This window comes from Jaculus jaculus, chromosome 1, assembly GCF_020740685.1.
Source record: "Jaculus jaculus isolate mJacJac1 chromosome 1, mJacJac1.mat.Y.cur, whole genome shotgun sequence".
NCBI lineage: Eukaryota > Metazoa > Chordata > Mammalia > Rodentia > Dipodidae > Jaculus > Jaculus jaculus.
Genome location: NC_059102.1, coordinates 268,416,263 through 268,488,351, shown reverse-complemented (window position 1 = coordinate 268,488,351; position 72,089 = coordinate 268,416,263). Strand labels below are relative to the sequence as shown.

General features: G+C 41.2%; 1 long non-coding RNA gene and 1 pseudogene across 3 annotated transcripts; both read right to left on the bottom strand.

The window, feature by feature from the left end:
• Positions 1–41,071: 41,071 nt before the first annotated feature.
• Positions 41,072–41,172, bottom strand: LOC123458347 (annotated as a pseudogene).
• Positions 41,173–48,772: 7,600 nt separating this feature from the next.
• On the bottom strand, positions 48,773–62,812 carry LOC123459512. Of its 3 annotated transcripts, none has more exons than XR_006636301.1 (4): positions 62,744–62,812; positions 62,249–62,381; positions 61,088–61,260; positions 48,773–48,827 (listed from the first exon to the last, which is right to left on the bottom strand). It is a non-coding gene; the product is annotated as an uncharacterized LOC123459512 (long non-coding RNA). The 3 variants fall into 3 exon arrangements; XR_006636300.1 differs by lacking the exon at positions 48,773–48,827 and adding an exon at positions 50,229–50,295; XR_006636302.1 differs by lacking the exon at positions 48,773–48,827 and adding an exon at positions 50,229–50,295 and having other exon boundaries at positions 62,249–62,340; positions 62,744–62,811.
• Between the last annotated feature and the right edge of the window lie 9,277 nt (positions 62,813–72,089).

The following is a 72,089-nucleotide window of genomic DNA, read 5'->3' as shown; positions in this document are numbered from 1 at the left end:
AACTGGTGATAAGAGAGAGACACACTCTACAATGATGTAGCAGGTCATAAGCTGTCTATGCCCCTATATGTAACCCCTTACCAAAGATTTTGTAAGTAACCAGAATTGAACTCCTTGGTTCACCATCCTACATTTGTGTGTAATCATTACTTGGTTTCTTTCATAGGTGTCCTATCTGAAGTGAGTCTACATTCAGGACTCCTCAGGAAAATAAGTTTACACAGCAAGGTGCATCTCATATACTTTATCATTGACCTTACAGTGATGTTTTGGATACAATTGAGAAGACCAGAGAAGAAATGAGGGTGCTATCCAGGTGGTCATGCTGGCTTATTTGGCTTCCTATCCCAATAAAGATTCACCTCATATAATTTATCCATTTCTACCTTAGAGTCGTGCTTTTGCTCACTGTTGAGTAGACAAGTTCTGATCCAAATAGAGTCACATAAGAATAAGAAATGTCTGCCAACCAGGGGGTCTTGGTTGGGGTGTCACCCACTCAGATGGACTAACCCTTGCTCCAGAGCTGGCATGTGGTGTTAAGGTCATGGACAAAGGTACACAGAAAAAAAAAAAAAAAGTAGTCACATGTAGAAAATGAGCCATTTGGTTCTTACTATGACGGCAGGGTGCCCAAATGGAGCTATTTTGTAGTCATAATGCCACGTAGGACCACACACTAGGAGCGCAGGCTTGGGGGAAGCTAGGGGAAGAGCGTGCCATCCGTGTAGAGAAGATAATTGAATCCATGGGAGGTCGACTGGGGCTCATTTCACAGAGAACCGCACTAAAGCACATGGCTCCAGAAAAGACAATGCAGGCCTTCAAAGAGTGCTGGGAGAGGATGGCGTTTCTATATTGAGGGTACAGCTTACTCTAAGTGAGACACAGTGTTATGCCTCTTCTTTGCAGCCACAGCCTGGAAATAGCCATAAAAGAAATGAAGTATATTTGCCTTGTTAACACAGTTTGTATTACATATTCATAAACCATTTTGTGAAACTGCAAGGGAAAGATTCAATTGTCTTAGAAGCTGATAATGGCCAAGGAGCCATACAGAAGGCAGGAAGCATGTTATGGAATTAACTGCACAATGACTGAAATGCAACGCCTATAATAAACCCATTCAGATATAAATTATGGCAGAGTAGATGCAATGTTTGTTAAGCAATAAAGCTTGCCACCTTACACGGGAAATTGAATGAGATTTATCTTAGAATATGGTGGAGAATGCTTGGAGAATCTAGCTCTGCAAACTGGGCTTTATCAAAACTATCTAGAGAGAGCAGGCTTCCAGGAACCAAAAGATAATGATACTCGTGGGTCTGAAGGGCATGTTGACATTGTGGCCCTAAGTGCCAGAGCTCCCAAGAAATTCCACAAAGAACATTTGCATTCTTACAAAGTTTTGTTTTGATTTTTCCTTGGAGAATTACCAAAATGACTCGAGCTCTGGGAATACAAAATCTGACCAATAATTGGCTTCCTGGATGGATAGGACAATAATTCAATTCAAGGACAGGGAACTTGTCCAAGTGACACTGGATATAGGCTTCCCTTGGGAATGGTTGTAGTTGATCCCCAGTGTGGGGGTGGGGGGACTGACTCTGACTGCACTTCTGGATGTTTTCCTTGGTTCTTGAAGGCTGTGTGGTTTCTTTTCTGAGAAGACCTTCTTGAATCTTCCATACACATTGCAAAATGAACGTGGGCGGGCACGGTGTGTTGTTTCCTGTAGCTGGGAGCTCGAGTTTATCTCAGTCTCTACTTTCTGGGGAAAATAAAATGAAACTAAATGAAATAAAATAAGAATTAACCCAGCATGATGCAGGCTTTCTGGTATTGTTACTTGAAAATAACTGCAAATATTTTATGGTTTTACAAGTTGAAGTCAATGATTTTAGTTTGCTGAGAACAATGAAAACTACCTTAGGAATGTATTTTAGTCCCCGAGTTGGATTAAGAGTGTTCGGAAGCCAAAAGGAATTTTCTGCTGCTAATAGCATTACTCTGCAATCTAATGAAATAATCTCCCCAAAGCCATGTGCATGAATAAGCTGATTTCCCATTTGATGTTAAAAATAAAACAAAACAATGCCCTCTTTGGTCTTTTCATTAGTCCATGTGTTGTTAAACTGTGCTTCAAATAGCAAAAGTATGACTTAGTTGGTGGACAAATTATGGAAATCTAGAAATTAAAATTGTTACAACCCATCAGTGAAGTAACCAGAAAATTTGTTTAAGTCATACGCCCTAATTCACTAGCCAAGAAGCTTTTTAAAGCTTACATTTTAGATATACTGTTAGACAATTCACCTACATTGTCCTTGTCTCTCTCTAGTAAGTGTGTTCACAGAGTACATGTGTATTCACAGGATATACATGTGTGTTTATGTGTGTAATCTGTCAGTAATACATAAGGTGTATGGCTATATGTACATTTACTCATACATATATACATATATAAAAATCTACTAGAGGCCTGGAGAGATGGCTCAGCAGTTAAGGTGCTTGCCTGCAGAATTTAAGGACCCTGATTTGAGTCCCCAGTACCCACATAAAAACAGATATACATGGTGATGCATAAGGTCTGGAGTTGGTTTACAGTGGCTAAAGACTCTGGCATACTCATTCTCTCCCTCTCCCTGCCTCTTTCTCTCAAAAATTAAATAAATAAATAAATAAAATATTTTTTAATATACCAGAAAAGCTAGACATAATGGAAAACTTGGAGGAGCTAGAAAGATGGTTCAGTGAGTAAAGAGCTTTCCTCACAAGCATGGAGACCTGAGATTGGATCCCCTGCATCAACATAAGAAGTGCTGTATTCTCAGCACTGGGGAAGTAGAGACAGGAGGGTCCCTAGGGCTTGCTGGCTAGACTATCTTGCTGAGTCAGTGAGACCCAGGTCCTGTGAAATACCCTAGCTCATAAAAAAAATAACATGGAGACATGATAGAGGAAGATACCCAACATCTGCCTCTGATTTCCACATGCATGCATGCAAATGTACAAGCATGCATACACACATGCAAGTACACCACACACACTGCAAACAATTGGAACATACCACATATAAAATTCTAAAATACTAACAACAAAAATCTTCGTTTCATTTCCTCGTTTTATCTGTCCTCTATAATTGCTTCTTTAAAATGAAATAAGTGCCAAGTATCAGGTAAGGAAATAATAGTGTCAGGATACTGAAAGAAAGCATCAAGACAAACATGCCCGTCTGTCTTATCCAGGAGTGCCTGCATTTGCAAGGCTGTTGACTTCTGCTTGATACCACCATTGTCTAGTTCACTTTCACAGCAGTGGCTTCAGACCAGGAATAACCATGGCTACTTTACATATGAGGGAATCAAGGATGCCCATCTATCATTTTAGAAAGTCCTTTAGCGGACAAAAACAGACATTTCTGTTTACAATGATAAACCGAGAAGTTCTTTGTCCTGCAAACACAGAGGTGTGGTGGTATGCCCGTCAAAGCAGAATACACAGCAAAAGACTGGCTCTCTTCTTTCTTTCTACATCATCAGTCTTCAACTTTATAGATTCGAAAAGAGTGAAGGGGCCAGAAGTCAGATGCGTGGAGTGTGTCTTTTTTTTTTTTTAAAGTTTTTGTTCATTTTTATTTATTTATTTGAGAGTGACTGAGAGAGAGAGAGAGAGAGAGAGAGAGAGAGAGAGAGAGAGAGAGAGAGAGAATGGGCATGCCAGGGCTTCCAGCCACTGCAAACAAACTCCAGACATGTACGCCCCCTTGTGCATCTGGCTAACGTGGGTCCTGGAGAATCGAGCCTTGAACCAGGGTCCTTAGGCTTCACAGGCAAGCGCTTAACCGCTAAGCCATCTCTCCAGCCCGGAGTGTGTCTTTTTATATCTCCAAACCAATGATTTCCCATAGCCTAAGCAACAGACTTTGTCCTTCATTGATCTGCATTTGCTGTTTGACCCACTCATTGGGATGTGGTCATTGAGCCTGAACTGTGGTACAGGCCTATGTCTGCCAAAAACCAGTGCCCACCACACTCAGAAATGCTGAAATATTTGCATGAGTTTGCATCTCCACTGGATCAATGAAGAGCAAGGACCTGTGGAGTCACCTTTCAAAGTTGGTGTTCTTTTCATTACATGCAGACCTATGAATGATCTTCACAACATTTTCCTTTCTTTGGGCTCAAAATGATACCTCTCAATTATTTCTTTGTTAAAACAATTTCAAAAGGAAGTAATATTATGCATGAATTAAATAGAAATCTGAGTTTGCCCAACTGACACCTTTTAGATAATAGAAATTATTCTGAATTTAATATGAATTGGACAGGCCCACACACTGTAGAGTTCCACGTCCTGGCTTTATGATTCTGAATTAGTTTAATCAATATGGATAATTGAACGTTATTTCTGAACCATTTGGCTTTCATGGAAGGACTCAGTGAGGCAGCTGCTAGGCTGATTTGTAGAGCCCTCTAAGTGCTTCTAAGGTCTACTTGAGCACCATTAGGTTGCATCACATTTCTCTCTGAAAGCAATATTCTGTGGTCTGCTTTCATATGCCCTGAAGATTGGTTAAGCAGTACAATTGTGCAACAAGACTCAGACATCAGTGGCTTCCCCTCACCTGAAGAAAGATCAGAGTCTGAACCGAAAGTTTCAGAATCTAGCCTTTTGTGGGCCTGGTAAGCTGGTTCAGTTAGTAAGGTGACTACAACTCAACCACCAGTACGTTAGTTAATATCCCTGTTATCCATGTAAAATCTGGGGGTAGCCAGCATGAAGAGCAGAGTCAAGAGGATCCCTAGTGTTGCAGGATATCTTATCTAGCCAAATCAATGAACTCCAGGCTCAGTCAGAGACCCTGTATTAAAAAGTAAGGCAGAGAGCAACTGAGGAAGACACCTGATGTCAACCTCTGGCCTCCACATGTATACACACATACATATGCATCATACACATGTGTACCCATGCACATGTTAAGACAAGTGCACACACATATGCACCACACACAAAAACAAAGGTTCTTTGTATTGACTAACCTCTACTTCGACCATGGCTGCAGCCAATTTGGTATGAATACACTCAGTTTCCAGGTTGCCATGTGGCCATATTGTATAGCCATCTCTGATCACATGACATTTTCGAGGAAGACGTACAAGGAAGGAGATTAAAAGGATACAATATATGCAGGCCACTAAGACCACATTTGCATCTAAGATGATCTTCATGCTAATGTAGATGCAAAGGTAATGTCCCTAGATGAAGTCACAAGTTTCTGTTCAATAGTCTGTCTTTGCTATGCAATCAACCATTCTTTTTTTTTTAATATTTTGTTTATTTCTTTTTATTTGAGAGCAACAGACAGAGAGAGAAAAAGGCAGAGAGTGAGAGAATGAGCACGCCAGGGCCTCCAGCCACTGCAAACGAACTCCAGACATGTGCGCCCCCTTGTGCACCTGGCTAACGTGGGTTCTGGTGAAGTGAGCCTTGAACCGGGCTTCTTAGGCTTCATAGGCAAGCGCTTAACCACTAAGCCATCTCTCCAGCCCCAATCAACCATTCTTAAACTTAGTGTGTAAAGACAACACTAGGCATTGCATAAGGCTTTGGAGTCTCAACCAAGTTGGCTGAGGTAGCTTGTTTCTACACCAGGTGTTATTCCTACCATGTGATTGAGGGACTCATTCTTCTAGGTTACCCTGGAGCAAATGGTTTATTAGAGGGTGGGACTATTTCCACTCTCTCTCGGAGGTCTCTCACTTAGGATTCTGGTGTGCTCATCTTATATCTAGCAGATGGACCCTGAAAGAATGAGAGCAGACATACCCAGGCTATTTCAGTACTAAATTGTAGTACTTACATATCAGTGTGCCACATTGCGTTGGTCATAGCACGGACACAGCTGACCCAGGTTTCAGGGAAAGGGAAACAGACTCCAATTCTTCTTCATGTAGACTGTCATACATGCTCACAGGGCGGGAATCTCTGCAGACCTCAGAAACATCTTTCATCATCTTTCTCCAAAGATGTCATCAGTTACTTCCAGGAGTTTCCTTGCTATCCCAGGAACCAAGACATGCTCTGAGGGGCCATCAGAACAGGGTTCACTTCAGAACAAGAGAAGTAGAATTGTGCCTTCTGAGCTCTGTTTTGCTTTCTCCTCTGTTCTATATCAAATATTAGTGAAGTTACTTAAGGTATTGAGTCTTAGTGTAGATGTAGGCCAAATGAAGATAGAGCAGTGTTCTCCTCATAGGCAACAAGGTATTGTAGAGCTCACCCCTGTAAACAATGAGAGGCAGAGCCTAGGACATGGTTGATGCTCAGTCACCCTGACTCTTCCCATGTCCTTCATTATACTGAGAGCTTTCTAGCACAGGGGTTGTGTGCTGACCTCTGGATGCCTGGGATACTGCTATGACTGACATGTTGTATGTGCTTAGTACATAACGAATAAGTGAATGAGAAACTGAAGATATCATTTCCCCACATTGTATCTAGTTGACAGCAAATATTTATATTCAAAATATAAAGAATTGAAGCAGCATGTTTTTTTTTTTTGGGGGGGTGGTTTTTTGTTTTTTTGAGAAGGGTCTCACTCTAGCCCAGGCTGACCTGGAATTCACTATGTAGTCTCATGGTGGCCTCTAACTCACAGTTATCCTCCTACTTCAGCCTCCTGAGTGCAGAGATTAAAGGCGTGTGCCATCACGCCCGGCGAAGCAACATTTTTTTTTGTGCTAGAAGCATTTTTTAATATTTATCTATCCATCTATTCATCTACTTACACATTCATTCAATAAATACTTTTTGAGCACCTGCTATGGGTGGCATCGCATTAGGTTCTGAAAGTTATGTGTCAAAAAAGCTATGTGAAATAGAGAGATGGCTTAGTAGTTAACGCACTGGAGTGTGAAGCCTAAGGACCTGTATTCCATCTATCTCCAGATCCCATGTTAGGCAGGCACACAAAAGTGAGGCAAGTGCAAAGTCATAAATGTCCACTAGGTAGCTCAAGCATCTGGAGTTTGATTGCAGTAGCTGAGGCCCTCTCCAATTGTTTCTCTCTCTTAAAAAAAAAAAGAAAAAAGAAAGAAAGAAAGAAAAATGGAAAGTTTTGCATAGTTCCTGCCTTTATATTCTAATAAAAGGAAGACAGAACAAATAAAGGTAAGCATAAATATGATATTAAAAAGTAATATGTGTTTTGAAGACAATGGTTACATAAAAGAATGTTGTTGAGCTAAGAGAAGGGATAGATGTCAGTTTATCTTGAAAAATCAATTTTTGAAACCTTGGAATTTCTTTAGGACTCAAGGAGGACAAAAGTGTGACTTCAGGTGATGAGTGTCCTAGGAAGCGTGTCCCAGTAACAAGACCAAACGATCATGGAGATAAGTGTGATGGTTTTGAAACACCTGAAGTGTTATATTTTGGACCCTTAGGAACCATGGACAGGAAGTGAGCACTCATTTTTGTGGCCTCAAAAATAAAATTTTATGCAAAGCACTAAAGAGTGACATTAAATGGATCATGTCGAACATAGTTTCTTTGCTTGGATTTTGTTTTCTTGGATTAATGTTTGCTAACAGATGCTGAACACAGTGGCCACCATCCTGTATACACAGGTATTGGGAAGTCCTAGATTTCTTTAGATGTGTGTAGATATATGTATATTTGAACATATGGGGTGGTAGACTAGGGATGGTTTTGACTAGTGGGGAGCAAGATTTCCTGGAGGAAACAAAAAATCTAGAATCCTTTTTGAGAAAAAAAAAAATCAAGTGATGATGATGTCTGGAAATGTCTGTATCTCTTTCATTTTATGTGATTGTGTTTACTGGGAATTCATGACTATTACTGAGAACTAAGTCACAAGCCTATAGTTTGAAAGTTCATAGAACCTAGCGGGAAGCTACAACTGTTCTTTTACTGTATGGAGAGGTTATGGCCATCAAAAATCCTTTACATGAAGCTGGACATGGTGGCACACCCCTTTGATCCCAGCACTTGGGAGGCAGAGGTAGGAGGATCACTATAAGTTCAATGTCACCCTGAGACTACCTGGTGAATTACAGGTCAGCCTGAGCTAGTGTGAGACCCTACCTTGAAAAACAAAAACAAAACAAAAAAATATATCCTTTACATGTACATGGTTATTTCCTTTGATCAGTGTTGCTTTCACTCTAGATTATAGAACCTGCTTTTTATATATGGAGGCGAGTACTATGTATACCCATGACTCATCAAAATGACAAGAAGAAGCAGAGTGTCGAACATTAAACAAGTCATCTCTGTCTCTCTCACCAGGGCCCAGTAAGCATTACAGAAGAAGTGGAGGATTGAATACAAGGGCTGCTCTCACTTCTAGCCAAAGAACCTTCTCTATGGACATGCTGGTAGATGCTGAATGAGTCAAAACTCATCAATGCAGAAAATGAAAGGCTACTGAGAGCTCATCTCTCAAGGAAACTTCCAGCATGTCTTTCAAGGCTCGTGGAACATTCAGGAAGAGGAGGCAGAAAGAATTAAGAGCCACAGCAGTTAAGGCATTTGCATGCAAAGTCAAAGGATCCCAGTTCGACTCATGTAAGATAGATGCACAAGGGGGCACATGTTCATTTGCAGTGGCTGGAGGCCCTGGCACACCCACCAATTCTCTCTTCCTCTCTCTCTCTCTCTCTCTCTCTCTCACATAAATAAAATATATATTTTAAAAAAATACTTATTGTGAATCATCATCTTCCCCACAGGAACCAACTAGTTCAGTCATGACCCCACAGTAATTACCCACACCCCCAATGAGGAGGGCCCTCAGTGGAAAAGGAACAAGAAGGGAGCTCACAAAAGAGGATAGCTTGATGGAAATATGACCAGTTGGCAGTATGTTTACATATTGAAGTTACCAATAAAAATGACAACAACAAAACCACAAGGTCACTGCCACTGGCCTCTTCTTTGACAGATGAACACTGAGAGTGTCTGAGGTAAATACCTGAGCAAGGTGACCTGATTAGGATTTGAATTGAATGCCTAGATCTTCTCTCTCTAGTACATATTAGAATTCTTCTCATATGCATCTCCTCCTGAGGAACCTTACAGACAGCACAGATCAATGGGAAACAAGACTGGATGCTAAGTTATAAGATGTTCTCCAGAACTTGCGGAAATCACAGGGTGGGAGAACAGCGCTGGTTTCCCAACAATACTCCTAACGAGCAATTTAGTGAGGAGCCGAGCGTGTGGGGAGGGGCTGTGGTGGGGAGTCATCCGCACAAGCTTGTCTGAGGCACATTTGGGGCATTGTTTCGTGTCTGCCTGAGACTTGAGATTTCCAAAATGCTACCCAAGGAATGGATGAATGGCATTTCTCCAGCTTTACAAAATTGGGGCTGAGGCAAGCTAAATGTTGGCCTCAAGTCACACAGAAAGCTGATGGGGGCTTCAGAGGCCCAAATGGAGAAGCCAGTCTCCCACGCATTTCATCTGAATGTTAACGCATTTGACCTTTAGCTGAGGTCAGTCTTTCCATCAAAAGTTTGCTGGGTCACACTTCAGCAGTTATTTCCTTCATGTATTCAACAAACATGAGCTACCCTTGGGGTCCCTCAGAACACTGTTAGGAAAGGCAGGGGATAAGGGGATGAAGAAAGCATAGCCAAGGCCTTAAAAATGGTCTATGCCTGTCACTTAGTCATCCTTCTCCTGTCCTGTTCCAACCCTACTGTGGTCCAGGATGTGGTTCTGATATGAACCTCCACAGTTGAAACCATAGTTCAGTGTAACCTTGAACTAGAGTCTCTCGGCTTCCTCATTTGTAAAAGTCTAAGATTGGTACCTTGTAAACAATGCAATGGATCATTGTGCAAATGGAAGAATAATGAAAGGAGGTTATGATGTTATGTGGTTCTTGGATGAAAAACAGCAAGTAAAATGCTTGTTTAAAAATACAGTGTTGAGCTGGAAGTAGTGGTGCATGCCTTTAATTCCAGCACTCAGGAGGCAGAGGTAGGAGGATTGCTGGTAATTCCAGGCCAGTCTTGGACTATAGAATGAGTTCCAAGTCACCCTGGGCTAGAGTGAGACCCTGCCTCAAAAAAAAAAAAAAAAAAAAAATACAGTGTTCCCAGGCCTCCGTTTGGGAAATTTTGATTCGGTGGCTGTGGGGTTTAAGACCTTGGGGTTTTATTTTGTTGTCGTTATTTTTTTTAACCAGTATTACAGATGGTGGTGGTTTTCAGTAGGCTGTTCTTGAGAACAGAGATACAATGCATGCGATGCAATGATTCTCAGCTTCACTGAAGCAACTTGGGAAGGTTTTAAGATGAGGTCTGGGTTGCATTCAATAGATTTTGTTTGAATGGGTTGGGTGCAGGGGTGCAGACTGTGAAACCTGGAGGCTCTCCCCATGTTTGTGATACATGGACAGAAAGTAGCTGACATAAGGCATTCAGCACAGTGCCTGACACAAAGCAGTATGTAATAAACACACCCATTATTCCCCTGTTCAACCTTCCACTCATGGAAAGAAAGAGTGAACAAAGCTCTATGTGCCATATCCTTTAATTTTACATTTTGAAATAGAGACATTCTCAGAATCTCCTACTATTAAGCTTTTAATTTTTGTCTTTTCCCTTCTTGATTATAAGTTCTAACAGGTACAAGTTTATGTTTCCTTTTGCAATATTCTCTCAAAGACTTAACTTATGCCTTGAGTATTTTGTAGGCCACACATAACTATTTATCCAACAAAAAACATATGTGTATTTGGCATGAAGTAATGACGAATACAGAGAGAATTTCAGAATGATAGGGTTAAAGAATGATGTAATTTTATCCAGGTGAGTGAAGAGGGTAGGTATTTCTAGAGGAAGAATGTGCATGAGTGATTTCAGAGAAGATATTACTAGATATATCTAGAGAAAAAGGTACACATACCTGGATGGAGGGAATAGAATAATGGAGAGATCTAAGCAAAGAGACAGCTGGGATGGGAAGTTGAAGGGTTAATTCTATTATCTCCTGCTTAGTGGAAACAGACTTTTGCCTGGGGTGGACCATGGTTGGTCTGGGATGTGAAGGTCTCTCCTCTTTCTACTCAAAGCTGGTGTCTTGCACACAGGGGAATGTTGGAAGCAGTATAAGTACATTCAAGAGAGCCTAGCCATGCTTTGTAGAATGATCATCTTGGCAGTTGTGAAGAGGAAACCTTGCAGAGTGGTGAAAGTAGATATCAGGAGAAGGGTTCTTGCCAAAACCTTTCCTTCTTAAACAGATTGAGTGACGTACAGGCTTACCGTAGACAAACAAAGCCAGCACTGAGGTCAGGACACAAAGTGCATAAATGCATAGCATGCCTTCTCGTCCCCTGGAAAGAGTCAGGCCGCAGATTTGCATCTGGGTGTTCTGGCAGCTGGCTCAAAGAAGGACATGTGATTCATAGAGGTTATAAAAGGAAAATAGAACGGTCACTCTAGAGATGTCTACCTCTTGTTGTTTCTGACTCCATAGGGCAAATTTGCCCTGTGCTTCTGGAAGAAACCCCAGCAGAAGGCTGAAAGTTGCTCTCAGCCATGGCAACCACAGGGTCGATGGTCTTGCTTCCTGAATGAGCTTCGACAAAGGACGTTTCATCAGTGTACAGCACTCCAGTCTCACTTCATGCATCTACTCTCAGAATCTGCATCCTCCAATTTAATATTTTAAAATGTTTGCTTTTATTATTATATACCATATATCATATTACTTTTGCTTCCCCCAAAGTAATGGTTCTGTTATTAAAGTCAGCTGGAGGATCAGTTCCTATTATATTCTATTTTATTTCTAGTGCTGTAAATATGAGACTAGGTTTTAAAATATGCATATCATAATTTCTTGCTGTCATTTCTTAAGCATTTATAATGAAATGTCAATAGCTGTCATCCTAGATTAGAAGGAACCTTACTAATGATGTATTAAACAGGAAGGTAACATCCCAGCCTTGCTCTCCCATAGGTTTATCTGCTGTAAAGACTTGCTGTGTCCTATTTGTATAGAATCATGGGTTCTCATGTTTCAAGTTGCCTAAAGCTTACCTAGCCATTAACTCTTTCTTTCTTGAAAACTCAGCTTAAATATATTTCTTCCCACTTCACATGTTGATGCCACCATTGCTGTATGAAGGTAGCCACCACAGAGAGACCAACAGAGAGGGTTTGGAGCTGGGCCGTGTCTTTATTGAGGTCGTGGCTACATTTCACTGTATATGCATGAAGACTTAGGGAATGAGAGCTAGAAGACCAACTCAGAGGCAAAGTACTTGCCTTACATGGACAAGGACCTCAATTGCATCCGCAACACTGTGAAAAAAAATTATAAAATAAAATCCAGATACACCCCCAAATAATTGTATAATAAGTGAACCTTTTTATTAAAAAAAAAACACACATATCAAATTATGGCTGGAGAGATGGCTTAGTGGTTAAGACACTTTTCTGTGTAGCCTAAGGACCCAGGTTCAATTCTTCAGTACCCACATAAGCCAGATGCACATGGTAGCACGTGCATCAGGAGTTCATTTGCAGTGGCTAGAAGCCCTGACACATGCATTGTCTCTCTTCCTACCTGCCTCTTTATCTCTTGTTCTCTCTCCCAAATATATAAATAAAAATATAAAATTACATTCAGATTCTTTTAATTTTTTATTTTTAAACACAAATATTTTTCCTAGTCAATTCTCATAATAAAATATATTAAGGCAGATGAAGTCCCTATCCCACCTTGATTATCCATTTCACTCTCATCAAGGTTACTCCTGTAATCAATTAACATGTTCTCCTAAAGTGAATGTGATTTCTATGGATTGAAAATTAATTATAAAATTATAATTATATGGGCTGGAAAGATGGTTCAGCAGTTAAGGTGCTTGCTGGCAGTGCCTAACAACCTGGGTTTGATTATCCAATACCCATGCAAAGCCAGATGTACAAAGTGGTGCATGCATCTGGAGTTTGTTTGCAATGACTAGAGGCCCTGGAGCACCCATTGTTTCTTTCTCTCTCTCTCTCTCCCTTTCTCTTTCTCTCTCACTTTATGACTCAGTTTCTCCTTGCAAACATATAAATAAAATATTTTTAAATTATAATTTTAAAATAAATAAAATATAATTATAAAATAAATAAGCCAGGTGTAGTAGCATATGCTTGTAATCCTGCCAGTCAGGATCCTAGAAAGGAAGATCTTGATTTTGAAGCCAGCCTAGATTACAGAGTAAAATACTAACTCATAAATCAAAATAATTAATAATATTAATAATAAAAATATAAGGGAGAATAAACATGAAGAAACATTTCAATTGTTTAAATATGTTGTAAAAATGAGTGAAAGGTTCATGATTTTGCTACCAGTATAATACAAGCACATCTTCTTTCATTGATCTTGTTTTTTGTTTGTTTGTTTGTTTTGTTTTGTTTTGTGTGGTAGGGCCTCATTCTGGTCCAGGCTGACCTGGAATTAACTCTGTAGTCTCAGGGTGGCCTTGAACTCATGATGATCTTCCTACCTCTGCCTCTCGAGTATCCTGGGATTAAAGGTGTGCGCCACCACACTCGGCTTGATCTTGATATTTTTTTAGCACTGTCTACCACACTCATTTACCCTGACTCTCACAGTGTTGTGTTTTATGTTATTCACTTTGAAGAAAAAGTTATGTTATTCCTTTTGTATTTCCCCATCTGAAAATATCTCCATCTCTCATGGACTATGACAAACACAGTCTCAAAAGCTGACATGCAACAAAGGTGAGATTAGAGCACACACAAAGTTCACTTCCTGTTGATCTCCTCTTTTCTTCTGATTTCTCCTTGCCTTCAGTATTCTCTGTGGCACCTCTCAGCACATGTCTCCAATGAAATGCATGGAGTTCCTGTATTGCTGATTCTTTTTACGCTCCATTCACCTCTCTCCTGTTTTAGCATGAGATCATTCTGTACTGACCTGCTAGTGACACCTTGGTGACCTCCTCTCGGATCAGCAAATTATCCTAGGGACAGGTCATCTACTCATGTAAAGTAAAGCCTATGTCCCAGACTCAAGCCTGGAGAGTCATCCGTCTCATTTCCTGCCTTGTGTATCTGTATTCTGTATGTTTTCATCTTTGCTCAACCATAGATGGTATCTCGTTGCTGCTATTAACTCAACCATGTGTTAATCACATCAGTTAGTCAGCTGTCAAGGGTCAAACAATGGAGTAGCTTCAATTGTGGAGCTGACAGGCTATCTCATCCTGGGGGTGGGGCTGTAACCTCTGGTGACTACAACTACATCAGAATGAATACCTGGGGTCTGGTCTATTGGATAGAAGTTGACCCAACACCTTAGTGTTCTCTTCTAGTGAAAGCCAGATTTGTTCTTATGTTTGGGTATCAGTTTTCTCGACAGGATCAGAGGATGCATTTAGCAGTCTTTGTTATGACTGCTGACTGGGTTTTCTTGACTCATCTTTAATAATAAATGCTGTCCTGTAACGGCCATCATCACCTCACATAGGAGGATAACATGTATTGTGATTATAAATAATACCTCCCAGTTCCCCAAATTCCTATAACACTCATGATATTTATTGCATTGAATAACAAAATGACAACTTTAATAGAAGACACTGTTGTAGACATATCTGTAAAGAAATGTTTCCTTCATACTTTAACCCCTCAAAAGCAATACTGTCCCAATTTGCCCATTCATTGCTGTTTTCCTCATAAAGGGACAAGTACAGCATACAGCAGGCACTTGGTAAATGGCTATTAAATAAGTGAGTGAGCCAGGCACAGTGGCTCACACCTTTAATCCCAGCACTGTGAAGCTGAAGTAGGAGAATTGCTGTGACTTTGAGGCCAACCTTGGTTACAAACTGAGTTCTAGGTTAGCCTTGGCTAGAGCAAGGTCCTATCTCAAATTGAATACACATACATAGACACACACACACACATACACATACACAAGTGAATGAGCCATCATGATGATGCATACTTATAAGTCTCAGCACTGGGGAGGTGGAGGCAGGTTGCTCAAGAGTTCAAGGTCATCCTTTGGTATATAACAAGTTTGAAGCTAGCCAGAAATACACGAGATACTGTCACAAAAAAATATATTTAAGTAAGGGGTACTTACTTAGGGATAAGGGGAAACTGGCTTTGTTTTATTGAACCAGCAAGGACATGTGAAATACACCTGACATCCAATTATCTGCACAAACTGTTTTCAAAGGGCACCCTTCCCTACAACAGGTTTTAGGAGACTACAAGACAGGAGATGGAAACTGGAACTTTTCAGACTACCCTGTTTTCAGATCCCATTGGGAAGGCCACATGTGTGCTCAATACATATGTATAGCATATATGTAAATGTCAGACAGTATGCTACATAATTTTCTAGTGTGATCTTTCTACAGTCTCTGTTCTAAATCTGTGAAAGTTCTAATTGGAGGTCCATTTTTCAGGAGGGGAAACTGAGACTTAGAGTTGGGGCAATCAATGGCTGAAGAGTAATTTTGTTCAAATGTGGGCTGTTCTGTAACTTGTTCATTAGGGTATATGTGCAAGTTCAATCTCCATCTGATGTCTCAGATGAATAATGATTATTTTTCCTTCATTGAGTACCATAGAAGCATTTCTGAGCAAAACCAAGAAAATAACTTATCCAAGGTTTCCAATTATAAGTCAAGGGGCATATGATAAATTATTTTCCTATTTTGACAAACTACCTACTGATAGATGCATAAATTCATGGCCTATTTACAATATTCCATGATCCAGGCTTGAGATCTTAAAAAAAAAAAAAAAAACTAAATGTGACAAAATACAGTTGTTGTCTTCAAACCCAGTTTTGATTTCCCTAATCTGAGAACCACCTTATTTTTACATTTATGGTGGTCTTAAGTTTAACCTCAAACTCCAACATCCCCCCTCACATTCACTCCTTCCACTTTCTGGAGCCAATTCTACAAACATTGCTTTGTGTCATAGACGGAACCTTGAAATATTGGTGATGGCCTTAGTGAAATCCACAATATCAGATGAGTTCAAAGACACTAATCTTCTTTCAGAAGCACAAATAGTGAATACTTTCCAAATATATCCACAGCTTCATCTAATGTAGATTTATAACTTGTCTCCTAATAAAGCTTTATTTCCCTCAAGTTGTGGTGTTTAAAATTCACATGATGCAAGGCTGTTAACTAATGTTGCAATTTATTTCTATTTAAGGCATTATGCTGTGGAATCACTTGACCAGAATGATTCAGGATGATATTAAGTGTTAATGAAAGCATAACCAAATAATGATGGACCAGACTTCCTGACCCAGCTTAAATTAAAAGTTTCCCTTTGCATTGCCCACCTCCCCATATTAGTGACATTGTAGCCAGTCCTGTAATCCCAGCTTCTCAGGAGGCTGAGGCAGGAGGATCAAAAGTCCAAGACCTGCCTGTGGTGAAAAGTGAATTCAAGGACACCCTATGTAGTGAGACTCAAAATAAAAAGTCATAACAGGGCTAGCTAAGATGTAACTCGGTGGCACAGTGCTTCCCTAGCATGTGTGAAGCCCGAGGTTCCATCCCAGTGTCACAAACAGCAACAACAGTGAGACACCACGCCCTGCTCACCTTCCTTCTACTTCTGCTTCACTGACATTTGGGTCTTGCTTCACTGCTTGCACATTAAGGGTTTCTGGTTTAAGGACATATGCCAATAGAAGACACAATTGTGTCTTCTATTACTAAATAGACCAGGGTCTAATACAGACATAGGTATTGCACAGTTTTATATCATGCTGACAGGTACCAGAGAAAAGTAGCTTAAAGGGAAGAGTTTGGGACCCATGGTTGCAGAGGGAGGTTCCAGGCCACAGTCCTCAACTCTGCTACTGCTGGTTTCACAGTTTGGAAGAATATTGTGGATGCAGGAAAGTGTGGCAGAGGCTGCTCACCTTATGACTGACAGGAAACAAAGAGCAGAAAGAGGACAAGGGTCAAGATATATTTTGCAAATGCATATTTCTGGAAACATTCTTCCTCTAGTCAGATCCCACTTCCTAACATTTCCATCATCTCCCCAATGATGTCATCAAATTATGAATCCGTCAATAAATTGATCCATCATGAAATCAGAGCCCTGGTGACTCAATCACATTTTTTAAGCCCATCATCCAGTTACCAAGTCCCCAACACGAGCCTGTGAGGGACCATAGCAACATGCAAATTTGTTGATATTAAACACATTCATTGAAAACCATATACCCAACAAAAATGAGAAATACTCAATGAAAGTCACATAGTACAAGGTTTACAGGAGCAAATTTTGCAGTGGCTGAAATCTGCAAACTACACACATGTTCATCAGGAGCGTCAAGAACTAGAGGACTCAGGTATATGTTTAATGTCACAGTGAGTTACATCTACCTTGCCTCACTTTTCAATATTAACTAATTTCAGGTGATTCCAAACTGAAGACCATGTCCTTTCTTAGTACTGGCATCTGTCACAAGTGTATCTATGCACATGGCCAGTGATTATCAGGTAACACATCCCTTTATGAGCCCTTGGCCCATTAGGTAAGCCATTGAAGCAAAAGTTGATTAATATGAAGAAGCAGAAACTGGATTTTTACCCTCAAGGCAAGGGAAATCTTCCATCCTTCTGTAGGTCATCTCTATTCAATGAGATGATGCAAATTAACCCCTTGGGGGAAAAGTAACTACTTGCTTTGGTATTAGTTATCACTTACACTAGCTATAAACAGAAAGGTATGCATGTACTGAAAGTATTCCACTTTCTGACATTTTCCCAGAAACTAAAATGAAAAACCAACCCTTTCAAACTTCCATGATCTTCTAGTATCCTATAATGTACTTTTAAAAAAATTGTTCTAAGCCCAACATGATTAGGGACTGGAAAGCTATGGCCTGAGGGTCAAATAGGCCCTTGCCCCTGTTTTTGTAAATAAAGTTTTATTGGAACCCAATAACAGTGTACATTTGCTTGTGTATGTCAGTAGATGCTTTTGCCCCTCCAATCTCAACTTCCTTCAGGTATCTCCCACAGAGGGTTTACTCTACTATGATAGCAATTTCTCTCTTGCCTCTACCTCTTCTTTCACATGCTTCATGAGTCTTTTCCTCAAAGAGTTATTTATTATTAAGAGCTCAGATTAAATCTTTTGCCAGGTAAGAGTTTGTTGTTTTCAATATCCATAGCTAGATATGGTTCCCCTCTTAATATATAGGCTTGATTCTTGTATTTCTTAAATTATAGTCATAATGCTTTATAATTTTTTCAATGATATCTCTCACCAACACTTATTGAGCTTTGAGAAAAGCAAGAGGGGCTCTCATTTCTGGAGTACTGGCCATACGGTAAATATAAAGTCCATGCTTGCCACAAAAACTTTACCAATGTCATCTTCCTCACATTCCACGTCTGCCCTGGTGGCTCCAGTCTAGCTTAGTGACTTACCTCAATAACCATCCCAGTGAACTTAAACATTTGAGTATACTCGGGGTGGCAGGGTTCTATGGAGTGTGGGGCTTCCAGTGGGAAAACCAGCACAGAAGTGAACAGACTGGGAGGAAGTGTCATCTCATTACCTGACCCTCTCACTATTTATTGAGCCAGAGCTCCTAGTTAACCAGTCCTCAAACACCTCCATGAAGTAGCTGAGTCCTCAAAGGATAAATTCCCCCATAATTCCTCTTACCTACATATCTCAAGTTAGAGGGAAGTAATTAGTGGCCTTCAAGGCCAGTTATGAGTAAAGAAACCTCTCTTCTTATGCATTCTGAGCCTCTCCGCCTCCTTACTCATCTACTTAATTGGAACCAAAAGCCAAATAATCATCATGTTTCAGATTAACAGAGAAAGTCAATACAGGACAGCATGTGAATTACTCTGGGCTTTGGTTGGGAGCTTATAGACAGGAGACTACTTGTGAGCTCAAAACATAGGCAGAGGAAGCTGGAACATCTAGGTTGGTAGCAACTGACAGGAAGTGAGAGCTGAGGACTCAGTTCAGGTGTTGTTCCTCTGTAGGTCAGGGAGCTGGGCTGATGTAATAGTTTGTGAAGTCTTTAGGGTAACTCTACAGAGAGGGTTATTGTCTCGGTTTTGCGGTATGCTGTTCTGTGGCTCCTTCCTTACTTGGTAATGGAATGGCCCTGAGAAAACTTCTTAAGACTTGACGCTGCCTCTCTGTAGTGGAGGTAAGGAGATATACCTCAGTGAGCTGAGAAAACCAGGAAATGAACCATCATCAGATATTGTATAGACTATTAGATCACATGAAGCAGAGGTTGATTTCCTGGGATTTCATAGAAAACAAGTCCCATTACAAACAATATACTCTCTTTCTCTCTTCTGGGTATACAGATCCAGTGTCTTATTTATACAAAATGAATAAAATCTAAGACTGAAAGTCTCTTTGACTCTAAACACCATCACCTTTGCATCAACAGGCCAGGATATCAGAGACCTTCCTGTTCACACAGATTTTTTTTGACACCCAGTATGTCCCAGATACACTACTTAATGAACTTCCACTGTACTTGACTCAGTCTACAGGTAAGACCATCCAGCATTCATTGTTTCTCAGATGACTGGTTTAAATTGCAGCATCTGTTTCATAGTGATGCTTAGAAGGACTGAAAATGACAAGAAATAGGGCAATGGCACAGTTGGTAGAGTACTTAACTTATAAGCACAAAGCCTTGGGTTTTACCTCCAGGACCAAATAAACCAGGCATGGTAATGCATGCCCATAATCCCAGTACTTGGGAGAAAACAGAAGGATGAGAACTTCATGGCTATTCTCAGTTACAAAGTGAGTCAGAGGCCAGCCTGGGCTACATGAAACCCTGTCAGTAAATAAACAAACACAAATAAATAATAAGCCAAAATGATTTGAATTAATGATGGCTTTGAAACACAATGTGGAGGTATAGAGCTGGACTGGCATTAAGGAGCTTGCCTGCAAAGACTAGGAACCCATGTCTGACTATCCAGATCATATGTTAGCCAGAAGCATAAGGGTGAGGCAAGCACAAGGTCACACATGCCCACTAGGTGGCATAAGCATCAGGAATTCTATTCAGTGGCGAAGGCTCTGGTGTACCAATTCCCTCTCTCTCTCTCTCTAAAAAATACAGTGTGGGGCTGGAGAGATGGTTCAGTGGTTAAAGGAACTTGTTTTTGTTTTATTCCCCACTACCCATAGAAAGATGTACATATATCTGGTGTTCATTTGCAGAGGTAAGAGACCCTGGTGTGGGTGTGTACATACACACACACACACATAATAAAAATATGAAAAAATTAAAACACCATGTGTTTTGTGTTTCAATTGCAAAGGATCTTGGTGGAGTGGCAAGATGTAGGATTGCCACTCAAAGGACATCCTCTCTCAAGAAGTGATGATAGAATGGAGTCAGGTAGCCTGAAGTACATTCCTTCAGGGGACCTCCTCTCAATGAGGGTAGAATTTTGCTGTACAGACAGCAGTGTGTAAAGAAGGGAGTACAGTCACCACATTCATTGAGTGTGGAAGTTTCTGTGGTCCTTTGTTCCCACTTGTTCTTTTGGCTTACCTCAGTTTGATAGATCCCCTGGGAAGACATAGTTGCCCAAGTGAAGTTTGATGACGTCTGGATTCTGTCCTACTTGACTCAGTCTGTGGGGGCCAACTTTTTTTCTTATTTAGCTTTTAAGTAGAAATCAAAACCACCTGCAAGAAACTGACCAATCTTACCATGTTTTTTTTCCAGACAGACAGCATGTCTCAAACTTTAGAAGTCAGTTTCACTGTGGGCAGCTGTGTCTTGAAAGCATATCACATCTTTTTTTTTCTAAGCAATAATCAGACTCCTGGAGTTTATGTAAATATATATGTGTATATATATATGTACATGTATATGTATATGTATATATGTATATATGTATGTATGTATATGTATATATATTATTTATTTGAGAGAGAGTGAAAGAGGCAGAGAGAGAACGAGAGAAAGGGAGAAAGAGAGAGCATGCACAAGAGAGATAATGTGCATGCCAGAGCCTCTAGCCACTGCAAATGGAACTACAGATACATGTGCCACCTTGTGCATCTGGTTTACATGGATACCGGGGAATTGAACTTGGGTCCTTTGGCTTTGCAGGCACATGCCTTAATATCTCCAGCCTCCTGTAGTTTTCTGAGAGTTTTAATCTGAGGGCAATGGCCACCAACATGTGACTTCCACCATCATTAGCATGAATCTTCATCCATTGTTGGAGATATTTAGGGATTTCTTTGTGAGGTCAAGATCAGGAGTGTTTGGACATAGTCTACATGGTAAAGTGGTAGATTTCTCTTGGTCCCTGAATGAGGAAGTTATTTTTGGTCAGAGACAACAGAGTATGGGAATGAGAAAGTATGACTCAGCTAGGACTCTCATAACTCCATGTGAAAGACCTTTGACAAATTTCATCTCGGTTAGAGACAGGAGTGCCTTCAAGGTGTGACCTGTGCTTAAGGCTTTGTGTTACCATCATGAAATTCTTCATAAATTTTGAACAAGGGATTCTTCAAACCATATAGTCCTAAATGGAGGGGAAATTAATTTTGTTCAAACTCAGTATTTCTGGATGATTTGTTCACAAAGAGAACCAACAGTAAACATGCTGATGGGAAAAGATTACCATCTCAGCAGCTCATTCAATATCTCTTTATTTACTGAACACTCTCTGAACATCTGCTGCGAACCAGGCATTTTGTTAAGCACCAAAGAGATAAAATCCCTCCCACTGCCAGACACGTGGCTTTGTTCCCCTCCAACAACTGTATAAATTTCAATCTTATTTAATTGATCTGAGTCTCCATATCCCTATCTATAATCTGAAGAGAATGATGTCCATCTCACACAATCCTTGTTACAAGGATTAAGTAAGTTTCTCTCTGGAAAGTGTGTAACTTATGTTTTAGCACCTGACAAATGTCCAACGACAACTCTCTCCTATTACTTTGTTACAGTTTTGTGATTACATGGTAATGAATGGCGGGCAGGTTTATGAGCCATAATGGGGAACTTCTAAGCATATTTGAGGAGAAAGAGGGTATGAAAGTCTAGATAAGGATATTGTCTTTGGATTGGATTATCTGGATACTAAAGAAGGAGGAAGTGCTGGCCACTTGGGTAGTGTCATAGCTACCTTCTCAGTGGTGGGGGAAAATATCTCCTAACTGGAAGCAACTTATAGAAGAAAAATGTTTACTTCTGGCTTATAACTTTGAGGGGAGGTTTCATTGTCTCAGAGAAGCCATGGCAGGAGCAGACAACCTACCATCACATCTCCACTGCAGCATAGAGAATGAGCTAAGTGTGACAAGTAGGGCTATGATACCCCAAGGCTTGTCCCCAGAATAACACCTCCTCCAGCAAGACCCTGCCTGCCAAAGTCTCTACCAGCTGGGAATTAAGTATGAGGCCTTGTCATAAACTCATGAGGCTATGGGATATTTTACATTCAAACCACCACAGATAGCATACATATGAATATCCAAGGCATTTAAAAATATTTTAGGGGCAGGAGAGATTTCTCAGCAGTTAAGGTATTTGTCTGCAAAGCATAATGGCCCAAATTTGATTCCCCAGAGTCTATGTAGAGCCAGATGCACAAAGTGGCACATGCATCTGGAGTTTGTTTCCAGGAGCTAGAGGCCCTGGCATACCCATTTTCTCCCTCTCCCCTGCCCCCTGCCCCGCTCCTGGGCACTTGGAAGGCAGAGGTAGGAGGATCACTGTGAGTTCAAAGTCAGCCTGAGAGTGCATAGTGAATTCCAGGTCAGCCTGAGCCAGAGCTAGATCCTACCTTGAAAAAAAAAAAAAAAGAAAGAAAAAAATATATAGGCCATGGAAATGGATCATTTGGTAAATGCTTGTTGCACACCCTGTAAGCAGATGTGATGGTATGTCTTTAATCTCCATACTTGGTGAAGCAGAGATCAGGCAATCATCCTAGGTCTCACTGGATAGTCAAATCAGTGAACTTTAGCTTCAGCTCAAGACCCTGTTTCAAGAAAAGGTGGAGAGTGACCGAAGAAGGCACCCAATGTCAATCTCTTGCCTCCACATGCAGGCACACACATGTGTACCCACCCGCACATGTGCACACGCACACATAAACACGCAAGCAAAAAAGAAGTGGTTTAGAGTATTTTCCTACAGTGATCTGACTGCCTTTGACTCACTGGATGAGGAAAATGTTAGCTGGTGAAATGACATGCTTTGATTATTATTGGGCATGGTGTAAGCTAGGTACCAACCAAATCTGCTGGTCAAATACCTCTGGGTCTGGATCACAAGCTATGCCACTGCAAAATCACAAACAATCTTCAGTCTCCTCTGTGGAAAGAAAATGGGCATAAGCTGAAGACCATCTCATCACTACTGGCTTTCATTATGTCATTGTTATTAGCAGGGGTGGACAGGTATCAGTATGCTTGGTTCTGAAAAATACAAATGGGCAGGGTTTTCATAATGATTGTACCACCAAGGTGGTACCATAAGCCCCCATCCCACAGACATAGGCCTGGAACACTAGCACCCCTTTTTTTCTGCTGCATTTAAGCCTTCCCCAAGGAATGGCTCTTAGTGTTACTGAAGCTCAAGTTTGCCTCTTGTGTTGGGGTGGATTCATGTGAAAGTCTCTGAGAACACTGGGCTGCACAGCAGTGGGAATGCAGGGTCTGAGAGATACAGGAAAACCAACACAAGTCAGAATTCTTCATGGGAGTCCAATGCTGGGCTCAAATTAGCATGCCTTTAAACACAGTATTGATAGCTTTTCTTCCTGTCCCTCTCTCCCTCCATCCTGTTCTCCTTCCTTTTTTCCCTCCCTTGCTTCCTTCATACTTTTCATTGATACAGATGTACTGAGCACTTGTGTCTACAATAGTTTTGGGAAAGGCCCACCAGGGCTGGGCTGAACTACTGCTCTCAGAATCCTTTTCTTCACATATTTATAATTAGAGTGGGCCTCATGGGAAATCCTTATGAATAGAGGGATAATGATAGGCAACCCAGCCCCTTGGCAGTTGATATAAAAATTCCTCACCTGCTATCTATGTTGGCATGAGGCACAGCCTGGACTGTGTCACTGCTCTATGTCCTCTGATCCTCCTTCGACTTTTCTAACTCTTGGACCAGAAATGTGCTTAGCTTTGAGACACAGGTTCTGGCTTCTACAGTAGATGCTGCCATCAAAGTTTTAAGTGGAAAGTATGCTAGGGGGATTAGTCCAACTTCACTGTCCCCAGCATGTACCTGGAGCTTCTAGCATCTTTGGACTCTTCCTTTTGCATATCTTTCTTTCCTGACCACCTTTAGCATTAGACTTGGAGATGGCCCCCCTATCAAGAAGGTGTGACCAGCTCCCCTCAGCCATGTAAGGCTAATTCCTTACATCAATTTCCCTAATGTGTATACAAGTCCTTCTGTCTCTCCTCCTCCTTCTGTTCTTTTTGCTCCCCCTCTTCTCTCTGTCTCTGTCTCTCCCCCTCTTTCTCTCTCCCTTTCTCTTGTCCCTTAAGATTATAAGCAAGATTACTGAGGCAAATCAAGCAGAATGTAGTTGCCATTTATTTTGATGTCTATCCTTCCATCCATCCACCCATCCATCCTTGCCCACATCCACCATTACTTCTATAAATCACAGTGGCTTTGCTTCTCTGGTTGGACTCATACAGTGCCAGAAATAGTCTAGGTATGTGGGCATCCTCAAAATGCCCCTATCTTATGAAACATTGTGATTAGAGGAGAATAAAAAAGAAAACAAAGGACTGAACAGGACAATGCCATGTCATTGTAAGAGTTATAAATAACAAAAGGAGATAAAAAGACCATCATACATATGGATGTATAGTTCACATAAGACTGACAGTTACACAGGCTTCTCCCAGGCACTAATGTTTGAACGGACGTTTGAATGAGGGGAAACAGCCAGTCATGTCATGATGTGGCAAATAATTTTCCAGGCACTAGAGACAGTAATTTCAGAGTCAGGGCAGAGAAGGTGAGCATGTACATAGTGCAGAGTCATGAACAATGACGACATACCTCTCAGTCACTGCATCTTGGGATATTACTGCATCCACCTGGATTCTGTGCTCTGTGCATATCATTCTATTTAATTATTACTACAACCTGTGATTATGCCTTTCTACTGTACAGCCCAGGAAATGAGACATAAAGGTGTTAAGGACCCTGCCTAGGGTCATTGATATTATAAGTGGTATAGCCAAACTGTAAAGCCTGACAGTTTGGATGAAGCACCTTGGTCTTAACTAGTTGGAAACAGAATCAACTTGTCTTCTAAAATTTGTTCTACTTAACATTCATGTTTCCTGTATCACTTTTTTTCATTGCTGTGACCAAATACCTCACATACACAACTTAAAGGATGGAGAGTTTACTTTGGCTCATGACTTTAGAGGGTTCAACCCACAATCCTTGCCTCTTGATTTGAGCTCATGGTGTGGTGGGATATTATGGTGGTGGGAGCATATGGAGGAGAAGACCTTAAGGCAGGCCAAAAGCAAAGAAAGAGAGAGAAGGAGAGAGAGAGAGAGGAAGAAGGAGCAGGAAGAAGAAGAGAAGGGGAAGAAGAGAATAGGAAAAAATAAGCCAGGATGAGATAGGCCCTTCTAAGGCATGCCTCCATTGACTTACTTCCTGAAGTTTCCAGAACATCCCAAAATAGTGCCATTAGCTAAGGACCAAGTGTTCAACACATAAACTGGTGGGAGGCCTTTCACATTTAAATATTAACATTTCCTCCTTGAAACATCACAAAAACAGCATTGTCCTATGCCACAAGACTTATAATCCAAAGTATGTCTTCTAAGAAGTCAGAGGCTTTGGACTGATCAGAGTTCTTTGTGGAAGAAATCTGTCGTCTTTTGCTAGAAGTTGACTATGGACTACAGTGACCTCAGAAGGTCAGTGAGTCTGTTGTTGGCAATCTGAAAGAGTGGTCAAAAGTCCTGCCTCAGGTAGTCTTTCCAGAGCTGTCACCAGTGACTCAGAGACTTCACCAATTCCTTGAGTGTCTATGGTCCTACCAATCTTCTGTCCTTGACTCTGGGAAGGACACCAGAAATATCTACCTGTGCATTTTCCTTGGCCCCTGGTGTAGTCCTCATTCCGTACTCATTCAACATTCAGGTTTCTAGTGTCCAGAGACCTGACTACCAGGCAAAAATCTGGTAGTCAGATTCTTAGCCTCTTTTCTGCAGTGACTGCACTGTTTCTACCATGGACATCAGACAATGGGTGATTGTATAGGTAAGAATTAGATTTTTGCCTAAGGTTGTAAAACTCACACTCTAATGAGACAGAACATAAGGAGGATATATCCGTCGTGGTCCAGGAACCCAGCCCAGTTGGTAACACCCTTGTAAAAGATCCTGATAAATAAATAAGCAAGCCATCTAGCCTGTCTTCTCCCCAGCAAATGAGACGAAACAGCTGCCCTTGGAGAAAGGCCCTGTGCTTTGTTAACTGGAAACAGATTAGCAAACTCAATAGGTTGTCTATGGCCTTGCAATATCTGAAAAACGGAATTTTCAGTCAGTGTTTGTCCTGCAAGGGTCAAGCAGCAAATGTCTCAAGCATGGTCTAAATGTCTGTCCTAGATAGTAAAAATATTTTAATTTATTATTATTTATTTTATTTTGGAGTCACATCTTTAACTTTCCTGTGGGTCTTCGACAAAAACCTCAGGGAGTTCTATAGAGTGCGTGTTGTCAGGATTTTAATCAGTTTCAGCTGTCAAAACTCTTGTAACCCGCCTCTTCTATTTAAAATGTGTCTTCTAGGCATAAAATAATTAAAGGTGCAGGGCCACAAGGTAGTCTCAGAGCCGCTACGTTGTGACAAACCCTATGGATGAAAGGTATTATTTCAGGAAGTTTTAAATATAAATTTTGTTTTGTCAGAAGGCTGCAGGGCACACATTTTCTATACTGTCAAGCTTGATAGTAACAATATTTATATTTCAAATAAAAAGATTAAATTGCAGTCTTATGTGTTTCTGGTTTTTGTCAATTTTTTTTTTTTACTAGTTTATCATGGTGCTGCATCTCAGTGTTCCATCATACCTTATTTTTATTTTTTTGCTGACAATACTTTTATTTTATTGAACAGTTATGTCTTTTACTGTCAATCTCAGGGTTGAAATAATGAAGGCAGACAGCCAATCCACTCCAGTTTGCTTGTTTTACAAACAAACAACTTGCTCTGCACCTTGTTGAAGGTTCCATGAAAGAAATGCAAAACAAAGAAATCAAAGGGAAAAGTAAACACGGCTGTCAGTGGTGTGTTTAGAGTGTTTGAGACAGCTTTGAGCTGTTCACCTGGAGTCATCTGTGTGTTGTGTTGTCACCTCACTGTCGGGCCAGGACAGCAGTGCTCCAAGGAGTTTTGCAGACCATTGAATATACTGGCTGCTTTGTGTCAGAATATGTTAGCTGCTGAAATGCCCCCATCTCCCAAAGAGGCACAGGCAGCCAGGGGAGTTCTTTGAGCCTTAGGAGCTGATGAGTTTTGGGGTCTGGTACTGGCTCAGAGCCAACACTTCCACATAACAGCAGCAGAGTTAGGGAAAGGGGAAGAGAGAACCCCTGCCCCCATTGGAGCAGAGATGTCTATGTTCGGGGCTCTGGGAAGGGTGCTGGTCTTCAGAACACAGCTTGAGCGCTCTGCTTCCCCTTCTCCTCCCACACCCACGCCTCTGCCCAGTGGCACTGGGCTGTGCTAAGGGAAAGCCACCCCACTGATGGGGATTCTCTTCAGCATCCGAAGTCTAAAAGTGAGTTCTTTTTCAAGTCAGCAAGCCCCACTGGGAGGCCCCTCATCTCTGGGATGGCAAATCATGTGCCACTCCATGCCCTGGCAGGCATTACCAATTTCACACAGCAAGACATGAATCCTTTTCAGGAGAATTTCTGAGGAAGCCTCAACCAACCAATCAGAGTTGACAGCCCATCTTCAACTTGCCAGCTCCCTCATCAGGGAGGAGGATAGATAGCCAGGCGTATGGGTCCTTAGCAGTCTGTCTCATGACTCAGGCAACACTTGTCTTAACGGTGTAGCTCACTGCCCTAAGTAAATTACAGTTTAACTGTAATTGAGTTCACAAGTCTCCTAATCGGACTTCACTGTGGTTATTTCCATTTTGCAAGAGGGGAAATCAAGACTAGGAGGAATTAAGTAACTTGTCACCAAACAACATAGACTGAACTTGAACCTAGGTCTTCTACATCTTATCCAAGGAATTTTGAGCATGTTGCTAGGAAAAAGAAAAGAAGAACAGAAGGAAGGAAAAAGCAAGAAAAAGACAGAAGAAAATAGAAGAGAAAGGAAAAGAAAAAAGCAAAGCAAAAGATAAGAGTGAAATGAATAATTAGTGCAATTATTAAAGGCCAGTGGAAGACTAACTGGTCCTCATTTATCTTCCATAATGCTGGATTTTTCTAGATTTGGAAGGTATTCATGTAAAAGTTTGGCTGTTGTTATAGTTCACCTAAAAAGAAGTTGAGAGATTGACGCCTGTATCAGGAGCAAAATATTATTTGAATGTGTACTTTGCTTCTCTTTTCTGTCTTGACAACTGAAATAAAATATTTTTCTGAACTCCTATATTTCCATAAAGATTTCATGTGGTTATCATTTTAAATATACCAGCCACCTTGTGCTATGACAGTAGTCAACACTTATTTAGAGTTTATTAGGTACCAGGCATTGCTTGGGATTCAGCTTGTGTATTATTCATTCCTCATGTTCACCCCCACCATAGGAGTTATTTCTTTTCATTCAAAAGTAAGACAGTCAGTGGTACTTGTCAAAGTCTATGAAGATAGATACATGAAGCAGGTTGACACCTGGGTGATCCTGAAGACCATACTTTTCACCATGACACCATGTCCATCCTTGATGATGCCTTAGGTCAGGTTTCATGTTTTGTATTTTACATGTGAAGACACTGGGATATAGAGAGATCAAGGAAATCCTGAAATTGAGGGAAGATTTGTGTAGGAATGGACAGATCCTAGGCTGGCAAGGGAGGGTATAGAATGGAAAGGAAGAGAATGAAAGGCTGAGTGGGAAGAAGAAGTGGCACCCTCATTGTTCTACTGTTCTACAGTGGGGAGTCACCATACAGCAAGTGGGAACAACCAGGCCCAGAGATACACGTATATGTGTGTGCATGTGTGTGTATGGGGAAAGATAGAGATATAAATAGGTAGGTAGATATAGATATATACACAAAAACATATGTATACATACATGTATATGCATATGTACATTCAGCAATAAGGAACAAAGGGAGGAAGGCAAAAGTGCTGTTTTTGCAGGGACCTCTTTATATCTGGGCTGCTGTTGTTGAAAGGGCTGTTCATTTTGAGGATGGTCGTCCCCTCTTAGTTAATCCTTCCTGGAAATGTCCTCACAAATCTGTATAACTGAAGTGTCTCTTACCTGATTCTCTAGTCCAAACTAAGTTGAAAATTGAGGTTAACCATAACATAGGGCTATATTAGGAAAAAAATTACATTCATAATGCCCACAACCTATTGGCATAGCCTCATCCCATATTCCCAATAGGGTGAATATGATTAGTCCATCCAGCGATCAGTATTTCTTTCTGGGTCATGTGGCCACTTTGGGTCCAGATGGACCTGACCACTGTAGTAGGGAATAGGCACTTCAGGGCTCTCTTCGGCAGCACGTATTATAAATTAGGAATAAGCACTTCACTTTCCACCATGTGGCTTGGAGGCCCCTTCATGCATGGTATAGGGGAGATATTCTCGGATAGAAAGTGGTGAGAGGGAAGATCAGCACTCTGAAGGTCTTACTAAGCCCTATTTGTCTAATAAGAAAGTGGAACTTGACAGATTTTTTTTTGGATAAGCAGGGTTTGTCACATCCTGCATTTAGCATGCAGGCCATCTTGTTAGGCCAATCCTGAGATCTACTTTAGCACAACCTCTTTCCAGTTTTGTCATTATTTCCAAATGCCAGCCTTTTTAAAAATTATTTATACAGGGGACCATCATCATGACAATAGCCAAAATCACACTTATGGCACTATTGATTGATGAAGAATATGTCCAGTATGTAACATAAAAGAAAGGGAACTCATGAAACTCCTGCAGGGCACATTGCTAACCTCATTTCATAATCAGAAATTCATAGGAACAGAAATCACTGGAAAACATTTTCAAAAGTAATTTTCTAATAGATGATTAATAGCTATGAAACAGCAAGGGAGGATTTAACTATCAAAAGATATATCATTTGTCAATTTAAGTTGTAATATGTCCAAATATATAAAATTTAAGCTTTAACATGTCCGGTGTTCAAAGTTTTTCTCCACTTAGCACAGTACGACAGAGTCTGCTAGAATCCACTTTCATCTATTAAATGATTCACCACTTCCTTGAGAAACTCAAGTAGATTTTGTAAGAAAACAAAAAGGCAAAAATACAAAACTAACATGATATTGTGTGAAATAATAAACTGGGGATTTATTATATGGATATATTTCAGCTTGCAAAAATAAAAATGGAAGCTATAAAGGAAGTCACCACGCACAGAGAAGACAGGAACATTTCAAAACCTGTTACAAAACTATTTGAGTGGAACACAGATGTGGGTCTAACAAGCCCCTAGAACAAGCTAATGTAGGTGGGCTCCGACCAAGTACTCATAAAAAGACTGTTCTGAATATTCATCTAATTCTAAGATATTCTGATTTAGATGCTTCCGGAATAAAATAAATAAAATGGTATGTTTAAAGAAAAAGGTACAATCAACTCTTGTGCTAAAAGCATGCTTAGGGTTGGGGTGGGGCTCTGGTAGAGTGCTGGCTTAGCATGCATGAAGACCATGAGTTTGATCCCTAGCACTGAAAACAAGAAAAGACTTCTGGTGCTGTGCTTAAAGTAGAAATTTATCTTACTATTAGAGCCACTTAGTTTTAGGCAGAATAATGCTTATGGTGTAGAAAATTAGCATAGAAAGTGAAGATTCAGACTTATCTGAGGGGGAGAAAGTCAACAGGGAAGGAAGAGGTAGGAACGATATGTTCAAATCCAACTCTACTATGAGTTGCTATTGACAATACCAGCAAGATAATCAGGAAGCTCGCTCATTTGATGATAAGAAGCTGTCACTTTTCCTGCTCTGATTGGCATGCCTTATGACATCAGTATAACTGATGTCTGTTCAATAAGACACAGATCTGTTCCAAAATCTGTGCAAGAACATCTGATAGTTGCATCAAACTTGAAAGTGAAACGCTACACGGAGAGCATGCAGATGGTCACAGATGTTGTCAGATAAAATAAGATTTTTTTTAATTATTAAAAGCTGTTTAACAGATGTCACATTTAACAAAGGAATGGTTGGTGGTGCATGTGTTGATTGCAGAGCAATAAATGGGCTGGGCTGGACTGAGCTGGGCTGGACTAAGTTTGGTGTAAGGACCCTCCGTACCTAGGAGGCAGGTGCTGCAGCCCTGGTATAAGTTTGTGTAAGGCCAAGACGGCTTCCTCCAGCATGCCTTGCCTACTGGACACCTGTGAACATTTGCTTAGAGGGAGTGGTAACTCTCTTAACTTTAATAGTCACAGCAGCCCAAAGAAGACAAGGCAGCCAAAGGGTCAGATCCTTGTCCATAATAAATTTGGAAAGTTCTTTGTTTTTAAAGGCAGATTATCTAAAGGTTTAGATAAAAAATGGCAGGTGAGACCATGTCAAACACACCATAGAGCCATTCAATATCAATTGTCTTGGGTGTATGTATTAGCACTGGGTTATAAGATTGTCAAGGAGAGTCACAGGTGGCACAGTGTATAGAAAAGATATACAGATGTGTTTTTTTATTTGGGGGGGAATAGATCTCACACAGTTAGGCACACTAAAATCCCATGGGCCATGTCTGATCTACCACCTATTTTTTTTTGTTAAAAAAAAGTTTAATTGACACACATCCAAATCCTTATTTTATATTTCACCTATATACCTTCACTATGACAGAAATGATACATTGAGACAGAGACTGAAACATTGAAACATAATTACTCCCTAACTCTTTACAGAGGAAAAAAAAAAAAAAAAACTAATGTGCCATCATTAAGGACCTTACTATTAGTTATACCTGTGTCAGCAAGACCTTTCTCCATCGAAAAGACAGCAGCATGAATATGATTCCATCCATGCCTATACTTATTCCTTCAACAAATGCTTATTAAGTCCCATACATTAAGGTATTGTTGTTTCTTTCTGGTGCTTGAAAAGATGAATAAAACATCTATAATCAAAATGGTGAAAGTCTGAGTAAAATATTTTACATACAGTGGACTTTGCTTGACGATCATGTTCCTTTTGATGTCCAGTGTAAATATTACTGTTGGAAAATAGCTTACATGCATTGCACTCTTTATGTGCACTACAAACTTAAGGGTCACTGTTTGACCTGCACCATGTCATTTACTCCAAACTCTGGAAGAATGAGTAGTCATTACATCCATTTTCCAAGATGAGAATGGTGAGACTACTGAGGCCAGCAGATGTTATACCATTTGCCTAAGGTCATCATCAGAAAGTGATGGTTCACTTAATGAAGCCTAGATTTTCCAGAAGGAAAGTTCATGTTCTCAAAATGGCTCTGTTCCATTCAGTTTATTTTCTCTGTCTCTGATCTTCCCTGTCCTGGTGTGGCACATGGGATACAGGCTCAGGAGCTTCCTCTGGGAACCATGTGCATGAAGCTTACTCAGCCTTGCCTGGCCTCAGGCTTGGAGGCCGTGTCTAATCCGCATCTCATGAGTAACATGTCCTCGCCATGACAATGCTGGGAGATCCACCCCATCATCTGCTGCCATGACTCCCCAAATATTTGTCTTTCTGTCCAGGATGAAGCATGAGCAAGTGGAATCCCATGATCTACTTCTCCAATAAAGAACAGGAAGCTATTGCCTCCTACCTTGCACCCTTACTGATTTTTTATAGGACACTCACTGAAGTAAACTCACAAAACTCTTACTGTGTGCTGAATTTCTGGCACACTCATTGTCGTACCTTACAAGTCAAAGTACAAGAAAGCACCTGAATTTTCACTGTGGTTCCTTCAAATGCCAAGGGCAAAAGAGTAGCTTAAGCAGCAGGTACTGTTTATTTGACAGAGCAGTTTTAAGCCCCAAAAGGCCCAATCAGCTTCATGAGACAAATGCCTCCCAAATCAATCTTGGTGGAGCTGGATGGCCGGGTCTGTTATATCACTGTCAACTTTTTCTTGGATCCACAGAGGACAGGCCTTCTGCCCTTGCCCCATACCTACAAGATCTCTTCTCCTAGAGGAAAGGAATTTATATTAAGGCAAAAGTAGGTCCTCGATCCAGGAATCCATGAAGTTACCCAACAAAGGAGCCAGTTTGTCATGAATAACACAGATTTCACCCCTTCTACTAGAACACTCACTATGGTAAATTGTTTTTATTTATTAAATAATTTTCATCTTTCAATAATAGTTCAAGTGCCTCGGGGGGGGGGATTATTTTACAACATCAAATGGGGAGTTTCATAGTCCTAAAGAGATGGCCTTTATAATCATGTCTTTATCAATAGACTGTTAAACTTTCTTCCAGTGACCCAAGTTGGCTATTGTTTTCCTCAGAAATTTGCATAATATGGTAGTGCTACCAGTTTACTCATGGTTCTCTGACCAGGTTTCAGATTGCCAGTTTCCAATATGGTAGATGTCATAGGAGAAAAAACTGGCATGTGATTGGTGGCTTAGAATAGAATGATGAAGGAAGTTGGTTCAAGAACAAGCCACATGGAGTTGGGGATGACTAGATTTTGGAAGGTCAAAATAGAGTCAGGAAATGCAGGTCAAAATGTTATAATCTTGTCTGCCTGCTTGGGGTCTGCATAGTCTATTTTCAAATCCCAGTTATAGTTAGGATCTATAAGCTGCTTCATAGTTGTGGCGATTTGAATAGATGCCCGCCCCCTGCCTAGTACATTATTAAAGCTTGTAATTTAGATCTCCAGCCACCTGGCTGTAGGAGGTGTCACCTAGGGTCTAACTCTAAGGTTTGGGAGCAGATTTGGAATTTCTAGGTAAGGATGTGTAAATTGTCTGAGTTCTGCCTGGATTCCCTGTGGTTTGGCTGCAGGTTTTTGCTCTGGCTTTTGGTGGCAGACTTTCTCTTTTTGACCATTATGGAACTTCCCCCTGGATCTGTAAGCTTCAAATAAATGTCACTTCTCCCATAAAAATCTTCCTGTTCTTAGTTGGGCGTGATGACACACGCCTTTAATCCCAGCATTCTGGAGGCAGAGATAGGAGGATTGCCATGAGTTCTAGGCCACCCTGAGACTACACAGTGAATTCCAGGCCAGCCTGAGCTGGAGTGAGATCCTTCCTCAAAAACAGACAAACAAACAAACAAACAAACAAAAAAATTGCGTGGTCTGGAGGTTCATCGCAGCGACCTGGAGCTGTCTACTGCAATAGTTTCTAGAACTCTTTCTCTAAGCTCCTCACGCATAGCAAGTTCATACTGAGCACAACTGCAAATGCTTGAGCAATGAGACAGTTAGGAAGTGCTTACTGACTGTTACATAGGGAGTAGGGAGCCAAATGTCACTGCCAGGTTCCATCCTGAGCAAAGGTGAAGCTTAGAGAAGTTCCATTTGCATACTCTTCCCTCTCTTTCTCTCACACACACATTCTCTCCTACACTATGTTTCTTTCTTCTTTTACCACTTCTTAAATTTCAATCCTTGGACCATATTGACAGTAATTTTCAAACATCAATCATTCCTTTGTATGTAATTTGATTTCTACCAAACAATTATAAATGATATTTATTTCCTTAATCATTTCTTTCAACTGACTTTCTTGTTTTTAACTTTATGTTACTTCAATGTCCTACATATAAATGCATAATAACGATAATCAGAAAGTTAATGCACCAACTAAACTGTCTTGGGCATCACCTGATCCCAACACAGTAATGAGGATACTGCTAGTCAGACTGTGGACCGGTCTGTCTAGACAACTCCATGAGGTGGTGCATGCGTCTCTGCACTGTCGTGAATATCAGAGTTCCTAGTTACAGCTACGAAAACACAAAGGTAGCTGTGAAATGGAATCTTTATACTAATGTAAATTTAAATATAAATAACCACATGTATTAATTGCTTTTATGTCACTGTGACCAAATATCTAACAGACACAGCATAAATGAGGGAGGGCTTATTTTGGTTTACCGTTTGAGTATAGTGGATGGGGAACACATAGTGGTGGGATCGTGAGATAGCTAGATATACTAGGTTGGCAGTCAGGAGGCAGAGAGATTGGGCCAGGCTATAACCCAGAAGGATTGCCCCTCTACCCAACAACACACTTGTACTAGTTTAGCACCACATTCTAAAGTTCCCCAAACCCCATGAAACAGTACCATCAGCTGAGAGCAACTGTTCAAAACAAGAATGAGATATGGAGTGGGAACATTTCATACTTAAAGCATAACACCTCTTCTGAGCAATCCCATTGGTTTATATAACTCTGCTATGTCTGTATCTAAAGCAAATCATAGTAGAAAGGATGCCTTGGCCCATTTCTGTGATTGATTATATATATATACAGATGTATATATATGTATACATATAATATGTGACATATATATGTCACATGTCACAGATATCATAAATATGTCACATACATTTGCCTATGAGTGTGTTATGTACATGTGTTTGTATATATATGAACACTTGTACATATGTGTATACATGTGTGCCTATGTGCATGTGTGTCTAGAGGTCAACTTCACATCTTCTCTTTAGTTTCTCTCCATCCAAGATTTTGAGATAGGATGTTGCACTGAACCCAGAGCTCACCAATTTGGCAAGAATAATTAGCCAGCAAATTCAAGGGTCCCTCCCACATCTGCCTCCAAAGTGCTGGCATTACGGGTTCATTGTACCATGCCTGGCATTTTTACGTAGGTGCTGAGGGTGGTTCTTGTGCAGCACATACCCTCCTGTCTGAACCATGCCCCCAGCCCTCTCCACAGTGTTTCCCTAGTCATTTTTAAGAACGCTGTGAGGGAAGAACTATCTCATTCTGGTGGTAGACATAAGTCAAGAAGGGTAAGATTTTTCCGTTGTATCCTTAAACACACAAACAATGAGGCCATTTCTGTTATTTACAGAAGATAAGTGAGGAAAGGGGGAGGGGCTGAAAGTGAGCAAACTGACATCCAAGTCCAAACATATTTAAGATTTAAAAGGTTGGCATTTCTTTTTTTTCCCCTCCTCTTGCTTTTTTAAACACTCAGCCCTCCTCATTAACCAGATATCTTTATTCTCTAAATATTTACCACCCAAACGAAATTTACAGTTTAATTTGCTGTATAAAATCATTTATTGACTGATAAACCTCATTACCAAGCCCCAGCACAGGCCCTGGTACTCCCGACAGTTTTAATTCCTGTAGCAGCAGGCTACTGCTGGAGAAAAACAATCCTGTCAAATTAACGGCAGGGGTCTAAATTATTCAAATACACTAAATCCATGCAGAACCGTTCCCCTGCTCATATTTTTTTTTTCTTTCAGAGCCAACAATTAACTGGCAATATTCTAACTTAAACAATGACAGCCATTCTAAAAGAATTCTGGGAACATGGCACTTTCCACCTTCCCAAGTCTCATTCTGCTGCTGGGGTACCCAGGAGTGACCCTCAGAGGGAGCCCCTTGGAGAGGTTTACTCTGCCCAAGCTCATCACCTCTGCAGAGCCCAGGGTCCTGCGGGGCCTCTTTCCTCGTACCCTCCCCAGGTCAGAGGCTGCATTTTGGGCACCAGTGCGTTTGTCTGTGTCTCTAGTGTTTATAGCAGGTGTGCATTAGGCTACAATTAGTTAATTGCACGCTCACCTTTCTGCCCGTGGGAGAAAAGACGGCCTCCGTTTCCTCCTGCAACTGCAACCAAACTAATTAGTGAGTTGCTGATTCAGACGGCCCACCTCCTCAGCCCAGGAAACAGAAAATACCAAGAAAAAAAAATTCTGTATGGATGATCTTAACTTCAGAATAGCACATTTGAGATAAAAAAAATCTTTTTCTCATGTTGATTCTCAGACATGTCCTATATAAGGACTGGCCTTGGCTATAGGTGGACCTTGTTTATTTACCTAATCCTCCTGTAAATGATGCCCTAACAATGACCAGGGTCTGGGTATGACACTCAGGATATTCTTTTATGATGATTCTGATTTGAGGGTTCATGCTATGTTCATATTTTTAAATCAAATACTGCTTAGCATCAACTATCTACCAGGCATATGGAACATCTGAAGCATGATGGTAGAAATAATTATAGAAAGAGATGTCAATGAAGAACAGTGAAAATGAGATCAGCCCCGAGAGCAGGGCTGGTCAGAATATGTGAACCAGAATAACCCAAGAGGTTGTTAAAATGCAGATGGACTAGGCTAAGGCACACTTGAATCAGGATCTCTGAAAGGAACCCAGTAATCAACATTCTCAAGTTTGCCCAGGTGACACTTAGCCCTTCAGAGTGTGAGAGCATCTATTTCTCTCCTTGGATGAAGGGTGCGTGTCAGAAAGCATGAGGCAATGCCATTATGAAAACACTGGGGCCAGCTGTGCAGAGAAGGCACTAACAAGAGTCAGTGAGGGACACACTTAGCGGTATACTCAGGATCCTGTCAAAGACAGGACAGAGCTGAAGAAGTGCAAATAGACAGGCCAGGCTGTTTGCACAACTCCATGGGACTGCCTCTCTCTATTCTCATTCATGGAGACACCACTCGTGGTGTTCATTAGGGGCTTTTCCTGGGAGTTGTTTGTTTTGTTTTGTTTTTGTTTCTGGTATATTTTTATTTATTTATTTATTTATTTATTTATTTATTTATTTATTTATTTATTTATTTATTTTTTGAGGTAGGGTCTCCCTCTAGCTCAGGCTGACCTGACATCACTATTTAGTCTCAGGCTGGCCTCAAACTCAGTGTTTTTCCTACCTCTGCCTCCTATCTCTGAGATTAAAGGCATGCAACAACACACCTGGCTTAGTTTTATTCATTTTTATAAAACATGGCTTTTTTTAAATAGTACTTTTAGATTTATGGAGAAGTTGCAAGGGTGGTATAGAGTCTTCATGTACCTTGCGCCCAACTTCCCTTCTTTTTAACATTGTACTGTCACAATGAGTGACAAAATACAGAAACACAATTATTTGCCGATCTCTATACTTGGATTTCCTTAAAGTATATATCTTTGTCTTATCCAAGATGTTTTATTGCTTTTAGATTTCACACCTAGGGTCTTTCTGGCTGTGACAGTTCCTCATTTTCCTGGTTGTTGATGACTGATTATTTAGGTGTTTTGCAAAAGGTCCCACAGCTGAGAGTCACCTCATGATTTAACTGAGCACATGGGTTGGTGGTGTGAGGGGTGGGCTGGGGTCATAAGTGCTTTCTGTCTCCCATACTGCATTTCCTCTTCTGAGAGAAGTCACTGTGTGCAGCCATCACTGAATTGGTGGTGAATGTGCTCTGTCCCTTCCCCTTAAGCATGGAGTAGCCACAACAATTATTTGGAATTCCTCTCTGTGGGATATTCACTCATCCTCCACCACTGATTTATTCAGTTGTCTGTATCTTAGGAACTTCTAGGCCTTGGTGGTATACTTCAGCTTATGACCCAACACTTCATTTATTTTGCCACTCAGGTTGTTCCAGTTTTGGTCTTGGGAGCTTTGCCAGCTTTCCCATCTAACATTAGTGAATGCTCCAGGTGCATCTGACATATTTCCTTCCAGATGTTAGTATCAATACTTTCTCCAAGGCTTCTTTTTACTAAAGAATGATATTTAGGGGCTGGAGAGATGGTTTAGCAGTTAAGTGCTTGTCTGTGAAGCCTAAGGACCCTGGTTTGAGGCTCGGTCTCCAGGACCCACGTTAGCCAGATGCAGAGGGGGGCGCATACATCTGGAGTTTCTTTGCAGTGGCTGGGGCCCTGGCACACCCATTCTCTCTCTCTCTCTCTCAAATGAATAAATAAAAATTGAATAATTGTTTTAAAAAGAAGAATGATATTTAGAAACCAAAATCTGGGGCTGGAGAGATGGCTTAGCAGTTAAGATGCATGTAGACAAGGCCAAAGGACCCAGGTTCGATTCTCCAGTATCCATGTAAGGCCAGATACACAAGGGGGCACATATGTCTGGAGTTCATTTGCAATGGCTAGAAGCCCTGGCATGCCTATTCTCTCTCCCTCTCTCTCCCTCCCTCACTCTCTCAAATGAATAAAGTAATAAAAAGAGAAAAGTTTAGGAACAAAAATCTGGACATGGAGCAGGCCTGTTATTATGATTGTCCCAGAACTACTACAGAGCAAAGAAGTACCTGTACCCACACATCTGTGTACATGGGTATGTTTACATGCCTGCCTACCTGTATCTGTTACTAAGCTACACGTGGCTTTACTTTACAAGAATGCATCCATCGACAGCCTAGGACCTCATGGATAATTCTAGCTTTCCCTTGCTCTCTATGACTTTCTACCCCAATTGGGATCAGCCTGACCTTCATCAACTGCCACCCGTCTATTTACTTGTTCAACTTCAGTGAAAATACATACTCTCCATTCATCTATCTACCACTATGCCATGTTTCATCTAGCTAATGGCTTCAGAATTAGCCTGGATCATGGTGTGGCTTCCTTTTTATGTCTTTTGCATACAACATACCTTAGGACATAGGTTTCAGGAACTCCAACCACTAGAGACACAGTGAATGCCCTGAACAGTATCCTCTTTCCTCAGATCTGTCCTTTCAGATCATAGCTCATCATGTTTTGACAGCAGCTGCAGAGTTTTCAAAAGGTCTCTATCAGCTACCTTGGCTTGCAGGTCCACAGCAGAAGCATCCTTTCCATTCCAGAATCACTGACATGACCAGGACTGTGCCAATGACAGAAATCCTGAGATTATCGTAAGAGTGATTGACTGATGAGGAGGTCTTAGCCCTTTTGATATTTTTCACAGTCATTACCCTCCATGTACCACCACAAGAGGGACCATAGGGGACATAACATCTCAGAGAACAGAGCCTTCTTCCAGGCTGGGCAGATGGAGAACCTTCTCAAAGCAAGCATTTCTACCTGGGTCTTGGAAAATAGATTCATACCTTTTTTAAAAAATATTTTTTGTTCATTTTTTATTTATTTATTTGAGAGTGACAGACACAGAGAGAAAGACAGATAGAGGGAGGGAGAGAGAATGGGCGCGCCAGGGCTTCCAGCCACTGCAAACGAACAGATTCATACTTTTAACATGCATGTGCTAAGTGTCCAAAAATAGGATGGGCAATGAAAACAAAGGAGGGGTAAAACAGGCAAGGTAGCTGTCTCCCAGAGACCCTGTTAAAGAAGGGATTTGGGCATTTAGTAGAGAAAGTGTCTATTAATCAGGTGGAGACCGGATATGGGTTGAAGTCCTGAGCTTTCCTGTGAAGATTTCCTTCAGTTCTCTGTATCTCTCAGTCTCCCATGGGATGATGCTCTGAGAAGATTTCAAAGCCCCTGACTCACACAGAGCTGTGTGCACACGCATCAGGAATGGGGCAAAGGGAGGGGACCAGGGGGCCAATGGGACCACATCCATTTCATCCTTTTTATATGTAAATGAGACTTTAAATAATATTTTGTAATGACCTGCATTCCTGTTAGGAAATATCTCTTGATGATTAAGCTTTCTCTCTGCAATTACGACAGCCTAGTGATCTTGGTAATTAATGCCAAAGAGGGTTTTTCAACACCTCATTAAAGGTTTTCCCTTTCAGGACACCGAAGACTCTGGTGCTCAGCCAGAGGCAGCAAATGCCATTTTCTGGTGGATGGAAACTCATCTTTTGATCCTCCATTTCTTCCTTCTCTTCCCCAGGATTTATTATTTATTTATTTATTTTTAATATGGAATGCTTCACAAATTTGCATGTCCCTATGCAGGGGCCATGCTAATTTCTGTATCATTCCAATTTTAGTATATACGGTGCTGAAGTGAGCACTTATTTTGTGATATTCTTCTTTTCCTTGCTTCTTCTCTCTTCTTGCTTCCCCTCCTCCTAAGTGTTAGTCTCTCCTTTTTCATCATTTATTCTAAAACAAAGTTGCCTCTTGTCCTAACTTTTTAAAAAATATGTCAGATATTGTTCTTCTTTTCTTCTAGAAGGACTTTTTTATTGTTTTCACATTTAATTCAATTCTTTCTACATGTCTGTGGGGAGTCTTTCTTTTCCTATGCTTTCCTGGAGGCACCAGCAAATGATTACCAGAGTAACTCAGTGAGCTAGATTCTTTGTTTTAGTTGATAAAAACAAAAGGTGAAGTAATGAATGAATGGTTTTAATATAATTTGTTAATGTTGTATACCTTATCCCAAAGGATTGTCAAGCAATGGGCCCTTTTATAGTTTTGTAAACAAAGTTTTTTTCAAACATAGGCAGATCTGTCAGTTACATATTCACCATGGCTGCTTTCTTTCTATAATGGCAACTGGGCAAGTGCACCAAAGCTCTTTTAGCCCCAGGCATAAAATATTTATTCATTGGCTCTTTATAACGTTGGCTTACCTTTGCTGTCTTCCATTGTTGAAGATTCTGATGCCCATAGTGTATTTAATGTATTTAATGTATTGAAAGCTCTGTAGACAGGAAAATTGTTTAATTTCATTCTAATTTGCCTCCACAACTGTATTTTATCATAGAACATTCTCTCAACTCATCTTTCTATAATTTGGAGACATTTTCCCTGGATGTAATATTTTCTTTCTGATTGACTTCAACCTGGCATGACCATGACCTCTTTCTTGTCTCTTGCTTGGGTTTGCACCAGAACCAAGTATTGCGCCCCCATATGTTTTCACCCCAGCTCCCTCTTGACTACTGTGAAATTTTCCTACTCAGGCAGACATTCTAATATGAACCCATTTCTCTTTCCAAGAGTGATAAATTGTGGAGCCTAAGTAACTTCTGATGGAGGAACAAGATTGACTGGTATTCTGTCTATGGTTTTCCCCACTCTTGCCTCATCTAACTCATCTCAAAGAAAACTCATTTGGATTGTGCTTCACTTTTTCTGAGCCATTATTGAAACTGAGATAAAACTGATCTGACGTTCATGAGTCAGATCTGAAGAAACATCAAGGTGGTGCTGAGGAGATCCAGAAGGCATGGATTTTCAAGAGGGTCCAAGAGTACCAGAGCATCCAGGAGAGAAAGGCAGATGCCTCTCTTTCCCTCAAATATGGAAGTAGCTTGGGTTTGGGGAGAAAAAGAAACTTAGATTCAGACTCAACAATTGAAGAGTAAAATAAAGTAGAAATAGACTCCCCTGTCATTTTCAAGCTCTTCCAGTTCTTCCTTTTCCATCACTGAGGACTTAAGAGAACACAATGGGTCACAGTTGGGTGTGGACCCAGGTACCTCCTCACCAGCACTAGGGGGCATGAAATCAATGAGCAATGGCCAGGCATAAAAATAAGTGGAAGTTACTGGCAGAGCCACATCAATCATGATGGTTCTCAGGGACAAGACTGAGATCCAGGGGTCTAGGCACAAAGTCCAGGGTGAATGTGGCAGGATAAACATAACAGTGTATTAGCTCCTTGCCCTGAGTGCCTACTGTAATCTCCAGAAAAAGGAACGTGGTGGGTGCCACTCTCATGACTGTGTTTTTCAAGCTAGGTCGGTAGTCATTTCTGATCCTTCAATAAGGAAACTACCTTATGGAAACCATTAAGATGGCCAATGATCAAATGAGTGTTTTGTAGCGTGCATTGCTTTGGTAAGATAACCCTTCACTCCTGCATAGTAATGCTGGCTACTTCTGGCTCTTTTGAAATTTATTGCATGCTGCCCCTCTCCCAGGAATTGGCATTAGACCAAGGTCTTGCTAAAGACAGATCCCTTCTTCTTCGCCATACAGATGAATGCAGAAGTAAATCTACAACCCAAGGAGGACACTGGAGAATTGTTAGAGAGAAATCTCTTTGGGATCTTAAGCCATATAAACTACATGAACATTTTTCCTAGAAGTTGGGGAAAGTTTTTCTAGAAATGAAGTAAACATACAGAAAACCAGAACTGGTAGATGGCATGATCAGAACAGAGTCCTGATCCAGCCATACCCAAAGCCAGTAAAATATTGACACATTCAGTCATATAAATGTTTTCCCTTGCTATAGTCATTTTACATCAGATTTCTATAACTTACCACTGGAGGTAGCTCCAAGTGCCATCATGTTAGCATGGAGGAGATATCATTTTCCTTTGATGGCTGGCTACTTTTTTGTAATAGACAGAATAGCACAACACACACCGAAGACACGGTAGTCAGCATGGAGCCAACTCCATTTTCCCACTTGCTTTTGTAAATAAAGTTTGATTGGAACCCAGCCACATAACTCACCTATACAGGATCTGTGGTGGTTTTCTGCACTATACCCACACAACTGTGTGGTTGTAACAGAGACAGTGTGGCCCCACAAAGTTCAAAATATTTACTATGCGATCTGTTAGGAAAAGCTGCTGATTCAACTCATTTGGGGGTTTTAACTTTTCAAGATAAGTTCTATCCAGGACAAATTATTTTTCCAGGATTACTCAGAAAAGAAATGTAGAGCAAAGTTTAGGACTCCAGATTTTATGGATATAGAAACTTGAAGGTTCCCTGGGAATATATTGTACACATTGTAATAAAGAGAGAGGAAAAACAACAACAACAACAACAACAAAAACAAACAGACAAACAAAAAAATAGAGTCAAGAAGTACAGGTGAGGGAGGGCCCCTAAGCAGCCAGGTGTGAAAATAGAAGTTGGCCTTGGGATACATTAGGAGAGACTGTTCCAAGGCCAAATTGGACTGGAGAGACCTATTTAGGCAGGTGAGACCAATTTAGAGAGGCAAATTAGCTCTGTGGGTAATGAGCTTGCTCCTATGTGAAGTGAATTACATACACCTGGGCATGAGTGTGGCTCTAAGCTGAGGTGAGAGATGCAGACAACCCAAGGATGCAGAGCACGATAAAATGTTAGCCAGCATAAGTGCCAAACAGCAGAGAGCAGCTCCACTAGGACACTCCATTCATGCTCAGACTGGAAATGGGAATCCTTGTGGGATGCAAATGGGTAAGCTGTGTGGGGCTGCAAGAGCTTTAGGCAAAGGAGCAGGTGGGAAGCCTTCAGGCTAGAAACGAGGTACCCAGCAGAAAGACCTTCACTGTGGAATGTTCTCACTTCACGGGAGATCAGGTGAGACTTAAATGGTTTAGGAGCTGGACTGCTGTCTTTGTACACAGTCAGCTAGGGACTGGCCCCAAAGAAGAGCAATACCACCCTGCCCTGGTGAGGCTAGAACTCCAGTCTTCTTTAGTCTCACTCGAGATGGCTGTAGACAATAACAGCAGCAGCTTCTGTTTTTTGTTTGTTTGTTTGTTTTTTTCTCAACTTTTCCCAAGCTGAGCCACCCAGGGGGTGAGCCTTTTCCTGCGTCAGTGGTCCTCCTGGACACCCACTTACCACTCACAGTCCTTTCTACCTTGTAAGTGGCACATCTTAATTGGATGTCTAATTCCTATCAACGGACCTGTGACGTGTGTGAGGAGCCCCTTCCCCATATGAGAGAGGCTCTTCCCAAGTCTTTTTCTTTAGGCATTCCTCTTGGCTTGGGAGCGTTCATGCTTCCTCTTCTCTCCTGTTTCCATCCTACCATGTAAAGCATTCACAACTTACTCTTTTCTGGGTCCATGCTTTTAATTCTTTGCTAAAATGGCTAAGAACCAGGAGCTTGAGAGTCATGAGCCAGGGATTTCTGTCTCCTCCCAGATCTCCAATCCCACAACAGTCCCTTGGTCATTACCAAACTGAACCTTCACCTGGGATTTGTCAGCCAAATGAATTTATTTGAGCAGAAGTCTTCCACTTATAGGAGGAAGGTTCTTGTGTGTTAATTAGGTCATGCTTTGAAAAGAAAAAAATAATTATCCTGGTATTCACCATCTGAAAGCATCAGGGTTTTCTATGAGTAATATTACTTTTCCTTATTTTTTTGGACTGATATGTTGTATTAAAATGATGGAGACATTTTAATTAAGTTCTCTATTTATCACTGCTATATTGATTGATCTTAGAAATATTTAAATGGAAGAGTTGTGATGAATGGGAGAGTGTTTGTTTCTTTCTGATAAGTAGCTAGATAAGCTTAAAAGGAAAGAAATCCAACAATTAATGTAAACAAGGAACAAAGTGAGAAGGTGATGTTCTCATCAGTGCTGTTTGTTGACCTTTCTCTCTTCGTGGAATATCACTGAGTCATATTATTAAAACAAGTCACTCTGCACTGGATTTGGAGACTGTAGTGAAACTTATATTCACTAATTATCTGGAACCTTCCTGCATAATATCTCATTTGAATAAAAGCCGGAGACAAGAGTGTTTATTATAGTGATTCCCCTATAGCAAGAATGAATTTGGAATTTAAATATATCTCTCTTCCAAAAGTTGTGCTACTTGTTCATATAAACATTCAAGGAATTTACCAGAACATTAAAAGCAAGCCTGGTGTGGAATCCACAGCAAAGTCTGTTGTGCCCTGCAAAATCCTGCAGTAGGGCAGAGGGTTACAAGGTCAAGATTTAGCCATTCTTTCCCCTCCAATTTAATTTCTATGGCTTGATTTCTTAAAAGGTGATTTTCATCATGTTTTTTTTTTTTTAGGTGGCCATAATTGAAAGAGAAAATTCTCCCCCTGAGAGAGTCTCCCCAGATAGCTTTCTCTGACATTGATTTGTCCCTGGCTTGGCCAGAAGCCACTGAGATAGGTCCCCTCATGTTAGATCATTAATTGTTCTTCACCAGGTCCTCAAACACTTAAGCTGAGAACCGAGGCAATTATGCAAATAAGCCAAGCAAGAAAGTGATGCATGTGCTCCAGTGAGCCAAGGCCTCCATTGACAGTGGCTTTGACTTGATATGTCCAGATAATTGCTTCAAGTTCTCCATGACTGTCCTACAGAATGTGCAAGCTCCTGGAGAGAGAGAGAGAGAGAGAATGATTTTAGTTTATTTTTTGATGATATTACTATCTTAAACAAAAGGGGAGAAAAGGGATGAATACTGATATCCTTTGTTTAAGCCAAATACAACTTTGGTTGGTTTGAGTTCTCCCAGAAACTGACCTTGAGACAAGAATTCAAACAGAAGTGATTGATCCAGGAGGTACTCTCAGAAACTCATGGACACGGGACTAGGAAAATGTGAGGCTCAATACCTCTGTGTATATCTAGTTGACTCTAATAAGGGAACCCCATTGTGGAACTGAGAGAGCTCTAACTGGAACCTGAACTCTTTCACACTTGGGTGCAATGGTCCCAGCTGGCAGAAAAAGCCCTCAGACCCACATGTATTGGTTTCTTGAAGTCTGGCTGGCATTCATCCAGAGATCTCAGTGGGGTACCAATGATGCTCATGGGACTCCTCTAGCCAAAAGACTGCAGCTTTTGTGAGGCTTTGCATCTACCTTCCTTCTAGTCCTTGCTTTCAGAGCAAAGCTAGGCATTTGTTTGGGAATTTGAGCAGTGTTCATTTTCTGGAGAAAGCACATTTCTGGCTAGTGTGTATATAGCACTTCAGTTCCTTTACAAAGCTAATGTTTGTTAAAATAATCACCAAGGGGCTGTGCCATATTCATTTTGGGCCTTCTTGTAAAACACCAACTCTGGGAAACACTGTGCATTTTCACTCTCCCATACACCCCACCCTCCTCAATTTTAAACTTTAAGAAGGAAATATCTTACTGTACCTGCTCTTAATTCATATGCCTTTCAACACCCTTCAGCCCAAGGAAATGCAATTTTGGCTAGATATTTTCTTTAAGTGGCTACAAATGTGGTCAGGCCAAGCCAAATCAACAAGTTTGTTTAGTATTTAATATGTATCATGATTACATAAGGTAAATATTTCCAAACCACATACTGTGGTATTTGATCAAATTAGCTTTTTATTTATTTGCCTTGCCTGTGGTGTTATTGGCAAAGATAGTCAGGAAATGAAAAGAGAATTAACAATGGATCTGTGGGATGGAACACACAATTTCTTAGAATTTTGGTTCATGTAACATTCTTAGAAAGCCCAAGTACCAGGGCTGGACAGATGGCTCGGTATTAAAGGTGCTTCTTGCACAGCCTGACGGTCTGGTTCATTTCCTTAGTACCCACGTGGAGCCTGATTCAGAGAACTGCATATGCATTTGGAGTTCCATTTGCAGTGGCAGGAAGCCCTGGTGTGCCTGCCCCTTTTTCCTTCCCTTCCTTCCTTCCTTCCTTCCTTCCTTCCTTCCTTCCTTCCTTCCTTCCTTCCTTCCTTCCTTTCATCCATCTTTCTCTCTCTATCTGTCTTTCTCTCGGCTTGAAAATAAATAAAAAAGAAAATAAAATAAACCTAAGTACATGGAGCTCAGGAATGTCCAATAAATGAAATAATTAACTTTATTTTCAGTTGTATTTCTTTCAATAATACTTGAGAATATTAAGTTTGCTCACATGTATCGTGGACAGAAAGTTAGGGTGCTATTTTGACTGCAGTGAGACTTCTATGTGCAGATAAATATGTAGGCAAGAGTTTGAATGGGAGTGCTAGGTATAATTATTCTTCTGAGACAGACATGGTTATTTAACTTCTTCTCCCTTCCTGAGAGTCTGAGCTCTGGAAGCCAGAGCTAGGTCCTCTCAACTGGTTGAGTCTCACATCTGCCTACCACTTTCTATTGTATTTTTCTATTTTGTATCCAAGATGGATATTTGAGGTATGGTTTTCTCCCTAAACAATGTATCTATTTGAATGTTTTTTTCTTTCACAGGACAATGTCTGGACTATAATGGTTAATCACTAATGCCTGTTGAGTTGATCTGAGTAAGGTTTCCTTGTGCTAAAAGGAACCTGAGAAGGAGAGAAGGGAAGAGGAGCATAAAGGGGAGGGAAGGGGATGGAGAAGAGAGACCCACTGTCATCATGTTTGTAATGTCATTGCAGGCCTTACCCAACTCTATAGGAGGAAAAGAAAAATATGTATAATAAGTAAGGAAAAATATAGCTTACATAAAAAACTACTAGAAAATATAAGAGTTTACAAATTAACTATAAGATTAATATGTGAGTTCACCATATTTGTTAACTATAAAATCAATATTCAGATATCAATTGCATTTCTATATGCAAGCATCAAGTAATCTGAAGATGTCATTAGAACAACTATGATATTAATAGTACCTTACTTAGGAATAAACCTAGTCTTCCCAATACTTAGAATAATTTCTGAGCTTTAGGAACAAAATGTGCAAGACTTTTAAACAGACAATTGTCAAACACTATAGTTGAAAGAAATTCAAAGATATTTAACTAAATGGGGAGAAGTATAACAATTCTTTGTTTTCAAACTTATCTGTTCATTTTTTTAAACATAATTGAGAAAACCTATCCAGGGCTGGAGAAATGGCTTAGTGGTTAAGCACTTGCCTGTAATGCCTAAGCACCCTGTTGGCAGCTCGATTCCCAAGTACTCACGTAAGTCAGATGCACAAGGTGGCACGTGCATCTGGAGTTCATTTGCAGTGGCTGGAGGCTCTGGTGCACCCATTCGCTTTCTCTCCACTTTCTCTCTCTGTCACTCTCAAATAAATAAATAAAAATAAACAACAACAAAGGAAAACCGAAAATTTTTTTAAAAATTAAAAAAAAATGAAACCTATCCAAAAACACAATGTAAAATAGACAGTTAACATTTATAGACAATATTTAAGGGTTAAGATTAACCAAGACAATTCTGAAGAAGAAATAGAGGCAACTGACTTGCACTATCAGATATCAGAACTTATTGCAAAGGTAAAGTAAACTAAACAGTCTGGAGTTGATACAAGGTCAGAAAAGCATAATGATGGGAAAAAGAGGGAATCAAGAAACATACCAGAGTTTCTATGACCCAGGAAATTCTAAAGTAAAATGGAAAAATATTGAATGGCCTTTACAATAAATGGTAGCAAATCAGTTCATATTCTCATAGATGAGAAGGAGCTGTGGATCCATGTCTTTTCTGCCATGCATACCACAAAAAACATAAATTAACATGCAACTATAGTTGTAAAATGAAATAGTAAACTGTGTTGAAGTTTGTTGAAGAGAGAATTTTGATTAACTTAGAGTAAGCAAAGATTTCTTAACCTAGACTTACAAAATCCTAACCCTAAGATAATAGATTGATAAAATAACCTGTATTAAAATTAAAGGAGGCCTGGAGAGACGGCTTAGCAGTTAGTGCTTGCCTATGCAGCCTAAGGACCCTGTTCAAGACTCGATTCCCCAGGACCTATGTTAGCTAGATGCACAAGGGGGGCACACATGTCTGGAGTTCATTTTCAGTGGCTGGAGGTCCTGGCGTGCTCATTCTCTTTCTCTCTCTCTTTCTCTCTCTCTCTCTATCTGTCTCTGTCACTCTTAAATAAATAAAAAATAAAAAAAATTATAAAAAAGAAGAAAAAAGTAAAGGACTTCTGTTTTATATTTTTAAATATCTGTCAAAAGAATGTAAAAAATCCGGGTTATAAAGTAGGTATGTCATTTAAAAATGGAGTACTTTTCTCTGAGTGGAGCAACTCTAGCACTCTTGATTTTGGAACAAAATAAAGAACTAGAAGAGGCATACAGATTGATCCATTACAAGTCAAATCAATAGGCGCTTCAGAAAACCCTTGATGAATCAAAACCTCTAGTCCTTCTCTGCATCTACTGACTAGCCCTTAAGGATGCTTGTATGGGCTAGTATAGTGATCCCTCCTACCATCCCAAGACACTGTCCTGGGTTTCCTGGAGCGTGACCTATGGCTGGGAGTGAGCTACCTACATGTTGTTGCTACCTTGCTGGTGATATTCCAGAAGGACAACAGATTTATGCAGGAAGGAACTATGGCATGTCTGTGCCAGCTCACAGCACCTCTTGAGAGCGTATTGCATGAATTTGCTCCTAATTGCCCACTATCTTCAGTCAATTTAGTAGCTCAAAATTAGCACTCACGAGCCAGGCTGTGAGGATGTCTGTCAGATGTTGTGGAGGCCACACAGCAGTCCTCTCTGCCCTACAACTAGACAGAAAATGACATAAAACAGATTAACGGCCTTTACTAGAAAGTGAAGAAATTATTTCTATTAGTCATGAAGTTTTTTTTTTTTTTTTTTGAAAAGTGATCTTGCTATGTTGCCTAGGCTGATCTTGAACTCCTGACCTCAAATGATCCTGTCATGTTAGCCTCATGAGTTCTGGACTCATAAGAGCATGATCCACTGCCCCAGTATCTTTTGGGGGTATAAAAATATGATGTGTAGAGTTGAATGGATAGAAAAATCTCAATTGAGAAATTCTGAGTTCCAAAGGAGCAGAATGAAAACCATCCAATTTAATTAAAATAACAATTTCATTGTTTTTGGAGTCAATGAATAAGGGGGATTTTTCAAAATTGATTTTTGTGTTAGAGTGCAATAAAATTTTATTAATTTAATTAGTTCCTATCAATTTTTTAGTAGGCTATGGCTTAGATTAAATTTGTTCTCCCTACCTTCTCTTTTATTTAATTTTATTTATTTATTTATTTGGTTAGTTACTTAAGCCAACCTCCTCTGAGCATATGGGTGGGTCTGGTCTTATAATTTTGCAGATGCAACAGAGATTAAGTTTAAGGCCAAGATTTTAAGGTGTTATTTCTGTTAGGATGGGGAATGGGAAAACGGCATACAAGCCAGGAACAAGGGAAGTTGGCTCATGCAGGAAGAGATTTCTGCTGGTGCTGATTGTGAACTTGAATCCCTGGCTCCACATCTCCTGTTCAGAACATTGGTCTAAGAGCGGATGTGGCATTACTGGATGTGCAAACAGTCTGAGTCCACACTCCCTGTAGCTGTGTGGATATGAGACAGCTGGAGGGGCGTGGTGGGTTGCAGCATGGCCAGAAGAAGATGCAGTTAAAAGGTGAGAGACCCACAGTCCAGAGATTAACCCCAGATCATGACAGAAACCACAGTCTAGAGGAATGAGAATGAAATAAGGAAGAAACAAGAACGGAGTTAGATTCCAATGAATGATAATTCCAAGGACTGTGATTAAAAGTCCTTTGCCTAAGTATACTGTCCCATACATTCATACGGTGATGTGTTTTGAAAATAGGGATAAGCAATTGGATAATTTTGCAATTGGGTGTCACGTGTCTCCTTTTTGGACTATACCTCAGAAATTAGTATGTAAAGTTATGCAGCAGTACAGTGAAAAAGCCATGCATGTTTGCTTACACAACATCTTGGAACACAGAACACATTTTTTTTTTTTCAGTGTCTGGGGTGTGCACATGCGCATAGGCGTGTTGACAGGCATATGGGTGCACTTGTGCACAGGTGCTCCTGCATGTGTGTGCGTGTGCATGTGCATGTGCAGGCCAGAACCTGATGATGGGTGTCTCCTCGACTGCCCTGCACTTTACTTACAGAGGCAGCGTACTTGGCTTTCTCCCAGAGCTCACTGATTTGACTAGGCTAGCTAGCCAGCCTTCCACAGAGATCCCCTATCTCCACTTTCTAAGTTCTAGGATCACAAGGGCTCCCCAGGCCTGGTCAGCATTTATGTGGAGTCCTTTATCTACCAAGCTATGGTCCCGGTCCCCAGAACACATTTTTGACGTGGCAACATGGATATTATTCAGGACTACATTGCACAGATTAGTTTAGGACACTGGATGATGGTAAGAATTTGGACTTAGGATTCTGATGCTCTCAGACCAAAGTCAAGCTCCACTGCATTATAATAAGCACACTGAGTCTGAGCATGCCTTCTCTGAGCCTCAGCGTTTGTATTACATCAGAAGGAAACCTTGCCAAGCTCACAAGAGACCTGCAAAGATTGGCACAGCACTGGACTCCTGCAGATGGTTGGTAAAAAATGGCCTTGGGTTCTATTGGGTAGAGCCAGTTGTGGGCTCAGAAGAGGCTATCATGTCACAGAAAGGCAGTTGAGCTAACTGTCTAAGAAGAAGGCACTTAAGGCCTCAGCCTAGGAAACTTTTAGAAGCAAAGGCAGAGAGGCTTTCAAGGTTCACCAAGCTACCCCTTCCTCCTGACTCTCCTGCTTACTCTGGGATGAATCCAAGAGGATCATGTTACCTATTTGAGCCTCATTTATCTCAGAAGGACTATGTGCATCAATGACAGTTGAGAAGTTCAGACAATAAAATTGGGGCAGGTCATATAGGTTAAAAAAAATATGTACCCAGGGTCAGCTGGCTGGACTTACTAAAAGCAGTGTGCACTCTGCAAGTGATCTGTGAAGAAATGGTTCTGTCTCCAGCAGTTTCCCCAGGTCTAAAGTAAGAGGATTAAATGAGATGATGTTTATTAAAAAAAAAAAAAAAAAACAAAACTTTGGCATAAACAATTCTAGAGAGAAGGGAGGGGCATTGGCATTATAATGATTGAGATTTTTTGGATAGTTTTACTTTTCAGTTTTTCTCCAGGGTGGGGAAAGCCTGGGGGAAGCATATCCTGAGATTAGCATGCAGCCTGTCTGTCCTCACTCCACTTTGCAGTCATTTTTAACACAGCCGCAAATTGGCTGAGTCATGAGTACAGGGTGGGTTCAGATGTGCATTTCTGAGCAGTTGGCTGTGCAGTCTGCTCTCTCCCAGGCATTGTGTTAGTGACTGGAGGGACTAAGAAGAAGAAGGGGCAGCCCCCACTCTGAAATGGCTCAGGATCTAAGGCGGGGGAGCAGATGTACATGCTAACTGATCATTAAACCACCCAGCAATGAATGCTGGGATAATCCAAGGCATGTACTTAGAATACCGTCTGAGCACAGGATAAGGACTCAATGCATCTTGATTACTGTGATGATCAATATAATTATTATTATTGAACATGCAAGTTGCAATGGGAACCTCAGAGTGATGTCGAAGGGGGAGGACTGGCTCCATTTACCTGGAAGCTCAGAGAAAACTTCATACAGGAAAGGTGACATTAGAGGGGTGCAAAGATATGATGCTGCCAGTTAAAAGGATGTATAAAAATGGATACCAATGATCAAAGTAATAGGCACAAAGAAAGCCTTAGGGGTTGGAGAGATGGCTTAGAGGTTAAGGCACAAACCTGCAAAGCCAAAGGACTCAGGTTTGATTCCCCAGTACCCATGTAAAACCAGATGCAGTAGCTAGAGGCCCAGGAATGCCTCTTCTCTCTCTCTCTCTCTCTTTCTCTTTCTCTTTCTCTCTCTCTCTGTCTGACTTTTTTGCTCTCTTAAATAAATGAATAAAATAAGATAAGCCTTGTTGTGATTATCCATGTCATGTTAAAATAAAAGCAAATATGCCATTTTTTGAGACACGAGCAGTGTATGTGCATTTGTGTGTGTGTGTGTGCATGCACACACATGCACATGTTTGCGCACATGTGGTCAAAGTAAAAATGGGAGTCCAAATGAATAAGTTGTAGATACCTGGAGAAGGTGGCTTCTCTCTGCTGGGAAGTTTTACATGAAAACTACTTACAATAGGAATTTGTAGCTCATTGTTTCCTAAAGGACTATAACTTAAAATAATAAAAAAATTCTCAGGGCTAGATAGATGACTCAGTGAGTAAGGTACTTGTTTTGTGAGCATGAGGACCTGAGTTTGGATTCCCAATATCCGTGTAAGATACCAGGCAGGGTAATGCACTCCTCTAATCCCAGTACTGCACAGGTAGAAATAAGAGAATCCCTAAGGCTTCCTAGCTACCTACTCTAGCTCCATCTGTGAGCTCCAGGTTCAGTGTAAGATCATATCTCATAAAATAAGGTAGGTCTTGGCATAGTGGTGATGTCTTTAATCCCAGCACTGGAATGGAAGAGATAGGAGGATTGCTGTGAGTTTGAGACCAACCTGAAAATACAGAGTGAGCTCCAGGTCAGCCTGGAATAGAGTGAAACTCTGTCTTAAAAAAAAAAAAAAAGTAACCTTACATTGACCTCTGGCTTCCATATGTGCATACACAAATGCATGCACACTGAAACCCACATGTACATTCATAAATGTATAATTACATGCATAGACACCACACACACATACAAAAGGAGAAAATAACCAATGAACTCTAACTCAAAGAGTCTATCCCAGTACAGTAGCATTGTCTATTATTTTTAAATGTTAAGGAATATTCCAGTAAAAAGAACAGTGGAGTAAGTATATCTTTATGATTCAATTATGTAACCATTACAGTTGTTATTGGAGAACAGTATTAAACAACTAGGGAAAATGCAAACATTGAAGTATCAAGTGAATAAAAGTCTAGAATAAAGCTGACTATAAAAAGAATGTGAGCTTTATTACCAGATGGGCTTAGCTCTAAGATTAGAAGACAATATTCTGAAAGGTTACAGTTGTTGTCTGTGGTGGGAGGGGTCATGAGGAACTTTAATTTTCTCATGTATATTCCAATCATGGGGGAAAGGCCTAGTGGAAAAAAACCAGTTCTCAGTCTACAGATTACAGCATTGAACCAACATTATGGAATTGTTTCTGGGTAGCTTGTTAGTAGACTCAGTGCCCCACAATTACAGATGGTAACTAGAAAGCCAACCCATCTCTAACAAGGAAGAGAACAGTTCTTAGGTAGAGAGATTTGAGTGACCAGAGTGATTGACGTTTCTCCCAGTGGTAGTAATGTAAACTGGGCTTTCAAAGATTTAACAGTGTTTATAAACAGAAAAGAGAATAGTGCATTACCTGAAAGAGCTTGTCTGATTCCTTAAGGCAGCTTCGAATCCTCTTTAAATATATGTAACTTACTGGAGGCCATATCCACATGTTGACGCCTTTAATGGGAAGTATGCTACATCAAGCAGGTCACCTGGTTGGGCATGTTTACCATCATAGAACCAATGATAATAAAACTATCAGTTGCTGAGCACTTGCTAAGCACTTTATCTCTCACATATCATTGGAACTTGGTTATAATCTCATGTCTACAAGTTTAAAAAATGAGCCTGGGTAAGATCACCTAAGGCCATTACTAAGTGCTAGAGGTAGACATGAGATCCTAGGCCACCTGGTTCTGAAACCTGTGAGTGTGATCAGTGGACACATTCCATCAGAATTTCTCATTAATAACCAATACTACTCAATCAAACATAGCCTGTCTCACCTAGCTTCATTATACCCAGTAAGGGAATCTATGGTATGATCTACATTTTCTGGATGAGAGTAATGAGGTTCCCAACAGGTATTTGAGCATTTGTGAATGAATACATTGAGAATAAAGGAATACTCAGTAATGCCAATAAGCATGAGAGTTCTTAACAGGGATCTGAGTGAAGAGCTCTGAAGCTTTGTGGCATGGTAAGTGGCATCAAGATGCTTAGTCCTGGCCAGGTACTGTTCTCTCTGTGGCTGGTTGTGGAGGAATCTTGTCATCAAACATAACGATAACATAACAAGTTGTGTGCCCTCAGGCTGATTCCTAACCCTCCTTAAAAATTCTGCAACTGGCAAAACTTCAGACATAGATCCTACATCTCACCTAAGAAAAGCATCCTTATCACACAGGGAGAAAGGATATATCACACCAGGGAAGCATCAAATGAGAGAAACTGAGGTAAAGATGTTCAATGTGTGTACAATTCACAAATGGACAACAGAATAGAGTTCCCCCATGGACAGAGAAGTCGGGATACTGTTCAGTTACTCTTGAAGGGAAGGCTGGCTGGGAATGAGAAAGAGTGCTTTTTGGGTTGATTGCAGTCAAGGTTTTGAGCTGGGGATTGATTTCACAAGTATGTTCTCTTTGGGCTGTTTTGCTGACCTGTGCTGGTATAAATGTAGTTTCTCTATGTTTAAAAAATAAACTATCTATTGCTGCTCTATTCATAATAGTTAGAAAATGGAACCAGCCTAGATGTCCCCCAACTGATGAATGGATAATGAAGATGTGACACATTTATACAATGGAGTTCTACTCAGCAGTAAAGAAAAATAAAGTTATGAAATTTGCAGGAAAATGGATGGATCTGGAAAGAATTATACTTAGTGAGGTAACCCAGGCCCAGAAAGTCAAATGTCACATGTTCTCTCTTATGTGGGTCCTATCTACAAATGATTGGAACTCTGTGAGTAGGAAGAAAACAGTAGCAGAGGCCAGTAAGGTAGAGAGGAATAAAGGGAATAGAAAGGGAGGGAAGGGGACTTAATAGGATAGTATTGTATATATGTAAGTAGAAGAACAGATTAATAGGTGTGAAAGGGTCTAAGTGAGGTCAGGGGAAAAGACTGAGTAAGGAAAAGGTGGAGGTTCAGCTAATCAAAATCTAAGAGGATATAAATAAGTCATATGGAAACCTACTTTTTTGGACAATGGAACACTCAGTAGCCGTAGATTATTACTAGAAAATTTTCAGTGCCAGGGATGGATACTTTCCAGTGAGTTGTTGGCTAGGGAGGTCCCTGATGCCTCTAAAACATTATAGGCCATTGCTAAGGCCCTTGGTTTCCCACCAGGAAGAGATGATAAGGCCCTATTGCTGAAGACTTCACATACTTAGGCTGAAAGGTCACTGAGAAACCCTGCTGGAACTAAGCTGAAAATCTCTTCCATGTACACCAGCTGACAGAAAGCTGGAAAAAACCACTCTGCATGCAGTTTAGTGGGAGAGAGAGAAATAACCAGTGAAGATACTCAACAGTCGACACTGCGAGCCTTATACTTGGCTAGCCAGGCCAAATGAGCCAACGGATGTAATAGTGGCACATCTGTTATAGGGGAAACCAACTGCCCTCTAATTTGACTGGAGGCCAGCTCCACTGGAGGGAATATATACCTGATACTGAAAACCTACAGCAGGGGTAGTCATGAGCCCTACGGGGGTACCGTCTGCTGGTGTCTGGCTAAATGTATACATTATGCTCACCAAACTGCCTGATAAGCAGTGACCTTGGGATGACTTAGAAGTCACCATGATGCTGAGAAGAAGTGATAGAGGAGTTTCAACACTACAATATCTCTATCACACTTTCCAAGGCTCAAGGTCCATTGCGGAAGAAGTGGCAGGAACATAAGAGCCAAAGAAATGTTAAGACTCCTTACAACGTGCTCCTCCAGACACAAAGTGGCCTGGATATCCATGACCTCATAGTGCCTGACACTACCTAAACAAGACCATCATAATAGGAGGAAAGGATCATGGCATGTAAATACAAGAGACTGAATGAGAAGGGGAGGGGATATGGTGAACAGTGGAGTTTCAAAAGGGAAAGTGGGGGGAGGGAGAGAATTGCCATGGGGTATTGTTTACAATATGGAAGATGTCAATAAAAAAAGTAAAAAAAAAAACCTAGTTTTACAAATTCCAATGTCATACATAGATAGCTGTAGTGTGAGTATTGAAGGAGGAGGAGGAGAGGTGGAGGAGGAGAAGGAGCTCCTGATGGAAGAAGGAAGGTAGAAGCAGAGACAGAGAGGGAGACACAGACTCCAGTGGTGGTGGCCAGGGATAATCAAGTCTCCTTCTCTGAGCTTTAGGATTCCACCCAGGGCCACAACCTTATTTTGCTCATGGGTGAGAGAAGATCTGCACAATCAGAACCTGCTGTCTCAGGAGATGCAGATCTCAAGCACACACCCAAGCCTGGAGCCTTGGGAAGAGCTCCATGGCCAGCATTCAACAGGCTGCAATCTTTGATAGGGGTCAAGGAGCCAGGTAGGCACGCAGTCTGAGCCCAGGGACTCCTCTGAAAGGGAAAGTAGCCCCCTTTCCTGAGTGCCAGTAATCTCTGCCTCTGGCCACTGGGTTTGTGGCTTCTGATTTTCCTGGAGGAACCTGCAAGAGCACTCCCTGAATCTTCCCCTAGGAAGGTTCCCCCAGTCTCTCTGCCTGCCTCAGCTGGGGCTGAGGGGAGGGGCAAGCCTTCAGCAAGGCTTTCTTTCCAGAGGGCTGTCTTGAAAACAAGAGGGAGAGAAATTTCCGGAAACCTGGGTGAATGTTCTAACAGAGAGGAGTATGAATATTTCATGAAGGTGGCTCGAGTTATTAAAGAACATAACACACCGAGTGTGTTGGCAGGGATCTGAGACACACATTTACATGGGTAAAAATAGTGGGAAAAGACCCCCAGGGCAGGGCCAGCCTCGGTGAAGTGCCAGCGGGCACAGAGGGAAGAGGCCAAGCTGCATTCAGTTTCCTCCAGGTCTAGGAGTAGCAGCAGCACTGGGGCCCTCTGTTCCTACCTGGTCACATTCCAGAGTGGGGGCTTGGAGACTCCACAGCAGCCAGAACTAGCAGGCTGGGGGAGGGATGATTGTAACACCCCAGGGACTTTGGCCTTGAGGCTGTGTGGCGATGGGAAGGTGGATGCACTCAACAGTACTTCCCTGGCGTAAGGGGCCTCAAGTGGCTGATAGAGGTTTAGAACTTAGGGCTATCTCAAAATGGGGGAGCTGTGTGTTGTGTAACACATTGAGGCTGTTACGCTGGCCCAGGCTTCATGACCCTAAGCCCACTGGCTGCCACTATGTCCTCACCTTGCTTCTCCTCGCCACTCCTGTTGAGAAACATGAGCTGAGCGCTCAAAGGCCTCTGTATTGAATCTCCAGCCTAAAAGCCTTGAAAGTTTTCCCTTTTTTTCCTTGTCTCTTCCTAACAGTGCATTCTTACATCTGTGGTGGTGATTAAAATAAAGAAAAAATTACAACATGTACTGAGTACTTCCAGGCCTGATGCTAGGCTAACTCAGCACTTTGCATGTATAGTTTCTCAGGAAGCTCTATTCTTTGAATAGATGAAGGCCTTAAGTCGTGGGTTATATACACTGTCAGAATTCACATTTCTAATGTATGTTAAGATTTGAAATCTATTTTTTTTTTTAATTGAAAGCCCACATCCCTACTCCATCTTAGCTGGAGAATGGATCAAAAGCTCCTGGTTCCATTATTTCCTAGTAACACCAAAAAAAAAAAAAAAAAAAAAAGTAAAAATAAATAAATAAAGTAAAAAGAGGCAAGGTGGAGATTTATGGAAGAGGGCATGGCAATCACAGAAAGTTTGGACCATCTTTTGAATGAACCCTCTGGCAGGAAGTTAGTTAACCTCAAGGAAGTGTCCATCTTCTCTAGTTTCTGTTTACACTAATCAAAAGAATATCTGTAATGTGACAAACAGTGTACCTGGAATGCAGTGAGTGCTCAATCACTGCGGGAGTCCTTCTTTTCTTTCTGCTCTTCTCATCTGCTTATCAAGACAGCTCTTTTAGGAGGTTGAGTCTGAGCAGGAAGAAGTTCCTCAGAGTGACTGTGACTCCAGTCCTGAGCTATGTGTTTCTTGAATGTTCTCTTCCTGCACCTTGAACTCCTCTTATCTCAATGGTTTATACTACAGTGTTATCAATTGTTTAATTATTCATGAGATCCTTCACAACTGATGTGCAGTAGAAAGTGTGTCTCCCAGGCTCAATGTGAAATTCCAGTGATTAGTGGAGAGCCTTAAATATGCTCAGTGTCTGTGGATGACTATATGGATATGTGAATGGATGAAAGAACAGAAGGATGGACTGGTGCATGGATGGATGGGCTCAGGGATGGATGAACAGATAAGTAGATAGATACACAGATGACTAGATGGATAGATGGATTGAAGAATGGGAGGAATGATGAATCGATGCATCTTGGACACATAGATATTCAGATCAAGAATCTTCCTTTGTAATGTTTTATCTGATATTACACACAGTGTTTTCAAGAATAGTGGATTTTTTTTTGTTTTTTTTTTTTAACCATCCTTCAATAGGCTAGAGAAATAATCACAGCTTTCCCTGCCCAACCCTCAAAAATAAAATCAAACCCTGGACTGGAGAGATGGCTTAGCAATTAAGCACTTGCCTGTGAAGCCTAAGGACCCAGGTTCGAGGATCAATTCCCCAGGACCCACGTTAGCCAGATGCGCAAGGGTGCATGCATCTGGAGATTGTTTGCAGTGGCTGGAGGCCCTGGAACATCCATTCTCTCTCTCTCTCTCTCTCTCTCTCTCTCTCTCTCTTTCCATCCTTCTCTCTGTCTGTCTTTCTCAAATAAATAAGTAAGCAAAAAAAAATTTAAAAAATCCCTATACCTTCCCACTCTTCCTGAGCTTCTAGACAAGACTAGACAACAAATTCAGTACTTTATTAGTAGGTTTGTTTCATTTTGGAAGAGCATTGCTTTTGGTCTTAGCAATCTTACATTGTTTGCTGTTTTAGTGCTGGAGGAGGAGGAGAACAGATAACCATTAATACTCAAGTTGTTATTGTGCTGTTTATCAGAAGCTGGTCTCTCCTGCAGTGCATATGCATGGATTAGTGGGTCAAAGGGTCAAATGATGCATGGGTACAGGTGGTGTGGCAAGCACAGGTCCAGTCTGAGAGGGAGCGGCAGGGTTCAGGGACTGGGACAAGGCCACTGAGTTCTCTGGAAATAATCTCCAGTTCTTGTCATCTGCATATTTCCCAGCACTTACACTACATGTGCTTGAACTTTAACCTTCCACATTTGAAAAAGAAAGAAATAAGCAATTAAATAAATGAAGGAAGGAAAGGAGGAAGAAAATAGAAAAGAAAAACTGGTTTTAATTTGGGACCTATGGGTTCTGGAAACAGACTCTGTTTTGGACAGGAGACAAATCCTGCAGTGGGCCTCAGAGCCCAGGCTGTCCTCTCCCTGTGAACCTCACTGTTCTTGTCTTGATTTTTTTGCTTACATCCTAGCAGATTCCATGAGCCTCTCCTCATGTCCACTCTATCCCCTTCTACACACGTTCTCAGAGCAAAATCAGATCAGTGTAGATCATGCAGGCCTTACTGAAGGACAGGCTCTCAGCTTCATCAGCAGTTGGCATCCTACCTGGGATCCTAAGTGCTGTGTACATTTGGAGAAGTGAAGCCCCTGTCACAGAGCGTAGCATTCCCCAGTCAGGAGGACATGGCAGTAGCTGCTCCGGCATGAGTGCAGTGTTCCCACTTAAGAAGAAGCCAGGCATGTCGTGCTGCGCCTGTCATCCTGGCACTTGGAGACTGCTGTAAGAAAAGTTTGAGTTTTCAGTTGCTGGACATCCTGCTCTACATAGCAAGACCTTATCTAAACCAAACCAAACCAACAACAAAGAAGACAGGAAAAGATGTTGAAAGCCCAGGGAGGAAGGGCTCCCATAAGATAGCCCTGGGCATGTCTCTTATGGTTTTTTGATGGTCCCCTTCATTGCATTCACGGTGACAAAATCTTAATTCCTTAGGTATCTGTGTGAGTGCCCTCTCATCTGGGCCCTGGTTATCTTTAAAAAAAAAAATGGTTATCTTTAGTTGACACATAATAATTGTACTTATTTCTGTAGCCTAGCATGATATAGCCATACATGTATATATTATATGATGACTAGATCAGAGAAATGGTATATCTGTCAATTGCAAAACATTACATTTATTTGTGTTAGGAACTTAAAAAAATACTCTTTCCTAGTTATTTTGAAATATACAAGTAATTGTTGCTAACCATAGTTGCCTCCTGCGCTACACAGAACATTAGAAGCTGTTCATTTTAGACAGCAGTCCCCCCTGCCCCCCACCCAGTCTGTTGTTCTTGGCAGTGTCATGCAGTCATATCATTGGAACCCCACCATCTTTTCCTGTTTAGTGTCTCCTTGTTTTCTGGTCCCTACTCCTTTGAATTTCCTCAGGAAAGCACTTTTAATCCACATACACATCTCAAATTCCCTTCTGTAATAGGTCTTCTCCCCACATAATTCTTGTAAGTACACATTTACATTGATTTCTGAGTTATCTTTCCTCAAGAGAATGTTAAACTCCATGTTGTTTTGAAACTTTTTGGTTTATATTATCCATTTTTTTTTTCTCTACTGAGACCATGTGATAGAGTCAAGCATCTGTTAAATGAATAGACCATTGGATACATAGGGAGAAGGAGAAGCGTAGGAAGGGAAAGAAGAGAGGACTAAAGAATGGAGGGAGTAGACAAAGACCACACGTGAAAATTAATCTGGATTCTCACCTTGACAGGATTTAGAATCAGCACGGAAACCAGTCTCTGGGCTGTCTGTGAGGGCTTTTCTAGGGTAGGTTATTTGAAGTTGGAGGAACCACCTTAATGTAGACAGTACGATTCCATCAGTAAAGGTCCTGGGCTGTGTTGAAGGAGAAAGCTGGCTGAGAGTATTAATCTCCTAACAGGTGGGACATTGCAACCAGCCATCCCCCTGCCACCTTGCCTTCCCCACCATGATGGACTGTATCCTCTGGAATTGTAAGCTGAAATAAAAACCTGATTCTTTCTCAATATGCTCCTTGTCAGGCATTTTATCACTTATCACATTTCAATGACTAAAGTAACTTGTACATTAGGCATAGCTGACTTTTCTCTGAAAACAACATCTATAACCCATTGCAAATAAGTAGACCAGCCACATGTGGTACCGAGTCAGTATGATTCCTTTGTACTTCTCCTGATTGACCAAGGCTAAATTTTCATGGAGACCCCATTTGGTACCTGAAGCTCAGAAGGGGACTTTCTATGCTGTCTGAACTCTGGTCACCAGATTGTGGACATGATTTATTGCTGGAGACCTGCTAGACTGTAAGGTGCCCATCCCCCATTCTTTTATCACATACTTTCTTAAACTGTAACCCAGCAAGACAGTGCTTAGCAATCATTAACAGCTGTTCTTGGAAAACGACTAGATCATATAATTGTACATTTTACGATGTTCACCCTGCTCACTGTTCCACTTCCGTGGCCATGCATGTCCTCTTGTGGAATCACAAACAAGGCTTTTGGCTAAGGTGAGGGAGGGGAGAGGCAAGAAGAAGAGGAGAAAGATCTAGAAAACAATGCATACACTATAAAGTTGCTGAGAAGCTTCAGGCCACTGTGTCTTGGCTGGCTGCTAAGTGAATATGTAACTACTTTATATATTTCAACAAAATTAAACTTAAACCTACAGAATTAGGTTTATTAATTTCTGCCGGGGCTCAATGGGGGAATAAGAATGGCCATTCATTATGGATACACAATTACTAGAGACAAAAATGAAGCCCAGCACTATTAAGTATAATAAAAATGTTGAACACTGAGGAAATTTTCATTAAATATAATCTATTCTTTATATTACTACACTTAATCCTTGCTGTCTGCTTCTCTGTTTTTCTCCAACCTATTTAATTTTATTACTTAACTTTTTATAAATGTTTCTTAATATAATTATGATTAAATACTTGGGATGAAAGAAGAATGTGAGTCTTTTGGAAGAAAAAGAAGAGAAGGAAAGAAAGATTCTTCGTGTCCTCTCTTCTTTACTCTTATGATGGTGAAAAATGGCTGTTTTTGGCAAAAAGTAAGTGCTAAGTGGGATTTTATTATTGGGGCCAGGCCAGTGCATGAGAGGAAAGGCAATAAATAAGAAAGAGGTAGTGATCAGCAGTTGCAGTGGAGCTCTTTCTGTTATATAGTTAATTGAAAGTCCATTCTCTCACTGCCAGCGCCTGTGTACATTTGCATAGGCAGCCATGTAATTAAGAGATGCATTGGCCTGATGTTATTGCTTTCTCTACATGAAAACATTTGTGATCTGAGCATCTATTTTTTTCTGGCCTGGATGGGTTGTTGAGGTTTATCTCACTGTAAATGAATCCTCCTTACGATATTCTCTCTAGTGGAAGAAACTGAAGGGCTAAGCATGGTAATGGAGCATCTTCGGCTGAACCTCACAGGCATTTAAGAATAGAGGGTGAACTGGTGCCGTGTGTGCCAGGAGAGGGGGGCTGATGAGCACTGACGCACAATAACTTTCTTTGAGAAATTGTGGGTCTGAATTTGCCTTCAATCCTCTTAGTGGTCATTGCATAACCTTATGTACTCTTTAACATGGCCCAATTAGAAAATAGTAATGATCATATAAGCACGAAATTTAGAAACATTAAAATGAAACAGTGACTTAACATCATCCATCAATGGTACAGCAGCAAGAGTGTGAGCCGAATTCCGACAAGGAGGAACTAGCAGCTATAACATCCCTAAGCCCACCCTCAGTAACACACCTCCTTCAGCTGGGCTCCATCTCCCAAACTGTCATCAGCTAGCACTCAGGCATTCCAAACACATATGTTTATGGGAGACATCTACTTCAAGCCACCACAACAAGGGTCTTGGTACCATGGCTAGCTCATCTTAAGACTCTGTTTTTAAGCACCACTGGCTCAGGTTTAAGAGCCATCTTTTCTTTTCTGCTTTCTTCCAGATATGCAAGAAGAGACTCAGGCTTCTACTCTGATCCATCTTGAGCCCTCTCCCTGCAACATTCTTGTTTTCTAATCTTACTCTGGTAGTTACTCGATATTTTCATTTGCAACAGCTGTGTAAACAGTGCTTGCAGCTGAGACATGTGTAAATGGTAAAATGATTGTTTCAGCTACAGACTTCTTCAGAAGCCCACCATTGTTGGTGCCAGTGCCACTACTGATACTCCGGTTTGCAAAGTTGTTAACATAATTATTTGATCCAAAATTCTGTCTTCTGTTTGGATAACTATCTTCAAACTAGGGCATGCTATTAATGCCACCTTCTTCCTAATGACCCTCTTGTATGTTTCAACCTGCCTCAATATTCACGACTCCTACCCTTGGTCTAGGGATCTAAGTGCTTCCATGAGACTACAGTGGCCCTACTTCCTGAGCCATATGCTCTTCTCCTGGTTGCCCCCCTCCATCATGTTTTATGAATATTGTCTTCTAGTAACTTCCACAGAGGGATGTATAGGAAATAAAACTTTGAGACTTCATTGAAGAAGCCACTCTTTAGAGCTCCTTCTAATTCCTTCCCCCTGGTTTATTTCTAGACCCCTGTCTAATTTTATTCCTATACCTAATCTTCATTTAAACTGACCATCTTCCCAGGTACATATTAGCTTGCATTCCTTCTTGGCTTCCACATAAGGAAGTCGAGTTGTGTGGGCTGGAGAGCTCACCTGCTTTGCTCAAAGCTATACCAAGAACAATAACAGCTTTACAAGACACTCCATAAACACTTGTCCAGTGAAAGATAGGTGAGGTACTGGAAGATAGAGAGAGAAGTATCCTTTTGGCTAGTCAGTCTAACCTAATTGGTGCCAGGCCAATGACAGACCTTGCCTCAAAAAGAGGTGGATAGCATGCCTGAGGATGGCACCTGAGGTCATCCTATGGCCTCCACACACTCTTTTATGTGAACCTAAACACACAAATGCACATACACTCCCTCCTAATTTTTTCCAATGTAGAAATTAATCAGTTTATTAACTTGTTTAATTATAGGAATCTATGCAGAACAGGAGGTGTTGTGCAGGTTTGGGCACTTGGGTGATGAAGCCCATCTTTATGCTGAGAGTACTTGGCTCCTTATCTGAGCAAGAACATATGAACAGATGCCTTTAAAATAGACTAAGAGAAGCTTTCCACCTGGCACCTTGTTACTGACCCCTCCAGAATGCCACTCTTTCAGTCAGCAGCAGAGAAAGCCTGGACTTTGGCATTTACCCCCTTGGGAGAACTGTTTTTTTTTTTTTTCCAATTAATACAAATGCACACTTGATTCTCATGTTCCATAGCTGAGAAATAAAAAGAGAATAATACCACTTAAAACTTAACTGTGGTGGCAAGAGTTGAGCTGAGATAAACTCTAGAGAAGTAGAAATGTTCATCCCAAGGATTCAGTATTCTAGATTGGTGGTCTCTGAACTGTCTAAAAATATGTGCATTTATAGTGCCTATGTGTGTATATGTACAGATAAATAGATACTATATATGTGTGTATTTTACAAATGATGCATTAATATTAGTATACTAATACATTTTGACCATCATAGTTTATAAAATTGAATTGAAAAATTGAAGAAATAAAAATAACTTTAAATGAAACTTAACATTATCTTTGCATACACTATTGAATTACTGTGTGTAACTTTTTGGAAACTCAGAGTTTACTTACTATTTATCAAATTTTAGTGTGAAGGAGAACCACATGGAAGGCACGCTCTTTCTTTTTTGCTCACTGACTCTGCATACACACACACACACACATTTGAAGTTCTTTTAGAAGTCAGGATGCTCAAAGCTGCATTTCTATCACCTTCCATCACTGAGGGTAGATTCCAGCAGTAAAGCCACACATCAGGGTCATATTGGCTTAGCTTTCAGTTAAAATGCCTTCATAGATACATAAGGAAGAAATCATAGGCTTCTAGCTGTGATGAGAAGAGATTACCAGTTAATGACAAGTTAAAAGATCATGAAACTTTTGTTTCTTCAATTTTCTTTGAATAACTCCTGACGGGGGCTGTAGAGATGGCTCTGTGGAGAAAGCACTGGCTCTGCAGCCATGAGGACTGGAGTTGAGATCTGCAGAACCCCTCAGATGGGTGTGGCAGTCTGCCTGTAATCCCAGCACTCAAAGAGCTGATTCAGGGGACGTTTGGAACAAGATGGCTAGCTGAATCAGTGAGCTCTGGATTCAAGTGAGAGACTCTGCCTTAATAATGTGGCAAGTGATTGAGGAAGATACCTGACATCAACATCTGGCCTATACTTGCATACACACTAACATGCATTCACCCCTCTAAATACACACCACACTCATTAACATGCAAGAAGAACTCTTGGCAATCCCTTCCACAATGGCTGTTGATATCGATGGGCTATTAGCTCTTCCAATTTAATGCTAAATGTTGTTTCTTAAAAATGGTCCAATAAGCGGGACATGGTGGCACACACCTTTAATCCCAGTACTTGGGAGGCAGAGGTAGAAGGATCGCAGTGAATTAAAGGACACCCTGAGAATACAGAGTGAAAATCCAAGTCAGCCTGGGCTGGAGTGAGACCCTACCTCAAAAAACAACAAAAAAGGTGCAGTAATACAAACTAGGGGCTACCTAGCTTGGATTTCATGTCTTGCACCTCACTTAAATCTAATCACTTTGTTTACATTTTAGCTCCTTCAAATAAGAACTTTTTAAAAATCTATTTTATTTATTTATTGGGGGTGATGTAGAGAATGAGTGTGCCAGGGCCTTTAGCCACTGCAAACTATCTCCAGGCACGTGGGCCACCTTGTGCATCTGGCTTATGTGGATACTGGGGAATCAAACCTGTGTCACTAGGCTTCATAGGCAAGTGCCTTCATTACTAAGCCATCTCTCTAGGCCAAGAAAGAACACTTTTGAAGTTTAATCTGAGCTCATATATGTTTAAACTAGGACCTTATAAATAACAAATTTCACTGTAGTCACCCAAAATAAGCCAAAAAAAAGTGATAAGTAAGCCCCTCATGATTCCAGATATGCAGAATAAGAGTCTAAGACCCAAGAAGTACAGAAATTTCTTGTGCTCATGAAGCTAGTGAGGAGACAGGCTGGTGGCTCCCAGGTGCTCTTTATGTGGCTCTGAGGCTATGCTTCCTCACATGCCTCACCTGGTGCTGGGCTACTGGTACCCCGGATGGTGGAGCTGTTTAATCAGCTCCTGCTGTCTTTCAGTGACTGCCCCACGTGACTGCTTTATGGCCTTACTGAGGTAAGACGTAACTTACACAGGTGGATTAAAAGTTTCCCCAATTCACCAAGGCTGATACCCTTGAAAGCAAATACAATCCCAGAATTCTGCCCTGATGGCTTAGTGACAGCTTGTTCTGCCAGTGGAGACTCCACACACTCAGCCTCAGTTGTGGGATCCTGTTCAGTGTCCCACATCTCCTCTTTAATTGTGCTTGGGTCTCATTGCCCAACCATGATATCAGTTGAGTATAGGCAAGTAAAACTCTACCCCTTCAGTCTGACGCTCTGGCAGGGTTTAGCCTAGGAGAACACTTCTTTTTTTATTTTTTATTTTTGGTAGTGCTATGGAGGGAATTCAGGGCCTTGTACATCTGATATATGCTATGCCATTGAGCTACAGATACCCCCAGGCCTCATTTTTTTTAAAAAAATGTTATTTTTATTTATTTATTTGAGAGCAACAAAGAGAGAGAGAGAGAGAGAGAGAGAGAGAGAGAGAGAGAGAGAGAGAGAATGGATGCCCCAGGGTCTCCAGCCATTGCAAACGAACTCCAGACATGTGCGCCCCCTTGTGCATCTGGCTAATGTGGGTCCTGGGGAATCGAGTCTCGAACCAGAGTCTTTAAGCTTCACAGGCAAGCACTTAACCACTAAGCCATCTCTCAAGCCCACCCCCCCCCCAGGCCTCTTGAAGGCATGTAGATAGCTACATTTTTGCCACTGCCACAGTAATATTAACCTTGTTTAATAATCTATTAACAAAGAGGATAAAGGTTTATTTATGTGCACATGTTGCCTTTGTGGCTCGAATAACAACCTTTTTGTACATTCAAAAGGTTAATTTCCATGTCTCTTTTATGACAAGTTGATACACATGGTGGAAAGCGTACCGACAAAGAGACAACAGGTGACCTGATGAGATTTCCATCCTATTACCTAATGTTGGTGTGACCTTAGGGAGGTTCCCTGGTCTTTCCGAGTCTATTTATGCTTCCTTACTTGTAAAGTTGGTTCTGTGGTGTGAATGTGAAACACCTCCCATAGACTACTGTGTTTGAACACTTGGTTTCTAGCTGATGATGCTCTTTTGGAAGGTTTTGGAACTTCTTGGAGGAAGTGAATGATTAAGGGACAGGTCTTAAAGTTATATAGACCTGTCCCACTTCCTTTCTGCTCTCTGCTTTTTGACTTCAAAAACAATGTGACCAGATGCTTTATGCTCCTTCCTCTATGCCTTTTCCCACCTTGGTGGACTATATTTCTTCTTAAACTATAAGTCAAAATAAGCTCTTCTTCCCTTAAGTTGCTTTCTGTTACAATAGTGAAAAAGAGTAATAATACAGTAGGACAGTTGAATTTACATGGCACTGCTACTTTGAAGTTTTAGGAAAACATGTATAAAGTGTCTCACTTTGGACACAGAGGAGCTAATATCTATGAATTCTTTCCACCATTTAAATTCATTGAAGTGTCCCGCAAAGCATGGCTGCTGTGTATCTGTAAGCAGCTTTCAGGGAAAGGAAGAGATGAGGAAGGAGCAGGCTTAATGTCACTCCCAGTTTATGTCTCCTGCTTCTTACTGAATATCCTAGATGGCTGCTTCCCAGACTTTAACATGCACCAGCCACCCTGGGGATCTCATGGGGATCCAGATTGCAGCCCGCAAGTGCATCTCACCCAGTGAGGGGCCCAAGACTCTGCAAATTCCAAGCAGCCCCTGATGCTGCTGTTGCCAGTCCCTGGGCCACACTTAGAGTGGCAGGTGCTCTGCATTTTACACACATTGCTCACTTGTAGTCAGACACATTGGCCATTTCTTTCTGCCCCACTTATTAACTCCTCTCCCACCACTGTTCACATTATATTTTTCTCCTTTCCTGCCTTGGGACTCCAATGTCTCCATGTCCTCTGTTACCCCTCCCATTCCTTGTATCAGAGTCTAACTACAAACAACATCATGCTTGATCTCCCAAGGAGGAGTTTGCATCTGGAGATTGGGGCAGCAGCATCAATAAGAACAGATGAAACCATAAATCCACAAGACAACTGAGAGAGGAAACTGAGCTATCAGATATTCTCTAGAGGAAGGATGCTTTCCTTCTGGTTAGAGCCACCTTTCTGCAGTCTGAGTTGAACATGGAAAATCTCCACCACTGCTAAGAAATCTAGGGAGAGTTACAAGTTGCCTCACACTCTCTCATTTATTGCAACCAAAGAGAATATTTGAGGGGAAAAAAAATGTTCAGAGACCTCATACGCCACCCCCACACTCACCCATCCTCTCTCCAGATTGAGATGTCTAAGGTGGGGTATGGACATGAATTCCCCTTTAAGTCACTACACTTAAAAGTAGTACCTCAATGCAATTATCACTGGGTTGGGGAAAAGTGGTACAGGTTGGTTGGGAAGAACAACTTTGCCTTCCTCACTCAGGATTCACCAGGGAGAGAAGCATATGAGTGAATTTCCATGGGGTTTCAAACTGACATTTTCTTTTAAGGAAAAGGAAGGAAAAAACAATCAAAAGTGTGTCCAGTACAATTTTGTTCCCAACCTATGTTCTCCAGGAGAGAGGCATTCATTTGCCTGCAGCACTAATTTCAGACTGGTCATTACTGATGGCTGTGCATGAGTTCAGCTGCTGCTTGCTGTGGGGAAAGGATTAGGAATGATCATCAAAACACAGAGGGACAGCTGCAATTTGGGGTGTGTGTGTGTGTGGAGAGTATTACCATTTCAAATGCTACTCAGCTTGATGCATGATGAAGGGGACGGCTAGGCACCTCCTGTCTAGGCAGTGAGCTGATACAAAAGCCAGACTCTGTTCTCCCAGCCTGGCGGGCTCTGCATTCTCATCACAGAAGCCTGTCACCCCGCCAGGCCAGCCGCCTTCCCCAACACACCCAAGGAGCCTGAAGTATTTAGCTACAATTACAGATGTCACTTGTCATTTCTGGGATGCTGGCTACATTAATAACCCTTTTTTCCCCCTTCTTGGAGAATTTGATTAAAGTGTCTTGTGGATAAATAACATTTATCTACTTGCCTTTCACTCCCCGTGTTGTGTATACAGAACAGCATGAGCGCAGAGACACCTGAACTTCCTGGTCCCTGGAGTGGACAGATGTGGCCTCTCATTAAGTCCTCCCAGGGCTCTGCACTGTCCGTGGAGATTTTCATTTCATTTGATACGCTGAATGGTTTGATGCCAGCCTCCTGTATGGGCGACATGGTGAACCCTTAGAGGGTAAGGCCAGGCAAGTGGAGAGCTTTATGGGCCACAGTGGGGCCGGCGCCAGTTGGGCCCACACATTGAATTGCTTTTCTCTGCGATGTGACAAAATTCCAGGCCAGAAACACACTTCAGGGAGGAAGGATTTCCTTTGGCTCATGATTTCAAAGGGATTTCAGTCAGGCGGCAAGGGGATATTATGGTACAGTTCATGGCCAGGGTGTGTGGCAGAATTCTCCTTCATGGTGGACCAAGAAACAGAGAAGACTAGGCAGGAAGCACAGTGGTATAATCTTAAGAGACCAGACCATAATGACTACTTCTGTCAGCCAGGTTTCACCTTCGAAAGACTCCACAGCCTTTGAAATTGTGCCATCAGCTGGGGACTAAGTTTCAAAATGTAATTGTGCTGGGGGGGTGGGGGGAATGCATTTTATATTCAAATCATAACACATGGGAAAGGAGCTGATAAGGTGAGCTTTTCAAGGAGTTTTCTTGTGGATCTGGAGTGTCATTCCCAGACAAGTTTTCAGGAGCCATTGACCTGTAACAGTGGTAGCAGAGCTTGTGCTAATGACAGGGATTCTAGCTTTAAACAGAACTGAGACTTACTCCTGGCTTTGCCTTTAAGCGTAGCTGTGAACTGACGCCTTCCTTAGCTTGAGGCTTCAATGAGATAATGCCGTAGCTACCAAGAATTTAACCAGGTTGCCTGTTAATACCACAAAGGCGACCCTCACAGTGTAGTAGAGTGGTCACACTTAAAGAGCTGGAGCAAGGTTTGGGATGCCCCCTGCTGGAACAGCCAAGAAGCTATGTCTCAGCAGAGGGATGGGGCACAAAAGATACCAGATGCCTACAAATATTTTAGTCTTTTGTTAATTAGAATAGCTGAGTCAGTCCAAATGAACCTTGGAATCTTGGGTTCCAGTGGCTTGTTTTGTGACAGCGCTCTCTTGCTCAGGCCGGATAAGACACTTGCCTGGACATCCATAGAGGCACCAGGGTCAGTGGTACAATTGTGGCTCCACCAGAAGATTCCCATGAGACCCTCTCAGTGTGTCACATGGGGTAAGTACCTG